Raw genomic sequence first — 72,089 nt, 5'->3', positions numbered from 1 at the left:
TGGTGAAGCCACGGCAGAAGCTCTGCGCTGTCAATACACTGCGTCACCAGCCTACCCCACGCCTAAACACGGATCGGCTGCGAATACCTGCTGTTGCCGAGGGCTACGCGTCAGCGCTTGGGGAAGCGCTACCGGACAACAACGCGACCGCCACGATGTCCCTCGATGACCACTGGCGTATGGTGGAGCGAGTCATCAGCAGCACAGCCGAGCAGACACTGGGCCATAAGCCACGTAACCAGAGGAAAGAGTGGTTCGATGACGAGTGCAGGCGGGCACTATCCGAGAAGAACGCAGCGCGCGCCCGAATGCTGCAGCGCGAAACCCGTCAGAACGTGGAACACTACAAACGACTGAGGACACAGCAAACCCGGCTCTTCGAGAGCAAGAAGCGCCGCTTCGAGGAGTCGGATGAACAACTGTTGCAGCAGCTAACTCAGTCGGGGGAAACTCGCCAGTTCTACAGGATGTTGAAGAAGACACGAGGCGGCTACACGCCAAACGTCGCAATGTGTCGTGACGAGGAGGGCAACATTCTTACGGACGAGCGAGAGGTGATCGAAAGGTGGAAGTGCTACTTCGACGGACACCTGAACGGAGCGGAATTGGGGGAGTCCAGCAGCGGCGCAGGCAGAATTGAGCAGCACATTAGCCAGGAGGTAGATGACGAGGTGCTCCCACCATCCTTGGACGAAGTCACTAGTGCCATCAAGCAGCTGAAACAGAACAAAGCAGCTGGCAGCGATGGGCTGGTGGCAGAACTATTCAAGATGGGTTCGGTAGAGCTTGCCGTCAGTATGCACCAGCTAATTGTGAAAATCTGGGAGCAGGAAAGGATACCGGAGGACTGGAAGCTGGGTGTCATCCACCCAGTGTACAAGAAGGGTGACAGAATGGACTGTGCCAACTTTCGAGCCATCACAGTCCTCAATGCCGCCTACAAAATCCTATCCCAGATACTCTTCTGCAGACTCGCGCCCCTTGCTACAGATTTCGTCGGAAGCTACCAAGCTGGGTTTGTTGGAGGCAAATCCACCACCGACCAGATCTTCACTCTACGGCAGATCCTCCAGAAGTGCCGGGAGCACCAGATCCCGACGCACCACCTCTTCATCGACTTCAAGGCGGCCTACGATACCATAGACAGGAAGGAGCTATGGAAAACCATGCGGCAGTACAGCTTCCCCGAGAAGCTGGTTCGGCTGTTAGAGGCCACAATGGAGGGGGTGCTGTGTAAGGTGAGGATTTCGAACATGCTGTCGGATCCGTTCGAATCTCACCGGGGTCTGAGGCAAGGTGATGGACTCTCCTGCCTTCTATTCAACATCGCTCTGGAAGGTGTCATGAGAAGCGCGGGCTTCGACATCCGTGGCACGATTTTCACCCGCTCTCTCCAATTCCTCGGCTTCGCGGATGACATCGACATCATCGGGCGGAACACTAGGACGGTGTGCGAGGCGTACACCCGACTGAAACGCGAGGCCGCAAGGATTGGACTAATGATCAATGCGACGAAAACAAAGTACCTGCTCGTCGGAGGCTCTGACAGTGACAGAGCCAGGCTGGGGAGCAGTGTATCAGTGGACGGCGACGAACTTGAGGTAGTAGAGGAGTTTTGCTACCTCGGCACTGTCGTAACTCCGGACAACAACGTGAGCTGTGAAATCCGGAGGCGCATTGTTCAGGGGAATCGTGCCTACTATGGACTCCACAAACTCCTGCGGTCCAGATGGCTTCTCCCGCACACGAAATGTGTCATATACCGCACGCTGATAAGACCGGTCGTTCTCTATGGGCATGAATCCTGGACTCTGCTCACGGAGGACGCCAACGCCCTCGCAGTTTTCGAGAGGCGCGTGCTCCGGTCTATCTTTGGCGGTGTGTACGAGCAGGGCGTGTGGAGGAGAAGAATGAACCACGAGTTAGCTGAGCTGTATGGCGAGCCGGACATCCTGACGGTGGCGAAGGCCGGCAGGATTCGTTGGTTGGGGCATGTCATGAGGATGCCGGACTCATGCCCCACCAAGAAGGTGCTCACCAGCGACCCGCCCGGCACGAGACGACGAGGAGCTCAGCGAGCTCGGTGGATGGACCAAGTGGAGCAGAACCTGCGAGACATCGGATGCGACCGGGGTTGGAGGGCTGCAGCCATGGACCGAGCTACCTGGAGAACGATTGGTGACCAGGCCATGTCAGCACGACGTGCTCAACTGCGAGCGGGCCATTGAAGAAGAAGAAGAAGTGTTGGAGGGAAACATTTTGGGCTTTGGGATTCTTTGTTGCATAAATCCGCGACCAAGAGATCCCCAAAAATTGGGCCACCGACACTTTTCGGACGCCAATTGTGACAGTTGCTTAATTAAACCACCCCCTTCTGTATCCATTTCCTTACCGGACGTCACCGAATGTGCCTCATTTATATTTCACTCCCAGGTTCAAACTCTCCGGCCATGGAAAACAGGGAAGCTAGTCCTTCCTGTCCGATTCCACGAAGCGACAGAGGTCGCAGTGCAAACAGTTGACATATTTATGGCGAGAGCGTCAGCCGCTTATCGTCGGGCACGGCCTCGATGTCCGCTTGCATCGTCTCGGCGGTGCTATAAATTAGAATTTTATCAAGAGCCTATTATCGATAGGCACCTTCTGTGCTATCGTGAGGTGAGTTAAGGGGTTGGCGCCTTTTTTTCGATTTCGTCTGTGAGATCTCTTTTCGGTCTATCGGAAAGGAAAAAACTGAAGCACTCTTTTAGCCTACTTTCGTTTACGCAAGGAAAAAGAGTTAGCAATTCGTTTATCTCCGAAGCACCATCAAGGATAATGACCTAACTCTAAACGGGAAATGTAAGAAGGTTATTTTGGACCTGATTGTTGGACGATATTTTACCATTTGATAAAAGTTCTTTGTGCACTTTTAAAGAAGCGGAACTAAATCGATAAAATGAACTGGTGATCTTAGCTATACTTTATCAAATCAAATAAACTTCAAATGGAACAAAGATCAACATTTTCTCGTCTGTATGACGCAACGAACAGTTTCTACAATGAATGGCGAAATAATCACACCCGCTGTTCCTTTCAGAACCGTTTCCACAACGACGTGCCACACAACGACGTGTTCCACAACGACAAGCTGACCTCTACGGTCAGATCATCTTAATTAAAATGAATCCGCCAAAAGAGACGACTACAAGGGGAAACCCTGGAGATGAGATGCCGGACGGGCGGAGGGAGAAAACTAATTTATAACCAATTTACTGATGCGTCCAATTAACACACTGGCGCATAGTGGAGCCCATTCGGTTGTCAAGATCCGAACGAGCACCGGGTTCGGGATTCAACCGGTCCAGAGGCCAGCTCCGTTTCCAGAACGATCCACAATCGGGATGGCGATGCATATGAGCCCAAGGGCGGGGTGAGTGGGTGATACGTCGGCCGGCCCCGGATGTCCGTCGCAAAAAACACAACAATTCGACAAACGCAACCAACATACACCCCCCTCCCTTTGGGGGACACCTCCACTTTCACACAGACACGTGCGCAAGCGGCCAATTATTGCACGATACGCGGATGATTAATTACGGGCCCGATGAAATCGGATAACAGAAAGTAAATAAATGAATGAACACACACAGGGATTTCCCACTCGACGTGGGTAGGATTAAACCGAAAACCTACGCAACACGGATTGTAGGTTTCGAAAAGATAATGAAAAGGACCGGCCAACAACAAAACACCCGGATGACACGAAACACGATTCCGAAACACAATCTATGGACGACTCAATTCCAGTAGTTGTTGCCGTCCCCGGAGACCCCGGAGCAGCGGAGGTTCGAGTGCACCAAAGAGAATGGAAACTCATTGCCGCTGGTGCGTTTTAAAATGGGGAAAAAAGGTTTTTGTTTGTCCCCAATGCACAAACTGCCAATTAGAAAACCGATCGTCTACAAGAAGAAGCGAATCCTACAAATTAATCGGGATTATTTCTTTTCCTTTCGCTGGCTCGTTCGAACACTGCAGTGGAAAGTGAAACTCCCAAGAATAACAACGGATCGGCGGAAAAAAAAAGGATGCGATCGGGATCCAATTCCAATTTATTACCTGCCATTGCCGCCGTCAGGCCGCTTGCGCCGTTTCGCCGCTTCACTGCGGGACGTCAGCACGTTGGGTGAAAATCCGTAAAATGAAAATATTTATCCTAGCAGCCGCAATGGCGTTGGTAACGACTCGGTGCGGTTTGGTGTGCTGCAGACAAGTGGAAACCACCGATTCCGACCGAGGCACAAAAGGAGACAACAAGGGCGTCCACAACGTTCCCGGAGTGCGAAGTTCGAAGGAAGGGTGGTGGAAAATTACCTCGGAAAACGTGTGTGAACATGCGTTGGGGCTTGTGTTGTTTGCAGTGAACGCACGCGTAACGCTTCTGATCCAGGAAAATGGGAATACACGCATCACCGAATCCTGAAAATCTCCACGAAATTGATGCAACCTTCCGGTAAGGCATGGCTCTTCATTTACTAGATAACCACTCTATACATTCCATCTCCGGGCCGTTGGGCTTACGCTTGATCCCTACGCCATGAATTTTCCACCTGCAGTTGCCTAGCGAACTGCATTTCCGAAGCGGCCGTTGAAAGGAGTCTAGCAAACGAGAAAGATTGATTGGGCTCGCTGTTTGTTCGATAAATTGATCGATTCATTTCCTCCGGCTCATCAGTGGAAAAATGAACCACCGCCCCCACCCTCCCACCCAACGAGCACACCAAGATTTTCACAATGTTATGGTCAGGAGTTTTTCATGTTAGTTTTCTTCATTTTGTTGAAGCGTCCCATTTCTCCCGATACTCACTCCATTGTCTCTTTTTCTCCGGTTTCATTCATCAATCTTGTTATTCCGGGAAAGCCCGCGCCATGGCGTCATTGGGCATCAATTTTCCCATTCATCGAACGCACTTCATCATCCGGTGGCCTGACGAACAACAGTTGGGCGGTACCGATGATCGACGGTTTATTCTTCACATTTTTTTCCCGTGGCGCTGCTGAAAAAAATCCCATCACAAACCACAACCCTTCTCTATCGCTAACGTTGGCCCTTAGCGAAGAACGGAACAAATTTCCACAGGGAGATTTAGCTTGCACCAACTATTTAACGGACACTGAATGATTATCCGTGCATTTTCTTCGCAGCGATATCAAAACAGACGGGCGCTCGGGGCAGCTGAGAAGCCAAGAGCCCGGGAGTTGAGCGGAGCGGAAAATCCTCACAAATCCACCCGGTCCCGCCAAACACCGGCCCTCGTGAAACCGGTTCGCGTTGAAGAACCGAGCAAACAAATCAATAAAGTTGTTGACATTTTTCTTTTCAAGAAGGAAATAAACAGCGGATGGGATGGTCCGACTTTCTATCTGTCGGTTAAAATAGCGGAAAATACCGACTTCTATCGTCTTTAGTAATGGATGTAACGGGATAGCGGGAAAGCGCGTTCGGTAGAGCTTGAAGAAATTGTCCGTTTTCATTATTCTCCAAGTGGTAAGTACAGCTGATGACAAAGGGATTACAGCGAAAAGGATTATAGTTTCCCATTCTACGCAGCGCGGTTCCAATGTTTTAAGCAGATGTTGGGCTCAGTCTTGCCTTACGGTGTAAAATAAGTTGGCGACACAAATGTAGAATTATGTAGTGATTGTTTTTAAATTTAAAAAAACTGAGAGTGAAGGGAAATTTCTCTGTCAGCAAACGATTAATTTGTTTTTTATTTGTTAAAGATAACTATTAATATAAAAAAAGAGCTTTGTTAAAAATGTCAGGGAGCATTTGATCAAAACTGAAAACGTAGAAAGAAAGGTCTTGCATAATGCAACAATAAACTTTAAACCGATTGAAATGTGAAGGTGGGTGATGCATTTCCGAACGCCGAAGACAAAGTGAAGGAAAACTTCTTGTCGTGCATTCAGCTGAAACTATGTCATCGCAAAAAAAAACCAACTTTAAAGATAAAGAAGAAAAACAAACTAGGTGACGACGGAAACGTAAAGCGATCGCGTTCTGCTTCCGTAATCGATATTCAATGCGATGTTCGACCGGATGGGTTTCGGTCCATTGCACGCCGAACGACGTGCTGGAAGAGGAAAGTTGGGCACAAGTGGTTGAAATGCAGCCATTTTCGCCAACTTTTGCTAGGTGCATGCAGACGAATGGAGCCCGGGTGTCGTTGGGTGTGTAGCGTTGCTTAATGATTTTCCATTTTAACTACGAGCTTCCTTGTGATCGAACGTTTCCCCGACGGGTTTTCCTTTTGTTCTTCGCGTGAAAACATTGCAAAACACCAGAATCGAAGTTTATTTCATTCTGCATGGAGTGAAACTTTGGGAAATACATTCGGTGAAGTTCACTGTGCAGAGAGTATCGGGACATGGCATGGAAAACCCGTTGTTCTAGGGTGCATAGGAGAAAAGGGGTACTTTTAAAAGCATAACACTCTTACCGGCGAACTGAATGAACTACGCTGCGTTCGAAGATTGTGCTCGAAAGTGTAAATTGATTCGCGAAATGTATTAATTAATTTATTCCTTCTCCCGCTCTCTCTAATTTTCCTCCGCGTGATCTTCACAGGTTTGTGGGAGGTTTTTCCCATAAAATTCTACCAGCCATGTCGATTTTTGCCTCCCAGCAGCACTCTGTACAACTTTCCTCAGCCTGGTACGCCAATGTTAAAGGCAAGACAAGTAGTACTACCTACTTCTCCCAAAACAAGCACTCCCATCGCGAGAAAGATAGGAACCGCCGTCGTTGTGGAGTAAATGTAATTGAACCAGAGGACCCCACCGTTGTGTTCTACGTTGTCGAAGGTTCTGTTGACTTTTGGAGGCCCCCTGAAACGGGAAATATTAATCTCCTTTCCCCTTCCCATCGTAAGACCTTCTCGCCGCATGCAAGTTGGAAGAATAAGTTTGCTAGGGATCTTTTCCTGAGCGCCTTAGAGGACGAAGGGGCAGATGTGTTTCGTAGCGAGGAAACAACAGGCCCTAGAAACCATTCTTACCACCATCTTTGCCAATTAGGAAATATTCGTTGCAATTTTATCGCGAATAGTAAAGTAACTCCCGCCCGCGATTTTAATAAGCCCGCTCGTAAAACTTGCACAGAACAATTGATCCATAAATTTTTACACCGAACATTCTTTGTTTTTGGTAAGGAAATTTCAAGCAAAATAGATTACCCTCCAATCGTATCCCGTTTTCCTTCTCGTACACTTTTAATTGTTCAACGCAAATTAATAAACCCTAAGGGGAAATAATATGATCAATGTAAGAAGTTGATAATTGAAGGAAATATTATCGCTCATCGAAGAGAGAATAATCAATTTTTCTAATGTTCACTCTTCATATTCGCTCAAATATAACTCGAATAATGGAAAATAACTAAACTCTTATGCTGGAGCAAAAGTTAAGCTATTGAAGCCGTACGTGAGTAAGAATAACTTAGTCAAATGATCTTCATTTCGCTCATCTGTTTCACGTTCGCCACTAATCCTCGACTCGATCCCAGACGGTTCCCACCGTTGTGTGGGATCAAAAACCTATCGACACCGTCGGACAACTTTATGCCCGCAGCCGAACGAAACTTTCCACCAAACTTCATTAGTATTCTTGCAAGGAACAGTTTCAGCTGCCTGCGTTGAGAGGGCGGGAAAACTCCGCCCGCATCGGGCATATTTCCCAGGCAAAACTGTGCAAATGAACGAAAACTGCACAAGCTTCTAAGGTTTCCACGTAAAGATTATAGTTCACAAAAAGTCTCGTATGTTGCGGGATCATGGCAGTATGATTTGAACAAGGATTAGGTCAGGCAAATCCATTTGTAAGCCAATTGAAATAGTCGTTTTTTTTAATTTATTTTATAACATACGTACAATTTATATAATAATTTTCCCAGGTTGGGGAAATCTTTGAATATTCCTTTTCATTTTTTAAAAACGTTTTTAGATAGTAATATGTGTCTACTCCAGCCGTAAAACATAATTGAAAAATAATGAAACCAACCATCTTATGGCCATCGCGCTTCGCCGTTGCTTTGGTTTCGAAGCCGTACCGGTCGCGAACAAATTAATTTTGACTCAAATCTTTCCACCCGGCAACCCCCGGTCGGTGCTATTCCGACCGACGACCCAACCCCAAAGTGGTTCCGGTGTAATTGATCTTTTGTTTACAATTCGTTTGATTAATGCATATCCCACGGAAGCAAGCAAGCATCGCGCTCCCGGGGGCCCGAAGGTTTGCCGAGTCCGACCGAGACCTTCCACTCTGCTCCATGTTTTCTCCAAGGAATTCAGACTGGCGAATCGAGCGCGAGGATCATCCCGAGGGGGTTTCGCCGGTATGGCGGGGTTTTTTGGGGTAAGCGGCCGTTTTGAGTGGCCGGGATCCAATTGAAATGCCAATTTGATCCGTCATCCAATTATGATACGCCATGGTGCAGACCTCGACCTCCGAAATTCATCTGCTTCGGTTGCGAGGAAGCGGAATATATGTCGTACCATGGGCGAACATTTTGTGGAGCCGAAATTATTCATTTTGCCAAAGCCCGAAGAGTGTACGGAATGGGTATGCAATAGGGAGTGTTTGTTTTAATTAATGTTAATTCGTGGTTAAATGCTGCACGAAGAAACTAGCACAAAAGAATACTTGAATTCACGATGGAATAAATTAAAAACAGTCAAATTTTTCTAGGCCCAATGAAACGGTGTCACAAAACATCTTTAATAACTCAAACTTTTCTAAATCATAAACAATGTTAAACACCTAGAAATCGTACAAATTTCACTAACAGCAAATGACAAAACGAGGAAAGCTTCCTTCTGATTGGCTAGTTTATTATTTACAGTCATATCTCCGTCATCGTCGTCGTGCGAAACCCACAAATAAGCTTCTACATTGAAGTCTCATAAAAGAGCTCGGAAGAGCTTGAAAACGAAAATGCTGCAAAGCCGCAGAAGAGTTCCCTGAGCTCTAACCTTAAGTACAGCACAACAATGCACTCCCGTCCATTCTGCTGAGCCAAATGGAACCCCCACCGCCCCATTTTTTTGTGTGCGTGTGCACTTGCACTTGCACTTGGCGCCTCGGTGACGGTTGTCCCAGCGCTCCCTATTGTTTTCTGCCATCTCTGGCACCCTTTGACCTCCCTTTCCCTTGCTCCGTTTTCCCTTTTTGTTTGCACTCACTCGCAATCTGGTTTCAGTTCGCTTTCCAAGCAATTAACCTCCAATTGAATCGAGGGCTTGGCTTAGAACACCATCCAACCGATCCGTTGCTACACTCCTTTTCTCCTTCTCTCTCTTTCTCTCTCTCTATCTCTCTCCCCTCAGTTGAGGAAGGGCTTCCGTTTGCACCTTGGCCATTCAAGCGCGCCATCAGTCACAGTGCGACGAGCGTGAAACTTCCGGAAGATGTGTGGAAAACCACCGGGGGTGAGGTTCCGGGGGCCACCGGAATCAGCAACCCTAACCGACCGACCCCCGTAGCGCCGGGAAACCCCGTCCGTTTTGTTCTGTGTTAGCAAAGTCGTGACTTTTCACAGTACGTGCCTCGCATAGAATATGGCCCAATTTTTTTAAGCTCTCTTCGAAACGAAACGGAACGAAGTGGACCGTGGACGATCCCAGGTTGGGTGGGGGGGCGTTTTGGTTGTTTTGTTTCCTTACGCTGCCATGCTATACATTGGAAAACTCTTTGAAATTACTGCAACGCCCGATAGTGGGTGGGAGGGGAGGTCGTGGGAAAACGGGCCCAAAGTGCTCAAAGGGTGGGATGGCAGAGAATTTTCACAAACGACCGAACGGCTGAAGCCGTAGCGTAGCAGATACCAATAAAATCAACGGAAAGAAAAACGCCATCAGGAAACACTCATGAACGTCACGGATTCCGGTTTAGCGAGCGATACATAGCATTAGAAACAATTGTAGCCGAACAAATCGATTTAAGTGCCACCAGCGGGTACAACAACATTGTATTTAGTCGTGCCGAAGCCGCCATTGAAAAGATCACCGTCTGGTTATTTGTTCGATTTTTTTTGTGGTGTTGTTTTATGATGTCGCGTTTTTATTGTGGCAATTGCGCAGTACTCGCGACGTCGATGGAGATTTTTGTAACATTATTTTAAAATGATACACTCGCTCGTTGTGCGTTAAATATGTTTTCGTAACTTGCTTACACAAACTGATTTTCGGGTTAAACCATCTGTAAGCAGGCGGTTCTTAGTTTCGAACCATTAAAAAGAGGGGAGAAAAACAAACTGGATGGACCATCGTCCATGCCGGGTTTCTTATGCTCGCGGGAAGGAAAGTTCTCTCGACAGCAAATAAACAAACAAATAAAGCGATCGAAAAGTAAACCCCAGAAGAGGATGGGGGAAAAAAAACCGGGGAAGCAACAAACACTCGTCAACAGCCGGTACTGGGCGTTCGTTCTGGTTGACCTCGAATTCAGTTTCCCAGCGGGCGGAAATCGCCCCACAACCGCCAGCTGTGCGCGTCCGGCCCGAGGAAAAACTGTACCGTTTGGCATTAAAACAAAAGTAGAGCAACGAATCGTTGCGGAATCTTCGACGCTCTCGGCGATCCATTTGGTATGCAAATGGTTAATGCTTTGAACTATTCGCTGGCAAGCACCTTTATCAGGATGGTTGAAATTTGTAGAATAAAGTAATATTAAACAGCATACCGATTGACTGTGGTTCCAACAAATGCTTTAGCAGAGAAGCTAATGAAAGAGAACCAACCAAAAGTGTTAAATAAAAGCTTCTTTTCTTTCCCTAAATATTCCGTCTGTTGAAAGTACCACTTGACCATTTCCAACTCACTCGAAAAAGCGGTTCAACCTTTCACTACCATCGCTAACCATGCGGAACACTGCGCCGGAGCTAGTTATTTGATGTGGAATGTTAAAGTAAAACGAAGCCCATCTCATCGATGCAAAGCGTAAGGAAAAGAGAGATAGAGAAATCGAAAAGCAGCAAGAAGCAAAGAGGATTGAAAAAACAAGGTAAGGTAGATACTGAGCCACATTGCGTCCAGCCCCAAAAAACGCACGTGAAAGTGGGTACGCCAGACAGTTCTCGTGGCAACACTTATCGCATCGGCAATGAACCCGCGACTTGAACTTGAGTCCCACCAACCACAAAGACAACTGAAAAAAGGGCTGACGCGGAGCGGAGCGGGGCGGGAAGGGTGTGCGCGAGTGTCAATTTGCCGCCAACGGATTAACCGTTAATTTCGTGCCAACGAAGACCAACGACCGGCCTAAACGAGCCGAAGAGCGCCAAAGAGTGGCCATCTTTTCCGACTGGGAATCCGCTCCGCTCGCAGCGAGTTTTTCGTCAGTGCCATTTCCGTCGATTCTGCCGGAGGGAGGCCCGGGGGCTAAAGATAATAAAAAAACCAACGCAAATGGTAATGAGCCCACCACTCGTTAACGTGGCCCCAAAAAAGAAAAGAACTCTGGGGGTATTTTTTCCGATTTACGGTGGATCAACGAGGCTCGGCGGATGCGGTTGGAGCGGGAGAACAAACCGGTGTAGGTTAATTTAAAATTGTGTCTGATTTACTCCCGAAAGCAACAAAGGCAAATTTCCATCCAATGAAGGCCGATAGCCTAATCTAAGCCTCGGTAAAGGTGGCCGCAACAGCCCACCACCGGAAGTCGGCCGATTTATGGGCGCGCACTGCGACCGGTTATTGAATGTGTGCGGAAAAAAGAACGAAAGCAGAGCAAAGTAGGCTGGTTGGGTTTTAAGGGGAGGGTGGGGGTTTTCAGATAACAACCGCCAAAATTTGCTGTCTACTGACGCAACCAGCACGGGAAACGGAAGAGCCCAATGGGGCGAGGGGCGGATGGCTGGGTTTGCGCAACCGGAAGCGAGCGAAACCGAGGGTGGCAAAGTAAGGACCACCCGGCCAAGCGTACACAGTAACTTTACCGGCAAGTAATCCGAGTGCACAGGTGGAAAGAGCGCTGAGCCGTCGTTTGCTATTCCGCCAGCGTCGAGGGGGGGGACGCTTGTTTTTCACTCCGTGTCCCTTTCCAGTTTTATTTTGGTTTTTGCAACTTTATAAGAAGCAAACGCCCCGCAATGGCTTCCCCGTGTGGCTTCGTAAGCGTCTTAAGCAGGGAAGGAAACCTTTCGTCGGTGCGCATACGGCGATGTCCTTGCCTCCGGTCGCCATTTTCCGGCCAAGCGGGGGGCGGCAGTGAACCAGATGGAAGGAGCGAAGGGAACATGGTTTAGTTATTTAAATATTGCTCGGGCAGGTAAGAAGGCATGGTTATTACGTGCCTCTGCTCACAAGCCGATTCTCGTACTCGATACCGCCAGCGAGTGCTTGTTGTTTTTCTCAACATTGCATAATGCTGCCACCGCCGGCGACACTTCCCCATAACCACTCTCCCCTCCCCCTCCCCCCGGTACACCGACCTTTGACATCGAGCACCGGAGCCTTCTGGAAACCCGGTGGTATATCGGGTGGCAAACAATATAATGCATCCATCGGAAGGCTGAGGGCGTCTACCGAGGCACAATCATATTTGCAATTGAAACGGGCTAAAAGCAGTTTGTTGTTTTCGGTTATGGATATGCGATATGCTTTGGCAAGCACGCCCGGCCCGCAATATGAATCTCCCGAACGAGCATCAACACGACGCTTACGTTGCAGTCAACACCGGACGGTTTGTAACCATGTTGTGTAGATAAAATAAACAGCAGTGTTAGGACAACATGTAGAATATTGTTCACCTGTCATTTCATTTCTGTGCTGCAGGAAAATACATTCAATGGATCTAGGACTCTTAAATAGAGGACATTTTTTTATGTAAGTTTACATGTAACTTTACATGTTTCTTATTCCCTTTGACAAAAGTGTACACTCTGAAATGATTCATAAAATAATTGAACGGAGAATTTGGTATTGATTTTTAGCTCTACAGCTGTCTCTAAACATAAGCTATTTTTGGTTGACTTAATTTCGCAATACAAAATATGTTGTTGCTAAGTTACAGGACTTCAATGTTATATTTTGTTTCAGTTTCATAACAGTTGAACTAAAATAAAAATGAAGAAAATTATGGGTTACAAGTGAGGTTAACTATTATGTAATGTTCGTAATGTTGGATGCCTAACAGATTTTATTTGAAATCAATTAAACAAACAACTTAAATAAGTACATATACAATAAATATTTTTAAAATGAACATCAATCGACAATAAAGAATGATTTTAGAATGATAGCATAAATAATTCATTTTCCAATCTCCTAGCACATAACCGTCTTCAACATTGCAAGTAAATCCGCTGATGTTCGATCAATGAACTGCAACGTTGAAGGCTCAATCGAAACCGTGACGATACTACCGGGAAAGCAAATCATCGAGGTCGATGCAGAGCAACATTCTTTCCGGTTTCTAGCCCCCCTAAGGGCTTCCACCTGCTTCCACGATACCGTTTGATGGCGCATTCCCTGGCACAGGTGCATCAGCGTTCCAATAACGCCACAGGGAGCACGAACGATGCACCGAAGAAGCGCCTAAGAAGGTCGGCAAACAGTAATGCGAATGATATGTGCCACGCCAATATGCCAACCATTTTTCCCGACCTGCCCCTTCTCTACCCGTTTGGGTTGCTGTGATGAAATGAAAACATTGGAAAAACTCGGTCGTCGTGGGGAAACTCATAAACCCAGCCTGCACAAGCTAAAACGAAACGCGGTGGTGTGCCGGGGAGTACGGTTGGCCAGAAAGGAACGGATGATCGGAAAGAGAAAAACGGTAGCAGCATAGAATGTATGCGCATTTCGGTCGCTCAAGAAGGCTGTAAGTGTGTCTGTGGTATCCGCATCCTCGAGGAAAAGGACGACGATGTAATGAACATTTGACAGGAGCAAGGCAAGTGTTCTAGAGTTGCAAACACACACACACAAACACAGAACTATGGGAAGAAAATGACTACATTTGTACCGAAAGGACCTGCTGTTCCGTCGAATTTGTGGTGTCAAAAAGGGGGCGATAAAAATAGCTTTACCTGTTCCAAATGTCGATGATCGGCCGCCTCTTGCAGCGTTCCTGTTCCTCTTTCGACACTCTTTCGAAAGCAATCAAATGCACAATCGAGGTTCTTGCTTCGCAGCTTACTGTGATTTCGAAGCACCTTGACGCCTCGTAGCGAAAATGATCTCTTTAATCAACACACTCGCGCACAAACACGTACGCACTCCAGCATCGCAGCATCACACGACTACTGCACCGAACAACACACCGCGTGCGACACGGCGATGACGAGCATCAAAACAAATTCTCCCTCTTTCGCTTTGGCCACCTTGTTTCACCTATTTTGCTCTCGCGCATCCCATCCAGTCGATGGATGGAATCTTGCGATGGAATTAAAATCCACTTCCTGCCGTGCTTCGCGAGGAACTAAACTTCCACTGGTGCTGCGTTCTTTGGCACCGAATGCCGTTGTTTGCTGACCAGGTTTGTGCTGATGCTAATTAAACCTATCGTGTTACGGACGTGCGAAGGAGCTGCACCTATTGCAAACCACAACAAATGTATGACGGCGGCACGAAATTGATTTCTTTATTTACTGTACCGTGGGAACCACAGAGATTGATGCACTTGTCGTGAGACGTAGCACTTTAAAACCGCTTACAATGGACGCAAATGCGCGCTTATGTAGCAAATAATTAAATAAATATTGTAAAAACACAACTTGTGCACTTCGCCGAAGGACTGCCGTCTTCAATTTTGACAGAAACGCGCTTTGCAAGGATGCGTTCTGTGTGTCCTGCCCGTTCGGCGGAGAAAAACTCACGACCGACAGAAAATCTCGCTGCTGCCAACCGCACTCGTCGAACGCCGGAGAGAAACTGACAGCTTTGCTCGAGAGGAGCAAGCAATGGCGGCTAGGGTTGTTCCAGCCAAACAAATGGCAGAAACAACCAATTCGCTTGTAACTTTTTAGTCCGTCGACCGATTTTTACAAATGACCCCTCAAATAAAAGGTCTTTTGAAGACAGAAAATATTGTCGAAGGAAATATTTTTACAAAGTTAATATTTTGAGGAATATCAATTGTTTGACGAACACATTCATGCCGTTTCACATCCATTCAAACACCTATCCGCACGTGCAATGCATTTCGCGAATTGGTAGTTACTGGTTCGTTAGCCAATCACGGCACTTCGTTGGATGTGTTAGTCACAAAACAAATGGAGATTCCATCTCTCAAAGAGAGGATTTTTGTTAGAAAGAGAGGAAGGGCACGCTTTCCGCTCTGAGAATTGTCAATGTTGGTGATGGGAGCTACGGCTGAAAACCTAGTTACCGTTACTCGTTCCTTTTTTCGAATCTATGTCGAACTTGGAACTTACAGTTTAATTTGGAGACGATTCGATAGTAAAGCAGCAGTTAGATGCCACAAAACTTTTTTGTTTTTTTTTTTTTATTACAAACAAAGATTTCACATCGTCTGTGCATTGTAACTTTAATAACTACTGCGGTGTTTACAGCGGATTGAACTACATAGCCAACCGCTGTAAAGTGATTTTGCGAAACTTTTGTAGCCGGAAGCTTTCAGTTGAAAGCTTATGTCTAGTGATGGACACATCGATTATTTTTCCGAAATAAATCCAGGAAGTTTTAAATTATGAAATCTCGTTTGAAGTATCGTTCCGATTAAGCAAAGTGGAAAACTGCAGGTTTCTCAATCAGATAAAGTCACAAATCCGGTTAGATAAACCTGAATGTTTTATCCTTTCTGATTTGTATCAGAAGTACTTTTAGTCGTACATGTATTAAAATTGAACTAAACTTTACTTTTAATTGTATTTCTTATCGGTGTCAGATTTTGCTCAAATCTACTCGAGTACCAGTGCACAGATGTAATCCATAGTCCATAGATACGGTTCATTTAAATATCAAGTACGTGTTGCTCATGGATTTAAAGGGCAATGAATTATTTTTTAAAGCCCCACACCAAATAACTGTTGTTATTACACAACCACCACATTCTAATAATTGTCCCTCTACCAGTAATCATTGTTCAATGAATCATGTTTAAGGCAGTACTCGAATCCCCGAAACAATCTTCCTGCTGGTACAAATGGCAACGGCATGTAATTGCAAAAATCCCACTCCCCTTTTCGACTCAAACTTTACAAACGGCGTACAAGGGGGATGCAATATCAACCCTCGTTTTGAAAAATATTAATCCCTCGCCAACGCCGTAAAGGGTCGCTCGGAAATTCGCTCCTATTCCCATAGGGTGGAAAATCGCGGCGAAACTGCCATGCTCGGAAAAAGTCCTGCGTTGCAACATAACTGTCAAAGAAGGTGCCACGCACACATTAGCACACGAAGACGAGCATTTTCCCTACAATTTCCCACATCAATATCGCGGGGGGTTGCGCATTGCATTGAGCGAGGGAGAGAGAGAGAGAGAGCGAGACGGTACAAACGTGGGAAAAAGAGAAGGAGGACGAGGCGAAAACTCCGTTGCGTTTGGCTCTCCGAGCAAGCCGTACTCGCGGCACGGGTTTTCCCGATACGTGAAACGTCATCTTTGAGGATACGCCGCAGACAGGACACTCGGTCGGTCTGGACGAAAATTCTCATCAGTCATTACTCTCGGTGTGCAGCTACAGTCCGCAGCGCAGTGGTTGTCTCGAGTTCCGTCGTACAGTTTAGTTCTCCCCTCCTTGGTACTACACTGAAGGTTCAGCAAGCAGGAAGGTGTCTCCGGGCACAATTGCATAAAAGTGAGGTTTATTGCGGCACAAACCAAATTTTCCAAGCCAACCTTAGCCGAGGAATTGATGCGGAGAAAGTGGCATCGATTCGTGAGAATCTTTTTCTAATCAGTTTCCGATGTATAGTGTCCCATAAAATATTTCTTACCCAATTTCTTGGCCCCAATGTCCGCATTCCGTGAACCGAAGCCTTTAGTGAGTGTGCGTGTTTCGGGTGTCCACTTACGTGCAGTAGAAGTGGCACAAATCTGGTGCTAATATGTGAAAAATTAGTTAGTGGAAAGAAAAAAAAAGACATGCATTATCGATTGGAGGCCGCAGGGCGATCACAAGTCTAGCCAAGTCAAAGCAGCCCCCTTTTTTCCACCCAATCGGACTGCTCTGCAGTGGGAAAAACCTTTTCTCAATTTCTTTTCGATACTTCTTCAAATCTTTTCCTATTTCCCGTTTTACGTTGCTTCTTCCCAACTGCTTCCTCTTTCGAGGAAAGCGGCGAACTGAGAGCCGTGTACAAAGAGGTCCTTTCTCTCACTCTCGCGTCAATTTTTCTCTCGACAAACCTCTCTCTCTCACTCTCAGATTTAATTCGGCTTCTTCCTTCATCTGCTTGTCATCATCATTATTATCATCATCTTTGTCGTCGTCGCCGTCATCATCATCTGTTGGCATGATTTCACTTTCATACATAGCCCCTAGTAGGTTTTCCGTGCCTGTGGTTCGCTTTTTCTCCGGCTTTTCTTCTCGGTGAAGTGGAAAACACACGGTCAGTCGATCGGCGTAGTCTGTGCCAGCCCACCAGAAGCTCTCCAGACGTTTGAGCGTGACGTTCGGTCAAGTGTTCGATTCGGAAATCGCTGTGGAAGTCGACGAGTGACATTGCACAAAGAGAAAGTTAAGATTCTGGCCATAAGAAATTCGCGTGGTAGTGTGCGAAGCGAACAGACGGTGGAGCAAGTGTGCAGGAGATTGTTAGTATAATTAATTTAATGGTACTCTGTTTGCTTTTGCCACCCTCAGCTGTGTTCGCAATTGTTTGCGCGTAGTGCGTGATCCTTTGGGCCGGTGTATGTGTGTGGGTGTGCGCGTGCGTGTGTGTGTTTGAGGGCCGATCCGTGACATGTGGTGTGCTGTGTAAGTGAACCGTGTCGGTGTTACAGGTACCACCTTCTACCCCCCCCGTCAAGTTTCGAGTCGACACAGAAAAGTCTCCCCCAAAACGGATTCGTAAAAATGAGTGCATCGCTGAATGGTTTCCCGGTTGACATCCATTTCGGTGTCTGATTGACGACAGCGGACCACAGCCGACCGACCGACCTAAAATCGATACCGAGCCGTTTGCGAAGCCTGTCCAGCTCGTCCGTGAACCGTGTCGTCCAACGGAGCGGTTTCCTGGCACCTCGGTGTCTTGGGTCAGCAGTGCAGCACAGGAGCACAGGAGCACAGGAGCGGTCGAGCAGCACATGTGTTAGTGGAGCACAGAGAGCGAGAGCGAGAGAGAGAGCTAGCGAGAACAGTGCGGAAAGTAACGCAAGCGACCGCGGGTTTCACACCGTCGGCTGCCGGAAGCGATTGGCGCAGGCGGACGAACGTACGACCGCTTTTCCGGATTTCCTTCACGTTCCGTTTATTTACCTCTACGCCTGCTACGTGCATAGCCGTTGGGTCTGCCCATCCGTTGGGACCAGCCAGCGTTCGGTAAGTTAAAACGCTATAGGACCCTTTTTGCCGCAACGAACGGATACCGAGCGAATGGAAATTTATTGCTATCGGGTACGTTTCTTTTCATCCATTTCTTCGACAGTTTTAATACTTCTTCGGTGTATTAGTGGTCATCCAGCAACAACCCGGCTTCATGATCGGCTCATTTTGGAACCTTTGTAGAGCGTGCCCATCAATGCCTGTAGATAAGGTAAGTGTAACATCGTATAGATGTTTGTGAACTTAAAACAAGGCGTTACTTCTATGACAATGTGGAAGTATCGTATAATTTTATGGATGTGAGTTGAGAAATACATTACATCTTCATTGAGTGATTCATAAACACTGCACGCTCTCAGTATTTAAAAGAAATAAGTTGCTTTATTCAGAAAGCCATGTATCGATTATCAGGAGACTTATTTTCTGTGAGCCTACCGTACATCACACGAGTTTCAAATGAGATAACGGATTGGATAAGAAAAATAACAGGAAATATTGAGCTTAATTTAAATTTGAAAAAAAAATCAGATTAATTTATCGATAGAGGTTGCATCATGGAACAATCAGATTTTAACGAACTCTATGTAGTTTAAACCAGTCCTGGAGTTTATTTATGCTGAAAACATAGAACACATATTTAACTTTGAGGCCTGAAGCTTGGCAATGGTACTTGAACAAAGATACAGAGTCCTCAATCAAATGTGTGGGAGCAACTAGAGATTCTAAGAGAAACCTTATGCTGTATAAGTTCAGAGAAGAGCTACTTCAGGTATTTTCTAAAACGATTGGTTACCATTATCTACGATGAACTTACACTAAAATACGGTTAAAGGTGACAATAAATAACTTACATATTTTTATAATTACTTGAGGAATTAGCTTCAATTGTTTTCCTATATAATTTTGCATTACTGTGACATTTTCGAACGATCTTCCCATCGTTTGTCCTACTAATTGTTTTAGTTTTCGCTTGAATTGAATTTGACAAAATCAATCGATTTGATTTTAGTTATTGAGATTTTAGCATATTTTGATTTTAGTATATTTGGATTTTAGTATATATTGTTTATTTATATTTATTTAGATTTTAGTATATTTTGTTATTATTCTTTTTTTTTCTCAAGTCACTATATTCAACTACACACATACCAGACTATGTTAGACCTCAGGTATGGCGTAAGATGAATTCACCAATCAATCAATCCTTCAAGCCATCCGGTAGGTTTTGTGCACAAATATTGATCGTGTTTGCTTCAATAAAATTTCACCAAATCGTGGACACCGTTGGTGGTGCTGTAAAGGAGTAAAAACCGCTCCATGTCTCTCCCACCCGATCCCGGGCCACTGGAAGTAAGTCATGTACAGCGATGCTGAGCACTCGTTCGCCGATGTTGGCCGGTGTAATGTGTCGTTGATAGAAAGACGATAGGCGATGATTATTCATAGACACGAAGGTGGTCGAGGGAAAGACAGGATGCCCACACTGGTGCCATCGTCGTGTGCCCGACGTGTCCTTGCGGTGACATTTACGATCACATTTTCATCAAATGCAAAAACCAAATGGAAGGACGACGACGATGGTGAATCATGTTCGCCATATGCTCCACAGATTGTGTACATAATTTTCGACACATGTTGAATTTCGTTCCGGACTGGCATCGGTGGCTCCTGTCACGCCTGTCCCGTTGTATTTGTGCCGGACCGGAAAATCCTCCAGGGTGTCTATGTGTTTGTGGAGGGAAAAACAGACCTCTTCCCTAGCATGACGTAATGTTAAGCCGGTCGAAGCCGAAGGGAAGAAGTCTAGGTTCAGCGCGAAACTTGACGCCGACTCGTGCACACTGTCCGTGTTTACCGTCTCGTCCCATTTTCGAGAGCTATCGATTCGCTCGAGCTTTCCACGCAGCCCGTTGTAAGCAGCAAACATACACAAAAAAATAAATAAAGGAACCGAGTGCTGACTCGGTTTCACCGTCGTCGTTACCAACCGCTCAATAAAGCAATTACGTTCACACAAACATCTGTTAAGGGGGAAACATAAATTCCAACGATATCCTTCCGCTGGTGAACGTTTGCAGTCGACCGACCATGGCTCCTTCAAATGTGTGTGTTGGTGTGTGGAAAGTGAATAGGGCTCGCCCGTGAAGGCACGAAACGCCTCGATGCCCTTTTTTTCCCCTTTGGCACGAAAACCAACTCGCACGGTTCATAAAATAGTTGCATGTTTTCAAAAGTCACCCGCTCCAAAGTCACTTGGCCTCCCGCGGCGGTCGCGAGAATATCCGGGAGGAGTCGAGTATCCGCATTGAGAGGACCACACACTCACACACACACACACACACACACAACCGGGACCGCTCGCGAACGGCACGGACGCCGTGGTTTATGGCGGCGTTTGTGAACGTCCGGCGGCCAAAGGCATGCGGGCAGCACCGGGTGGGCGAGAAAGGGGGGTGTGGAGTTCGCATGATTATGCCGGTTATACAGGTGCACACAGACACGATACCGTGGAACCGGGGAACGAGGCTAACGGACCTGTGTAGCGTGCTGGCATTTGAAAGAAACGGTGGATTATGAAACGATGTTCGATCGCTTGCCGCATTTTCTTCACCCCCCTTAAGAACTAAAGGCTGCAACGGTAACGTTTGCATTCCGAGCGCTTTTCTATGCCGGCGTCATGCTTTTTGGCATGGAAGTGCATTTCTGCAATATGCTGCTCCGTTACTGACGTAAAGGATTTTTTTTGTATTTACTCAAGGTTTATGGCTTTGTAAGGGTTTAAGATGAAGAAAGTAAACGGTGGCAATGTACACTGGTCAAATATTTATGGTAGTGGATTTAAACTCCAAAAAGTACAATGAACCGTAAGCTGTTGGAAATAATTTTCTTTTTCGTAAAGTTATCATATTCATATGGGGAACTGTTTCCATTCAGGTTTGTTAGAAGTATTTCACCGGAAGCTAAGGCAATTCGTAGATAGTTCTTCCGTTCGCTCCAGATGGAGACAGATGCCGGGAAAGCTTCTTAGCAGAAAGATAAAAAAACCAATCACATAGACACGCGAAAGAATGGAAAAAGTTTTCCAATTCCCAAGCGGGTTGCTTCCGACGTTTGAAGCGGTTCCATTTCTACCTTAATCTATTCCTCCCCATAATGGTGGCCGATTAGTGGAAACTATTTATGAACCGCTTCATTTCAAACGGTTACAGCTTTGGAACAGTTCTTGTTAAACGGTGCTCTCACATCGAAATCCTTTTTCCAGCACATTCACCAATACCATCTTTCCCCCTTTCTACTACTCTCGTTTCAGCTCCATTCGGAATATAGAAGCACCTATCGATGGCACGAATACACCGGAGGCCCCGATGTCGTAAGAAAACCACCTGTGCCAAACCAATTCGGTAATTATTGGGCCAATGGGGAAGTAGTAGATGCACCACATCGATTAGCATATGCCGTTCTTTCACTTCAATGTTTCACTTTTTGTTCCTTCTTTGTACCTTTCCTTCCATTATGTCTCATAAAATCGTTTTAAATGTGTTCCGCACCACAAACAAAAATTTAAAAAAAACCCAGACGGAACCCGAAACCAGTCACGAAATAGATTAAAATTTTCTTGCAGCTTTTCTCATTTAAACTCACCCGTCGTCAGAAGTAGCTCAAGAAAGGGAAATGGAATAGATACTTCTAAACCATAATTTCATACACACACATAGGCACAACCACAAAATGAAGTTTCACACAGACGTTTCAAACCAAAAGGTTCATAAAAGTACCAAACAAGTTATAGTAAACTTTTCCCCCACCCCATCTCTAGCGTTCATCGTTCGTTAATTCCGTTTTTCCTAGATTACGGATGTTTGTTATGTTTTTTTCAAGAAATAGCTGAGCGCCGTAGTTCATTTTTCTGGTCACGCGTAACGCACGATGGTGTATGTCGCCGAGGTTTCGGTTGGGGGTAAAGTTTTCCGTGCAAATTTTCCCCACTGACCTTTTCACCACCCCGATTGAGGTTCCGTTTTTCCAGCGCAGCTGCTAATGGCTTGTTCGGGAAATTTTCCGACAAATTTGACAGCAAACGTTCGCTTTTCCTGTTCAGTGTGTTTGATGTGTGCTTTCATGTTTTGGGTTGCGGGTTTAATCCAATTCTGGGAAAAAAAATCTGGTCGGTTTTTAATTATTAATCAGTTATTGTAGGCATCTGGTCTAAATGGTTGCCATGTCCACGGACCGATGTTGTGTCATTCAGGCTGTGACAGCACATTTTATCAAAGCAGGACAAGTAATTTTCCATAAAAAAGGTTTTAAAAATACACAATGAAGAAACACACAGAACTGGTGATATAAAAATCCTTGGGAAGGCTGCCAAATGAATCCCATTTTGTGGGGACGAAAACAAAATCGATTCATTTCAGCTTCGGCACTCTTTTTAACAGCCCTATAGCTCCCCCAGCAATGGTATGCTTTGGCTCGTGTATATTTGATTCTGTTCGGTTTTTCCTTGGTATGCCACTGGTGGTCGTTTCAACATGCGCGTTGCATGTTACGGAATGTTCAGTGTTCTTTTGCCGGTGGCATTTTTCCTGCCATTCTTGGATTAGGTGGCTCAATTTGTACCTCCACCTCGTCGGCAGCGGTGCGTGTTTCTTTTTCCACACTGACCGCGTGCTGTTGTTTTCCCCGGCTCTGACCAGCGTCGTCGCGTGTGGCGCTTTCGTGCTCGGTACTGCTTTACCATTTCCATTTGTTTTTGTTCCAGATTGTTCCGACCTCTGGCGTTGAAATTGGTTTGAAAACACCACACTCTTGTTTTTCCTTTCTGGTTTTGCGTTAGCCCTACTCAAATCTGATGGCTCCACAATAACGATCTTAAGTGGCAGCATTATTCGGTAGGAATATAATCAGATTTATTTTGAGTTGGTTGGTTTTTACTGCGTGCTAAGATTAGCATTCTATTCTTCTCGCCGTGGTTTTCTTAGACACCCCAAAAGTACGATTGGAAAAAGGACCGAACCAAAGTAAATCGCTTTTTCGTTCAAAGTTTTTGAAGCACAAGCAGTATCAAATGCTAATTAATGTTAACTGGAGCCGAGGTGTCTTCGATCGATCTCGCCAACGGTTTCTACCTGCGAGCGGCGAGAGCGTCGACCGCCGGCGAAGGTTTATGCCGTGTTATGAAATAGCCACCGGCTGTCACCACGGAATCGAAAACCATTATTCAGCGGTCCGTAAAATTGCAAAGCCACCGCTCGCCCAGAACGGAACAACGCTGAGGGCATAATTAATTGAAACGATGCCCGTGCACATCAAAACGGTGTACGATGGGGTGTTAAGTGTGTTTTGGTTCGGAGTTTGCCACTGTTGCTTCCCACGCAAACCCCTTCTCCGTGCCGTTTGTTTCGAGAGACCTTCTTATATTATCCTCGTGGTAGAGCTTTTCCCACGAAACCGTTCATTATCCTGATTAGGCGCCGTAATCCCCCCCCAGGTCTGTCTGACGTATAATCGCGTGGTTTCCTCGGGGCGACATTCAGTAGGTTTTCCGAGGATAACTTTGGCTGGCCCCGTCGGAGAACGACAACGCTGTACTAAACAGATTTAGTGAACAGAAGAAACAACCAAAACGAATTACACCATGGATAACCCGTATCTCTAAACATCTCTTTCTTCAAGCAGCCAGCTCGAAGGCGGATCATTTTTTCTCGAAATCAACGGAGGATGAAAAGTTTATCGAAGGTGATTTGCGATTCCGCTCGAACTGTGCCACGGAACAGTTATTTCCCTCCCTCCCCTCTTCCCTCTTCCCTCATTTCTCCAGCTCGTAGCCTTCTCGTTGTGTACTGAGCGTTCCGTTGTGGCTTCCCGTTCCATGTCTTGCTCTGTATTTCGGTTCCCGTTTTGAATTTTAAGTTTCTAAAAGCCCGCTTTCGTTCGGTTTGTGTACGATACATTTGCCTCGGGATTGGCTACCGTTGCATAGCTCTGTACCCTAGCCATTATGGTAAATTACGATTCATACAGCAAAACTGACCCGGTTTTGCTCAAGCCAGCTCTAAGCTCGTTCGAAAATAGTACAACACTTCGTAGCCTGTTCACGTGTGCTTACGCCGAAATATAAAGTACGCCGATAATGTGTTAAATAACGGCCCAAGCTGTGTCTCCGGTCGGAGTTGGTTGAAGCCTATCGAGATTGAAGTTGGGTTCGAGCCAGGGGCGTTGGTCGGTGGTCAACTGGCCGGAAGCCAATCTATCGCCCGACTTCGAATCATTAAACTTGCAGTGGATTAAAAGTCCAAAAACTCACAAAAATACTGCACTCACATGTGGCGCTCCTGCGTGTGTCCTTAATTTTATAAAATATAGCTTACGTTTTCCATCGTGATACCGATGTTTCGGGGGTAATCGGAATGTCCTAAAACGAATAAACAATTGGATGACTTTCCGTTCGGTTGGTTTACACGAGAAAATGGCTTACTTTGCAAAGCCACTTTTATCTCTCGCCCGCCCGCGAGTCATCAATTATGCGGCGGTGGTTCCGATTCAAATTGATGGTTCCCGGCCGGAACCCGGACCATCCTCCCCACCGTGCGGGTACGATCGATTCGGATCGATTCCGGCCAACCAGTGCTATTTCGTGCTGCTCCGCATATGTGCCGCAGTAGTGTACTTTCGCTTTTCGTGCGCCTGTTTCCTGCAGCGTCGAGCGGGAATCGCATGTGTGTCCTCGAGAGACGCACACAGCGACCCCATGCTGGCGTGTGTGCCGTCGGTTATGATTGTTAAAAATTCATGTGTAATTGTTTCGATTTTTTTCCGGCTTTGATTCCGTGCGCCGTTGAGCCGTTTTTCATTCAGTTTTAGTGCCGACGGTAGAGTTGTTCTAACGAGTTTGAAGTCGACTCGGCCGGGGTCGGGGCTCAATCAAATATGTATTTTAGATTCTTTTCACGCGCTTTCCATACCATTCTCTCTGTGTATTATGTGTTTTGTTACACAACTTTATGGAATCATTAGCAGAGCTGGTTAATAAACATTTCCTATCACATAACAGGCCAAATCAATCAAACTTGGCTTAATCTAATAAGACATACATTTCCTTCGCTCTCTCTCTTCGCTCGCTTTTCCAAGTACTCTGCCGGGATAGACAGCATCTGTCGGCGCGAGAAAAATCGATTTCTTCCGCCACATCACGGACGAGATAGGATTCAGTCAGGTTGAAGTTTGATGGCGGTGTTTATGGCACTGTTCTTGGTACACCCTGTGCACCTTTGGCTGCTTTCAGCACCATTGATTGCTCGTTCCATATCGTTAAACATGATGTAATCGATCGAGAAAGACCGGTTTCCGTTAAGGCTTCATATTGTGGGACGTTAGTTGCAGTCACTAGGACCTGTTATTACTTTTATAAACGTCGCTGTATATAAAAAGAAAGCTTATCCTACTTCTCGTTAAAAGTCTACCCTAAGGTCACGCATTGAAAGGTTTGACGAAGAATTTCTTAATAAATTCTTCAAACAAGATGCCACATTCCTCATTTGGGGGAGGGTTTTATTATTCTCTCCTGTTGTGGTGATCCAAACGAGGTTCAAGATGGCGTAGGATTTATCTTCCCAATGGACAGCGTTAGAAGCGTCCCGATTTGATGTATTTGCTAGTCCCTTAGGAATAGAGGTCCAATTTTTCGCTTTGATTTATGTTTGCCAAACCAATGACCAAAGCTCGGCCATCTTCAAAGACCCCACCAGGACCTTCGAGACCTTCCGCGGCGGGTAGGTTATTTTCGGAGCGATCGAAATATAATATTTCGTTTCCATGCTAAGCCCGATGGGCCCGACGGGCGTAAGTACACGTGAACGGCTGCGAATTAATGGATGAAACGTCTCACTGAAATGCTGAAGCTGTACGCAGCAGGCTTGAGTGTGTAAATATTGATCGAAAACTGGCGTTTGCCGGCGTATTGTCCCTCCCATCGTTCAACTTTTGTTGTGTTCCGCCAGTTTAGTTATCTAACCGTCCCGTTGAAAAGAATCCACCGTTAATGCATGGCAAATAGAATCATTTCCATCACCGTAGCCGTTTGCGTTCGCATCGTAACAGGGAATCATCGAGGCGCCGATGTTGTGTGGCGTTGGACGAAAGTCGTGAGCGTTCGGAAGCGAATGCAAATGAGCCTTGTCTGGTGCAAAAAACAAACAAACAAAAACCGAACCGACCGGGCAATAAAGAAACGCAACCAAACGAGCGCGCGGGTTGCTCGCGTGGAAAGATATGTTTGAAACTTTGGGACACAAAATTCACCTCCATGCCGGGCGGGCTTCGTAGCCTACTTCGCGTGCCGAGTTTGGCAGAGAGTTGATTGGCTGGAAAAATTAAAACATCCATTGCGCCAGACTGCCCGGTCCGGAAATGGCTTCACGTTATCTCGACTTTTGATACCGCTTGCGCCTACCGTAGTGTTAGCCAACCGTTTCTCTCCCCCCCTCCCCCCATCATGCCATGGTGGCAAGGTAGTTGTTGTGGTAGAACAGTTGACGTAAGAAAACAGCAAAAATCCTTTCGAAAGTACCACCGGACGAAGCTCGGTTTCTGGAAAGCGATTGACGAAAAACTCCACTCACTCGGGGTCGGGAAAATCCGACCTTCCAGTCGCTGTGTTGCCAGCTGTGTGATTGTTATGTCATGGTAAATTATGCCCGCGAAGCGCGTGACATTAATTCGAGGCGAAACCCTTCCAAGCGGGGACGAGAAAAATTTGGAAATAGATGTTCGTAATAGCGGCCGACTTTGAGTTGGATCAAAATTGAAGTAGACCCCACGGCCTTGTTTCGTGCCTTGAGAAGCCTTTTTTTTCCACCAATTGCTGCCAACACAAGCGTCTAGAAAAGGGAAGGCGAGAGGCGCGTGAGTGAGTGAGTTTTTGGTTATGTTAACATAGTTTTGTGTGACGGCTGAAATCATCGATCGTGTCGCAAAATTATCCGAACAGCTTCCTTTTAACGGATGTTTGCGATTGCTCTAAATCTTTTCTCATCTCGTTCGCATGCAAAAAATCGTTATTGGAATATTAGAGCATAGAGATTGCTGGATAGCTCGTACCTGTTTCTATTAGACAATACATTAGAGTTGTGCCAAACAAGAACGCTTCTTTCCAGCTCGCTTGGCTGCGATTGTGTGATGTTTGCGGCGCTGTTTTCCTGCTCGTTTCGAACAACTGCTTTCCATCGAAATAATCTATCACGCAACCACTTCTCTCATCTGTTCTGTCTCCCTCCAGCATCCCTCGGGTCGATCAATGAACCGCCCTTGCCGAGAAGGAAAAAGTGTCCCGAGCTCGCGTACCGGACGAACGAGTTCCTGGCGACTCGGGCGCAAAATGAAGCCGCCGGCCACGATCGTACCGATTCGGGAGCAACGACTCACACTAGAGCAAGGGTAAGTAGGTGGGGCTTACGGCAAACCCGTTTGCGGGAAGTGAAGGGGGTTTTTAATGGGAATCCGGTGTTCGAACGCTTTCTTTCTTCGATTTCTTACTGCTATTATTTTGCTCCAAACGTTTGAAGCTTTTAATTTTCTTTCATTTATACTATTGTGTTTTGTGTTGATCAAAAGGAACTATTTTTCGGAAATACTATTAAATTTGGTATTTATAAATTTAAGGTTTCCTGTTACACAAGTTGTCGATGTTGTTCTTTTTCCGATAACTAGCACTCACGGTCTTATCATAGGATATTCTAATATCAAAGGATTCTAGAAACGCTTTTCGCAATATAATGCACTTTGATTTTGTATTTGTACTTTTGTCCTTCATTTTAACGGCCCATCGCTTTTGCAATTATCGATTCCGACCAGCGAGACGCCTCGATGAGCGCCCAGTTCCGACCCGGAGCCAAAATTGGAGCGTAGAAAACTGTGCGTCAATCGACAAACGGGCAAGGTTTAGTCATGTAGCGTAGATGGTTTGTTGTTCATGGAGCCAGTTTTTCCTTCTTCTGCTACCCGGACCGGTTCGAAGCTCGTTGCCGAACAATGGCCACAATCGTCCGCCCATTCCGGGCCCTTTCCGGAACGTTCGTTCATTAGCACTTATCGAAAGCACGAGGTAGCATGGCCGGTTATCCAGCGCCATCCGGAAGTGGTTTTCATTTCTAAATAATCAATGAAGGGCGCTGGCAAGATAACGCCGCGGTTGGAAATAAAGTTTATGCGTGTGTGCTCCATTTCCCGTGGGTCAATAACCGTTGTGTTTATGTAATTGAACCGAACCCTCGCGGAAGTGTAGTAAATATTGAGTCTATGGGTTATATTCTATGTTTTTTTCACAATGTTATGAAGGAAAGCAATTAGGATAATTGAAAGTTTGTGTATGCTATTGATCGCCACCAGGCGCCTCCATCGTTAAGTTATTTTGATTTTTAGGGATGTTTTTGGGGAATCTAAATATGTATTTGACAATGAAAAGGCTTTAAAAACATGTAATTTATACAAAAAAAAATAGGAATGACGAATTATTGCTTTTAAGGATAAATTTGAGTTGGGATGAAAAGAACCAGGCGCCTCCACTGCTAACTTTTGCACATTTTCTATTTGTGTTGTTAACTTTAAAACTCCTAGTTGCCGCAAGTGAAGGAAAATAATTTAAATCTCTTATTCTATTGATGCAACATACTGAAATTAATTCAAATACAATGCTCACAGAACGCTTCCATGTTGCTCGAACCACTGAATGCTGCGTTTTACAAGCACGAGCTTTATTCACTGCTACTCACCATCTGCTTCCTTAACAGCTTCTCCTCCTCAATCGCACCGTTCCCCATCGCAGTTGTACTGATTGCTTACCAGTTTTTGTTTTTCGTTTCTCTTTTTCCGTTTCCCTTTTTGCTATTGCTATCATCGATTGACAAATCGACCGTAGATCGCGTGTGTTTGTGTGTTTGAGTGAAGCGTTGCTAGTATTTTGTACCTTAACCCACTTAGCCAGTAGTTATGTCTCCAGGCCGCTGGGCCACCCCCTAGAGTAGTCGAGTGAGTGTGCTTGGCTGGCGGATCCGGTGCCAACGTGGTGGATTGCCCGGATGCAGCTGATCGATTAGCTAGATAGTCGTAGCCGCGCTTGGTGCTGAAAAATCAACCTGTAAAAGATTTTAATTAAAATGAATACGTTACGTTGATTGATTGCGAATTGGCTCAAACCCGGATGGGTAGGAGAAACGGAAATAGAAATAGAAAGAGAGGAGCGACTTTCTTCCGATCCAGTGCAGGAGATTACGGATGAATGCCGCGATTGTTTGACAAGGATTGATCCTTCCCACGGTTTGAAATGAGGAATTCATGGCCACCATGATTTCCTTTATTGCATTCGATTCAATTATCCTACTCCATTTCGCGTACCCCTCGCCTTCGAACAAAGTAATGCATGTGATTGAATGCAAATTAAATTGGCATACCCTGTTCTCGTCTTCCAATACTTATTTAGAAGTAAACCAACATCGTAAACGTTCAACAAACATAGACCACTAGCTTCGTTTTATGCAGCTTTTGTTACTGTCGGTACTAGACCACGTCAAGTAATTATATTCCACACTCTAGGGCAGTTTTTCAGCCTACATTACTATCGATCCGACACATGCTTCCTCTATCGTCTCAATTATAAGAGATTGATCGTACTGGTTAAGAGCTTCTTCCTTGCTTATTTAACTTAATCCAACCAACGAGCTAACATAACAACCAATTTTATCTCATGTTTATTAATTCCTTTTTACGAATGGATCAACTATGCAATGTTGTTCAAACGGTTTTCGGGAAATTCATTGGAAAATGTTCATCGTGTGTGTTGGTTCGATTCGTGTTATGCTCGGTTGTCTCCCCATTAGTAGCTTATGCGATCGTAAACATATAGTTTCGTAACAGTTGTCAAACATGCACATCGTTAGCGCGTTTCCCCTTTGCCTCCGTTAGGAAACTCTGGCCTCCGCTCTGGCTGGTGGCTCGTTGCAAGGGATTGTCTATCAATATTTCATGGGATCCTACCATAAATGACACAATTCCTTGGGACCCTAAAACCCTGAGAAAGCGTGAGAAAACATTTCCAACCCGAATCGACAACCGAATGCTCAAAATCGGCCCCAAAGCAAAAGAACCGAATACAAACCATATGCCGAACGAATTTCCCAGCGAGAAACAATGTATTCATTTTAATTACAGTCTGAAGAGCGTGGAGGAACGCCTTCCCGACGCAGCAAATCGGAGGGACCGCCGGCTGGTGTCGCCAACGGAAGGCTTCCGACCGGGACCGGATATGCGAACGGAACCATCGAGCCGCCGCCGGTCTCGATCGCGGGCAGGGCGCAGGAACAGGTAACGTGGCGCTTTTCGGGTCGTGTGGCGTTTCGTGCGTGTGCGTGTGTGATTACCGTTTTGTTTCCTTTTACTCACGCTTTTACTTTCCATTTTTACGTTTTCGTGACCGGTTTCCTTTTCCATTTTTAAGTTGTATTTTGTTCTGAAACTTTTCCTTTGGTGTAGCGTTTGAATGTGTGTGTGTTTGTGTGCCTCTGTATAAATGCTTGCGAGAGTTTGTGTGTGTGTGTGTATGTGTGTGTGTTTGTTTGTATGCAATGGCACAGCAATGTTGCGCTTATGTTACGTTAGTTTTCACTCAACCTAGTTGGGTACACACCCCTACTTTCGGTCTCTTTAGTTCGTGTTCGTGTGCATTATGTTGTTCATCACCCACTCTCACCATCACCATCACCACCACCAACACCAAGCGTTCCATCAACATGTTGTGAGATCTTTCGTTGAACTCGTCGGAGTACTTTCGCGAAAACGTCATTCCTTCATCATAATCGTATTGTTTTAGCACACATACGCTGTGTATAAACACAATCTCATACCACACACAAACGTATGTAAAAAAAGTGAGACGATAGCAAATGTAAATAAGTAATGAGCTGGTGAATTGTATAAAAGGGTAGATCCTTTTGAAAGGAATCATTGCTGAAGAAAACCTGCGTCTTCACATTCGTTCACATATTCATACATCAAACGAGAACATGTTTAGGCATCGTTTTGCAGTGCTTTCTCTGTGCATCAACATTACAGCATCTGCTGGAAACGTTACAAACACACCAACATTCTTTTGTTTTTTTCCCCTTTTTTGTTTTTTACTACGTTTTTCTCTCTACATAACATTATTGTTCTTGTGATTTCATCCTTTACCGCTTCTGTTTGTCAATTATCTCTTTTTCTGGTTCGTTACTTAACAAACCGCGACGTGTTTTGCGTTGTTTGAAAACTTTTTTCTAGCGAAAGCTCATTAACAAATGTTCTAACTTGACTGTACGATCCGCAGAAATCACCGTTTTCTCGATGCTAATGTTCTTCTTTCTCTCTCTCCTTTTCTGCATCCTTGTGTCCAACCGTCCCATCCAACCTACCCCGGTTCCAATGTTCCTGGCCAACCGCCTCCAACCGTGCACCGTTTGTCTCCTCCCCCCCCTTCCCCTTCGTTTTTGCTTCTGTCGTTCCAGGCGGGTGAGTCTTCTACTAGTGGACTATTCAAAAAAACCATTACCAAACTGAGCACAGAGTATCGGCTCCAGTTCGTGTGGCCACGGCGCGCGATCAAGGGCGCCCCCGCGGCAGGCTGTTACGGTGGTGCCGGTGCGGACAATATCGATGCACCCCCGCGCAAGTCCCTCTCCATGGGTGCGCTGAAGGCGGCCCAGATCGGAGCCGCCGGCGGCGGCCCCATCGCTTCCGTACACAAAAAACGAACGACTAACGAGCGAGAAGGTGCGATCGCGTGGGCGCGCGCATTTTACATTTCCGTTGTTCCAACACCATCGTTCTTACGTTATCTTTTTTCGATTCGGAATTCTTTATCGCTTCCATTTTCTTTGTTTTGTTTTTTACTTGCCTCTTATGTAACCTGGTCCCCGAAACCCCGCTCGCAAGGCATCTTTCTGCCGTGTTGTGTGTCGCTATTTACCCCTTTGCCGTTCGTATGGCGCTACTTTCTACTCGTCCTCTTTCTTCTACATTGTACAATCTATCTGGCCATATTTTTCCCTGATTGTAGACATTCGTTGTGCTACTTTGTTTCATTTAATACTCAATTTTTGCAATCTACCCTTCAAAGTATACTTCCGCAATCTAATGTGCTTTCTGTTGCCTAACCTTTTGCCCTCTTTTTTAGTAAATGGTAAATACTTCATGTCTTGACTTTTCCTTTCTGGAACTTGTTGAAGTTTTCAGTGTACAATTCCATTTTCAATTTGGTATTTGCTACTCTCCACCTTTTAAGGTGAAAAGTCAATGATTTTCTCGCCTTTTTACTCTTTTTCAAGTTCTATTTGAGACTGTTTGCAAATTTTGCTTATCACTGAAACGATTGTCGCCTGGTGTGTATTGCTTTAGACCTTTCGCCTTTAGATATTACGTCGAAATTTGGTCTCTCTTCGTGCTGTTTGAGCGAAGGTGATCGATAGTATTTCTAGAAAAGAAGCGAAGGTAGGAATAGAAAAATATCCTTTCTGCTCCCTTTTTGCGTTTTTAAAATAACTAAATCAAAATATAACATGACATAAACATTCACACTTTACATTAGATAGTTCTTCGACCGAAAACAAATGTACAGCGACTGACAAAATTAACAAATGCATAAACGAAAAAGGTAAATTCAAACTTGTAAATGAGCGATGCATGTTAAAAAGAATTAAATTTAAAGAAAAACCTCAACTGAAGACAAAAACCTTCGACCAACAACGGACAGCATAGTTGTTCATCGTGTTCTGTTGTGTCCCTACCCCGTGTGTTTCGTTCGGTATTTGTAGCTAATGATTTCGTATTTCATTTACTCAAAACATTCGTACTCAAAACCCCGGTTGACGCTCGTATCTTCTCAATCGTTTGTTTAATTTCAAACAGATTTTTAGTGAACCGAAGAGAAACTAAATTTAATCATACCCTCATTATTCCCCACGTCCTGCTGTATACATCCTTCCTTCCTCGTCAGCGTATCTCGAGCCCGTATGGTTGAAAGTTTACAGAACTCAGCAATGGTTAAAAGTTATACCGTGCAAAAATTCCAAAGTTTCGTCATAAATTTGCTTTCAACCATTTAGCCACAGTGCCTTTGTTTGCCCTTGACTGAAATGTCCCTAAATATGCCGCTGTAAGATAATTTGCCTCTTCCCGTATACAGCGTAGTCAATAACCAAGTTGCTTGCCTCCGATTATGGCCCACTGTTCCGAATTCTACCACCGCCTTGCCATTTTTCATACGCGTCTCTTATGCTAGAAAATGGTTGAGAATCTTGTAACTTACATTGCAATGGCCAAACCTGTTAATTTTCTCGTTCGAGAAGACGTTTTACCTTGCCAGAACGATGCTGTTCCACTGAAACGAGAAGTGAATGTTGAAATTGAGAGGCTTTCACGCCGTGCTTGCAGAAAAAGTGTTGCTAAAGTGTGAAGTATTCACATTTTCTAGCCTCGGCTTAAGCACTCGCGGTATGTGCCGGGAAATTTCAACATACCCTACGTCCTCGCTCAGTGTCACATACCATCGTTTTCCTTCGTAGACTGGTGATAATCTTTTCTTTTTTACTTCTACTTGCGGGATGATTCATTATCCCTTATTGCTACCTCCTTCAAGATCCAAATCTGTTTGTGGCAAAAGAAAAAAAAATTGAAATGAACCTTTCACATTTTTACACCTTCATCCGCCCTGTCCACCATGCTTACTTCCCAAAGAAATCCTCCACATCCAAACACCGAATACATTCACGTCCACCGACGCCGGACCGGAATGAGTGTCCGAAGAAAAGACAAATAATCTCCGAAGGATACCCGCAGAATAATGACATTCTGTTGTTTTTCCCTTTTTCTCTCTTTCTCTCTCTCTCTCTTTCTCTCTGTTTCTTTCTCTGTTTTTATATTCTCTTATCCCCCCCGGGGGAGGTTTCTCGCATTTCGTTTCTCCTCTTACCGCAATCGACTTAATGAATTTCCATTTCATGCACCACCCACTGGTCGGAAAAACGAAAAACCTTTTAGCCACGGCCACGGAGCTCGAGCCACTGGTCAACGATTGCGAGACATCGATGGAAAAATCGCAGCTGCAAGCCGAAAAGTAATACCCTTGGGGAGTGTGAAACACCTCTCTTCCCACACTCTTCCAAAGCAAATATCTCTCTCTTTTGCATGTCACCCGTCCCCTGGAAGGAAAACTGTCAGTTTGGCAATATTTTAACTCCGCTTTCCTACTGTTTGGACTGTTTGGATTATTGCAGGCGGGTAGAGATGGCGCGTGGTAATGAGCAGAAGACAACTGCGTTCCGCGTGGAGAAGGAACGGTTCGGCTTCGAACCGGAAGGTGGGGCGGCTGCACGTGGTCTGGCCAACTCCGGCATCGACAACGCCTGGTACAAGGAGGTGCTGGAGCTGCGGAAGAAGGCGGGCGAGTACAGGGTGAGTTGGTCTCGGTGGAGTACGACGAAGGAAAGAATGAAAGGGAATAAGTCTCTCTTAGCGTAAAATTTAATGTGCTTTAATGTATGTACTCCGTAAAATTTGAATAAATTCTTAACATTTGTCTCAAGCGTTGCGCCATAATAAATTGTAATAACTTCTTCACAGTCTTGTAAATTTGTGAAAAACCTTGAACAAATTGTCATGGTGTTTTTTCTTCAATTTTTGTTTAGTTTATGGTACAAAACAGAAGAATGATTTATGTTTGTCCAAAAATGATAAAACATTATGCCTTAAATGTAGATCACTACCCTCACAACTCTAGTAGTACGTTTGATATGAATGAGCTCTTTCCGATTATTTTAAGAAACTAATCAGCAATGTTTATAATGTTACAAACACGATTCAATTACATCGATTAGTATCATATGAAGGCTTGAACTAAACCAAACCAACGTGGCGCATCGATAACAGAAACAAATCAGACGTCAAAAGAACTGAGTGAGACTCGGAGAAAACTGTGAAGGGGTTTCATTGATGTTTTGAAATAAATAAGTTCCCAATGGCTCTTTATTTGAGCATGCCCTAACTGTATTTTAGCTTCTGTTGGATAGGATATTACAAAATTACACATTTTTCTTACCTTCTGTAAAAAGTGTTTGATAATATTTGATTGTCTCCGTAGAACCGCGGCTGGGGAGTGGAGATGAATCCGGAGCTCTTCAACAAACAGGTGGAGCTGTGGGACCAAGTGTCTCGTCGAAGCTCGCTGAGTGCGCTTTCGTTGGCATCAAGCGTTCGGTAAGTATGCCAGTTGTTAGATCCAAGTATGAGTAAACCCTAACGGTCCTGTTGCCTTCCGTAGGCCAATCACGAAAGAAGAAAAAGAGAAGGAGAACAACAAGAAGAGCTCCCCGACGAAGCCCCACGCACGCGGCGTTCGTGTTCCGGGAGGTGCCCGACCGGTCGAGGGAAATAAGGTACTCCCGGATGGGCTGAACCTGTCGGCCATCTCTCGCAGTCGCAAGGACGCCATCCGGCATCACCTGGAGCGCACGACTGGACCGGACGTCGAGGAGGGCGCCCTACTGCCATCGCCGACGCGCGAAAAGCTGATGCCGGCGATCCCGCGCTCCAAGGCGGACAGTCCGCAGCGCGGCAGCCCGCAGAAGACGGCCCTCTCGCGCCACGGAAGCCCCCAGAAGAGCAGCCCGCAGAAGAGCAGCCCCAAGAAGATGACGAGCAAGGGTAAGCGATGTGGATAATGCGCAACGCAGAATGAGGTTCCTAACGGGTTCCGTCTCCTCCGTAGGACGCTCGCAGTCCGTTGGACCGGCGGTCGCTGGTGACGCCAGCGCCACCGTTCCACCGGTTGCCGGCGGTTCGCCTAAGCGCCAGATTCGTTCCGGCAGCACCGTGACCGCCTCGACGGCGGCGTCGGCCGCCAAAACGCACAAGAAGACGCCGACCTCGGCCACGGCGCCTCCCATCACCCAGAGCCAGCAGCAGCAACCGGAGCGGAGACCCCGACCGAGTGAGTACCGCCGGGCCGCGGCAGCATTGCCGCACGCGTACCGCAAAGCCCAGGGTGAAGGCAAAACATGCGAAGACTTTAAAAAAACAGGCATCCGGCCCGACCGAACATTGTGCTAGGTTTACGTTCTGTTCTTCCGTTTACGTTTTCTTCTGCTAGCTACCGTTCCTTCGTTTGCTATCGTTCCGTCAGAGTTTTTGGTACAAGCAGTTCCCCTAGGTTGCTAAACCCCCCTCTTCCCTCTCGTTTTTTCCCAGTCACACCCAACCCACTCCGCCCCTCCATTAGTCCGTCGTTGTTCTCCGTTGGATTTCTAGTATCTGTTTGATATCTATCTTTCTGTGGCATACTTTCTAGCCGTACTGTTTCTTATATTAGACTATTCATATATCCACCCACTCGTCTTATGTACACGATTGCAGGAATCGACGTGTACAAAGTCGCAAGAAGTATCAAAATTTAAACAAATACTTATGGAGGTATATCTCCTTTCACGATTTGGAAAAGTAATGTTTTGAGAAAAAATCAATTGGATTATGGATGGATTACATACAAGAACTTAAACGGTTTTGTGTTACAATATTGCATCCACATCTTCCAGTTCCAGTCCCCATGATGAATGTACATTTAGAATAGAGGCCATCATCATTTTACAAAGCGATGTTCGCCGTTGGTTTCTTTTTCTTCTCCGAGGAAAACAGAATATATCTTCAATTTCTTCTTAGTGTTAGTATACAGAAAACCGTGTTAGATGGTGTTAGATTGTTTTTTTCTCTTGTGTTATAGTATGCGGGCTCTCCGATATGATGTTAAATATTAGAGAAACGGTGGAGAATAGTTAGTATGACTTAGAATAGAAGCAACCTAAGTCCGTTTTGGTTATTGGGATGGAATAAGCAAAATGGCAATGGTTTATGATAGAGAATCGTAACGAGCTGTGGATGTAAGAAGTCACTCGGAGGTCATGTGGAACATAAGGCACCAGGCGCCTCCATGGACCTCTGCTGGAATCCAACTCCCGATTGATTCGGGCAACCCGGAGGCCATATATATAATATGCGCTTCGACATAACAAAGCGTCAGGATTCCGAAGATATTTGCGTCCATTATCATCCCACACTTTGGTCCGTCCATCTCAAGTCTCAATTCATCATTTTCGTGCATATCTTTCGGTTCCCTTCCTTTTCCTTGAACGGACACTCCTCGCCGGGTACGGACACCATATCGTTGGTGTTTCGTATCATTTACACCCAAATGGACTCAACAGAGAAAACACACACAGGAAAATCGACCTCCGGAATGGAAGCCATGCTCATTAATCTTTTCGATATCATTCTTCTTTTTCTCTTTCTCGCTCCCCCTTTCGCTTGTTTCCTTGCCATTCCGTCATATGGTGCCCCACCTACGCACACAAACCAACGTTCGACATTTCGCACAAAACAACACAAACAACCCATCGTTCGGTTTTCCTTCCATCGTCGTGGAAAATTCCGGTGACAATCGATTGTTTCCGTTCGATTTTTGCGTCACTCGTTGTTTGACGGATTCCTTGCCTTTTCTTGGACGCTTTCCTTCTACCTTCGTCTTATCAACAACTTAACCCGTTTCTCTACCACACTCTCTCTCTCTTACTTTCTCTCTCCCTCTGTCTTTCTCTCGCTCTGTTTCTCTGTATCTTTCTATCTCTCTTTCTATACCTTTTTTCTTCTTCATTCTCTATTTGACAATCCTCCAGCGTCCCTTTCCACCACCAATCATTCGCGCTCGAAGAGCAGCACGCTGCCCGCGAGCCGCCACCATCCCCCCACCCTGCCGGCCCCCGGCCTTCTCACGAACCTCACCAACAACAATCATCTTCCCAATGCATCACCATCATCATCGCTGGCCGCCTCCGCCACCACCACCACCACCACCACCACTACTAACACCGCCGCCGCGCGCGCCAAGCTGTCCCTTGCGACCGGCCCCGGCAAGAGGCAACCGCCGCCGGCGGCCAGCGCCCGGGCGGCCAAACCGCCGACCAGCCTGGTCAGCCAGGACTCCTCCTCTGCGCCTTCGTCCGCGTCCAGCACGCTGAGGAAGAAGCAGAGGGTGGCCGAGGGTGGCGGCGGGGCCCGGGGCAGTGCGGGCGCCAGATCGGTTGAATCGGACAAAAAATTACCCGGAACGATCGGAAGTAAGTAGCCGGGAGGAAGAAAACCAACACCACCATTGCGTTGGTGCCATTGCCAAATTACTCTGCTCTGCCATTTTCGTCGCGTTCTAACCTCTCCCCTGCCCAGCTCAGCTCGCTATCACTTCACACCCGCGCTCTCTGTCTCTCTGTCTCTATCTCTCTTTCTCTCTGTTGTTCTCTCCTTCTCTCACGCCTTCTCTATCTGTTTTGCTCCTTTTTTTTCTGTGCGCTACTCACGCACCCTCACCTCATCTTTCCCGCTCGAGTGTCCTTTCTGTTCATTTACTTCGTGTGCGTGTGTTTGTGTGTGCGTATTCGTGTGCTTCACGTGTGATAAACAAAGTAAAAATACAAAAATACACAACAAAATTACCACACTTTGGAAGAACCTCAAACTTTTGAACATCGACGATCTCGATCGAACCAACTTCCCGAACCACGGTTGTAAACCTCAACACTACCTTTATCGACCATTTTGTTCTTCTTAAGAAACTTATGTGATTTTCACGCACTTGTGGGTCCATTGTTTGCGTGTGTGTATGTGTGTGTGTGTTTGTCTCCGAGTGTGATATTCTATTCGTTGGTGTATATACGTTTCACTGTATGCCTCTCTAGATTGAACCACTTCTACATGTTTTCTTTTGTGCAACTTTAACAGTATGATTTTGTAGCTACTTGATTGCTGATCGACTGCTCGAACGGGTCTTCATCACTCATTCTCTAACTCTGTCCTTTTCTCTTTCTTCGATCTTCCTTTCTCGTTAGATGTGTTTATATGTGTGTACTATAGATTTATTACTTAAATTACTTTGTAACGCTCTTCTCCTATGTAGCCCGATGTTTAGTTTCTAGTTGATTGCTCCACCTTTTGCTGTAACCCTTCGATTCGTATACGGTTGCGTAGAAAAGTCTTTGTTCTGTGTTCCTTTTTTCCATTCGTTTCTACACTCCAAGTACTTGTGCGTCTCCTTTAGCGCCGTTTCCTAGTGTGGATCGTTTGATTATGTGTGTGTGTGTGAAGTGCTTTGTAATTTGATTTGGTTCTTTATCGTTTTCTTGTTTACCGTTTTTTTTCGGTATTCTTTACGACTCCACTGACACGTTCTAGTGTTTCTGTTTTGTTTCCTCGTTTGTGATTTTCCTTCCGTTCCGTTTAGAGATTGTGATTGTGTGCCGTAGCTTGTAGTACGTACCGTGTCGGAGTTGATCGTTACTAATGTCCCGTTTCGACACCGCGTCACCGTTCTGTGATTCTCTTTTCTCCTCACCCTGGGTCGTGACCCCCTGTTGTGTGTGCGTGTGTGCGTTTAGATGTGGAGGAGCCGGAAAAGGAGAGCGTGCCGACCGTTGCGCCGCCGCCGGAAATTCTGGAGCAAATAATCAAATCGCCACCGGAGCCGACGCGCGTCAAATCGCCCGAGCAGATCATCATGCGCTCGCCGGATCCGGTCAACTGGACCGTGCCGCTCGACACCGGCAAAACGTTCACCGTGACGCAAAATGTCCGCGAAGGTAAGGTCCGCGTGGAGTTGGACGTCTAGTAATGGGATTGATTAAGTTAAGGTGTGTTTGTGTTTTCATTTTCTTTCAGGAGATCCTATGATTCGTCCTCACAGCGAAATCAAGGCATCGACTCCGGTCGAGCAGCCACCACCACCGCCGCAGTCGGCACCGCCCGAGCTTTCCGAGCAATCGAAAATGCCCAGTGCGTAGACTTCAATGTTAATGTTTGCCCTAACCTATTAGCACCTGTCTTAACACTTCGCCGTCTTTATTTTCAGACACAAAGCTTGAGCCAAGCTCGATCAAGGAGTCCGAAGATGAAGACGATGATTTGCCACGATCGAAATCATCCGTTGCTTCGTCGGTTAACCCAACCTCGATCGCCATCTCGGAGCCGATGACCGTCTCGCAGCCGCCGCCGCCACCACCATCGGGTCCGGCGTCGGACGCAAAGGCCGCCCCGAAGGACGAAGCACCGTCGGTGGCTGCAGCCTTCGAGCAGGCGTCCGTAGCATCGGTTCCGGCACCGGAACCGGCTCGCTACGACAAGCCAGTCCCGGGCTCGACGTTGCGCTGCCTGGAGGATCCGGCGTTCGAGTCGGACATCAACTCGCCGGTCGCCAACCGGAACGTCGCCACGGAGGTGCTCGATAAGGCTCGCGATCGCTTCGATCGGTTCTGGGGCAACCCGAACGAGAAACCGGACGCACCTTAAGCGCCCGACGGGGCATTTAGCAAACGTGACAGGGTAGCCGTACTAGTAGCAAAAATCTTATCTCAATGGTCCCAACGTTCCGCCATATCGCGGCCGGTCGACGTTGAGGGTTTTCTGTGTGTTTATGTGCTTTTTTCGAGAAACAACCCTGCTTACACAAAGCTGTCCTTCCTGTGGAGCCTATCCCGTTCCTGTGACGGCAGGGGAAGGGGAAGGGGGGGGGGGGGTAGGGAAGGAGAGGGGCAACAGAAATAGTATTGTTATTTAATGTTTAGGGCAGGTAAACGTCAATCGGCGAGAGCGAACGCATCCGCCATCGATCGATTTCCTTTCTCACCGTATTGCAAAGCATTTGTCGGACATCGAAGATGTGTTTATTTCCATTCTTCATTGCCCCATTAGTCATCGTACTCCGATGTATCCCATCTTCATCGTTCACCGCTGGACGTCAGTAGCTGCGTCCAGTCGATTTCCTACGCTTACAGTGACGTAGCATCCACTAGCATACACTCATACACCATTTCTCAGGGAAGCCGGTAAGAGTACGTTTAAGCAGCGTGTTCAGGAGGTTTCTCGAGGGGGGCCACAACGGGGGTGGGATGGGAGGCAGATCGTGTGAGGGAAACTGTTTTGTGAGCGGAAAATTGGCAAATGTTCACTTCAACCGAGTCTTTCATTTGATCTATATTGTTTTTCGTAGTTTTTCCACCAAAAGATTTGCGTTTTCAAAAACTCCTTCAAACCTACCCAGGACGATGTAGACTGGCTAGTGACATCGCGTGGGGTGGGCGGTGGGTTTTTATTGCTGCACAACGACCCAACCACTAGCAACTGCAACTCACCCACTATTTGGGATATTCATATCCGATCCCGCGCCCCGGGATTGCGGGAGGAGGAGTGGGAAATGGCAGGCCTAAACAAACATTCGCATCCGGGAGATAGATAGGCCAGTCGCACCGGCAAAATGCAAATAAACTTGCAGCGCAATGTCAGTGACACGACCGAGCGAAACCGAGGGGGCAAGACAACGAGACCGGTGCAGCAATTAAATAGGCGAACGCCGTTAGGCAATTTAATTGCACCCGAGAGTAAACAGTGCTGAGTGAAAACGGAACGTGAGAAGCCAAGGGAGGGGGTTTATGGCCCACCGTTGCCCACTTGTCTTGGAGGGCCAGCCCGTGCACCGGTTCCGTGGAAACGAGGGTAAAATAGAAACAAACACACCACTGGCCAGGGGGAAAATGAAAGAAACACATACATTACGATTATTAAAATCGGACACGCTAATGCACCGTGATCAAGCAACAAATCATCATCCGTCTGCAGTTTTTTAGAAATGGAGGAAGAAACAAACAGCACTTTGGGTTATATTTTTGGCCAGCACGCTTTTTCACGCACTTTCGGCAAGTTTACATTCGAGCAAATGGTTCACTTTTCCTGCGTTAGGGTTCCGGCTTCGTGGCCCTTAGTGTGTGCGGGAGCCCGTCAGCTTCCAGCAGTCATGTTCTAAATCGTGTATACAAAGATGGATCATAGACGGAAAGTGGATAAGCTTAGCGAGCCTCGTACCGAAACAGTTCCAAAACCGGAACCGCAATGGAAACGAAGAGCCGCCCGAAAAAAAAGGCCCGTCCATAACCTTTTTTTTTGGAGCACACATACTCACAGCGCCACACCAAGCAAGTAGTCCGGTTTAGCTAGGGATGATAGAGCGATAGGAGGAAGGAAGCTTTTTCATGGGCCAACGTACGGTTTTTTGGATGCGAGCCACCATTTTGCAGGCACCGATCGTTCTACCGATCGGTTCTTTCGGGTTACCAACGGTACAATAATGCTCCGATCCGCAACGCAAAAAAAAGTAGTAGATCTCGCTGGGAGGAGGAGTTCACAACACAAAAAAAAAATGAAAACGCATACCGTGCCATCTTTATTTTTCGGGACATACACATTTGCACACGCAACGCATATTCGAAGCGAACGAAAGAGGAAATAAAACAAAAAACACGCCACGTCACGCCACGCCGAAGGGAGGGCGGCAATAGATATTTACGAGTAATTACACAGAAAAGAAAATAGGAAAATTAAAACAAAAAGAAGAAAAACAAAACCATGCCGGGCTTGCCAGCGACAGGCTACGATAGAGCACTCACGTCCGGTTGAAAACGAAACCTCTTCAAGCAAAACATGATAAGTAACGTTTAAGGAAACTCCATTTAACCACTGGCTAACCAGGCAACGCACCAATCCTCCGGGCAAACCGAAGTTCGCTTGCATAACACGTCACTAGTTAAATTACTCGGTGCATTGGACTTAACCAACCAAACTCGTATAGGCTGTAAGGGTAAATTCATACCAGAGGTCAGATAAAACGGACAAACAAATCAGATGAGAAGGAAACCCATTTGCTCTTTCCGATTCCACACCGAAGCTGCACACCATTTCACCACTTGGGTGTAAACATACACAGAGATACAAGTACACACATGCTTTCAGGAAATCTGCGAACGAAGGTTAATTATTGAAGAAGGAAAAATATTCACAAAGCTGGAGAGAAATTTAATGTCGGTTGATTTGAAGATGTTTAGGGATTTTCTGAATAAATGAGTAAGCAAAGGGGGGTAAAATTACATTTGGGCAACCCATTCGAACTTAACAAATGTTGGTAAGGGGAAAGCCGACGAAGAGGTAAAGCATAAGCATTCCGTATTCTAATGGAAAAATTGCTAGGATTGACGAACGAAACATAATGAGGAAATTAGGAGGGGAAAACTTACGGCAAACGACAAGCAAGACGCAATTAAGATACTTGAAAAACGACAAAAAAAAGGGTAACAAATTTAAATCTTACTGAAATGATGTACCGCAAGCTGCACTATAAACATACGTATAAGCCATATTTATCGAATTGTTGCTGTATTGCCTAAACTTGTGTTTTTTTTTCTATTTCCTTCGCTATATTGATTAGGAGCGCCATTCGTTTGCCCTGAGACCCTAGCATCTGTTCGGTTGCCAACTGCTTGATGGTTTAGGACTGCGTTGACGCGTTTAGCTGCTCATGCTTGATAGCTTTGTTATGAAATACCACGTTCGTTATGGGAAGAGGGTAGTAGATAAGTAGTTTCGAGTGAACCGGCTGGCTCGACGGAGGACAGTATGGCGATGGAGAGTGAGAAAGACAGTGGGGAGGACAATAGAGGAACATGTTAACCAAGTTGAATAAAGCCAAACACCAGCCAACCGCAAATGGATGCCGCCGGTAGAGAGAAAGACAGGAAGATGGCCAGCCGGTTCCGAAAGATGCACTACGAGGCGTTCGAGTGGGCCGAAAAGACTAAGACGATAACACAAGCACACACATGCAAACACACGGAAGGGGAAGAAAATAAACGAAACGCTAGGAATGATAAGAACGATTGTGATTTGATGAGGAAATTTATACAAAATTTTATAATCGGGAAGCATTTTTTATCGACGGTTATGTTGAAGAGTTTGAAATTGCGACGATGATGGGGGAGAAGAAAGGCGAAGAGGCGAAGGGAAGCTGGTTCAGTGTTATCCTTAAAGCTAAACACATGCGAATTAAAAAAAACCCAATTCAAGGGAGAATAAGTAAGTCGGCCGGAAGTGTTTGGAAACGAATGAGGCGACGAAGTACTGTTTCGGTTCTACGTTATGGTTTTTATTGCTTCGAAATGGTGTTGGGCAGTTCTTGGTGATGGTTTACAAATTTAGTGTTTGTGTAACGCAAGTTATGTATCGTAACGCAAGCAAAAGAAAGAAAAGAGGAAAAAACTGGAAACAAAAAAAAAACAATATTGATTACCGAAAAACAAATACTCTCCTTACGATGCTTACTGATATTAGGTGACATGACCGTGGCTAGTGCAACGACAGGGACTGTACCGTATCGTATCGTAGTACAGGTAGCATGCTGAATAAAAGCAACACATGCATTAAAACAAACAAGTAACACAACCAGTAAAACAAGGGAAAGAAGGAAGATGAAGCAACGATGAAAACGAACCTAGCGCTAGGCAAACGAGAGAGCGATTCGACGCAGGAAACCTAGTTTCTACACTGGTAAGGGCGGGTGGAGAAGTTTTTTCTTCCGATTGTGTTAATGATGCCATTGTTTCGAAGATAACTACCGTAGGTTTACCAGCAAGCATAACCCTACGCACACGTTCAACACACGCAACTAAACATACTACCGCATATTGCGACGCAAGCGATAGGATTCCCAGCCAGGAAAGGAGTCGATATCAGAATGCTTCGATGAAATCGCAAACGGCGAACAAGAAACCAACACAACCGACACTCACACATACATACACACGCAAATACCTACATACACATGAAAAGTTATGACCCGCAAAGGAAACATGCAAATGGCAGATGATTGTAAACTCAATCCACAATCATCGACGGCGGAAGCTGGCAGGTGCGGGGGGTTACGATTACGTCAAGTCTAGATTTTAAAAATTCAATACAAAATATTAAAGGAAAACTGAACCAACTATGAAAAATGGTAAAATTTGTCTTTGCTGTGTTGTTTCTTTTCGTCCGAAAATTTTCCAAGTTAAAAGTGAACGTGTGCAAGCTGTTTTCCTTTTTCTTTTTTCGAAAACGAATCTTCCAATTATTTTTGTGTGGATGGTTCGCAAAAGCGAAAACACGCCAATCGATTCCATGTTCTAGCACGTTCCAATAGTCGCCTCCAGCGAGTTTACTTTGAACTTTTAATGAAAATAAGGCGCATTCTCAAGAAAGCACCCCTTTGGGGTAGATTGTTAACCTTCACGCAGAATCAGCTTCAAGATAATTGTGGTTTTTTAAGCTTAAACTTATGGCCTTGGAGTCTGGTTTAACAAGGCTCTTGAGACTCATTACAATAGAACTTCTCCGTAGAAGAATATTGTGTTTTTTTTTCTATTTTCTACGCGACGTTATCAGACCACTGTGTGGAGTATGAAACATGTATCCAATTACAAATTGTTCTTATGAGTCTCAGGTGGGGATTACTTACATTCTCCAATGCCCAATAAGTCATTGAACTAATTTAAGTATGGTTTATTTATCTTACAGCAAAACATACTTTTAAGTGACTTTTTTAAGCTAGGAGGAAAAGGTTATACATTGTCGTTGTTGTTTAGTTATGTGGAAAATTTAAAATAATTAAAAATTAGCCCTTTTATTTTGATAAATTCTTTTCTATGCGATATGCATCTTTAGGTTGCATGAAATTAAAACTAATTCTTTTATTATTCTATCTACTATAATCGACTCGATGGAATCAGAATCCATGAAATACATTATGAAGTCGGTTCTGTGAATAAAAAAGAAAAACAGTCGACCACCAACCACTTCGCGGTTACAATTCGGATAAAACATAAATGAAGTTCTCGAAAATTGGGAAGCGAATACCCCCGTCTCCCCGTCGTCGGAAGTCGACTCGAACTCGTTCTCTGATCTGCGATTGTAATCCAATCCGATGCCACACGCAATCCCACACGCGTGACGCTTCACTTTCGCCTACTCTGACTGTTGCGTATTCAAGTGGCGTAACGCTCGTTCGTTTACGCAATTCGCTACCACCGACCGGTGGCATGCTAAGGACGATGAAACGAAACTTTTTGCTTCCCGGATCGCGACCCGGCTTCTGAACTCTCTCTCTCTCTCTCTGACAGAAATCTGCCAAATCTTAAACCGATAAGGGATCGGTTGAATGAAGCTAACTTTGGCGGGGAGCAAAAAACGAATTGTAAAAGAAAGTTCGATGATTGACTGTCGATAGCGTGATTATCTTGCCACATCAGCACTTGTCGGGGTAAGATTTCTTATTTCTATCGAAAATGTTCACACTCCGAAGGTTTTTCCTTTTTTTTTGTACGGTGTGCGATAGGATAAAGCGTAAAACGCACGTTCTCCTGAAGCACGTGATATCAAATGGTACGAAAGTGCGCCGCCGTTCGGTGGGCAAAAATTTTCCACACCGAAATGGACTGCGGTCGGATCCTGATGTTGGTACTTGATTGTGTATGTGTCTGTCTGCTTTTTTTTTACACGAAAAGGTGCGATAATTTACTAAGAGACCACTGACACGCCGACAAAGACAATTTTTCAGCTTCGTTTTGCTGAAGTTTGTTAGTACCAAGTAAATTATACAAAAGGTGGAACCTCCCGGGGCTCTTCAGATAAAATCAGTTAAATGTGAACGCTCTGCGTGGGATGTGATGTATTTGTGAGATTAATAATAAATCATCGAACCGTTCGGAATGATCCAGCATCAGTCGGCCTTCGAAGACAAGTTGCGTTCAAGAGTGGGATGGTAATTGAAACATTTTAAACAGAGGTAGAGCCATCTGAAATTAATACCACGTTTTGAAAAACAGACTTTGATCTCGTACTTTTCTTTGCCCATCGAAAGGCTTGAAAAATTGGCTCTTTACCTAAGCAAATAATGAACAACATCACGATTGTAGCAAGGATAAAACAATCTTGGCTGTAAACAGCAATGTCCAAATGTCCTTTAAAGTGTTGGACGAAAACATCAAACGCGTGGTGACTAAAAATAGCCTGTCTGCCCACCTTTCTTTACTTTACTTCCCACTTCGTATCTCCTTCAACGTCGGCAACACTGCATCATCAATTTTCCGATGATTCATTATTTATAACCTGCCGACCGTTTAACATAAGATGCTGTCGGAGGCTGCGTTCGCTTCGGAGAAGTTTGTCCTGGGGAAAAAGTTTTTAATGCAGAATATTAAAATAATCCTCGTCCCCCTTCCCACTTTCCAACCACTTCCGGGATCTCACAAGATGAAAGTTGATTGAAACTTAATTAATGGTGGTTCACCGTGGCCATAATCAGGCGGCATATTGTGGGGGGAAAGCACTGATGGCCGGTAGACCCTGACCGAATTTTCCGAGGCAGAGGACGTTGAAACCGATCGTAAAAAATCGTAATTGGCCATTATCTCCTCCGCCTGCTGATGGGCCGTGGCCGTGGGTGGAGGAGGGCTTACAACCCCGTCCGGACCAGGTACGGAAAAACGCGTCGTGTTTCATTGAGCAAAGTGGTAATGAATGAATTGGTGATTGTGATTTTGCTCCGTACAGTCTCGCACCGAAAGCCGTTCCGGGTTGTCGTTAAACGCTTGGGAAGATGTACGAAACTCCAAATAGAAAAACAACGGCATCTCGCAGACTGCGCAAGTTTTCCCTCGCGAAGCGTTGAAACCGTCTCGGATTCGAGCAGCCGCTTCCGAACTGCTCGAATGGTGGAGTTTGAACGAGTTTCCGCCAAGCCGGCTGTCAGTCCTGTTCCGACCGTGCTACCGAACGGTGTGGTGGTGGCGGTGCATTCGTTGTGGTTCGGTGTTGTGTGTCGGAGTGTCCGGTGTGTTTGCCCTATGAAAACCCGTTAGGCATCGAAAAAACGATCTACAAGAAGAGAATTCAAGTGTTAGACTGTGCTGTAATATATTCTAGTGGAAATATAATATCCGTAAATTAGGTTAGGAAAAATTTCTGTCGAGATGATCGTTGCCGGAATTGCTCGCTGGTGTCTGGAAGCAGGTACTAATAGTGCAAGCGTGCGGTCGTGAATTTTAACGAGCATCAAACCGCAGAAAACATTGAACCGGCTGAAACAACAACCGCCTCGGACGTTCCGGGGGCCCCTGGAGCTGCATGTAATGAATGACATTGTTAGCCAGGCTATAATGTGACCGCCGGCTGGTGGTTATGGTTCACGGCGAATTCGCAACGAGACAACGAACCTGGGGAAGACAAAGGGAGGGCAACCGGGACCCAGGAATGTCTATCAGCCGGTGTTGATAGCCCACCAAGCGCCGGAATGTGCTGGTTTTGATAGACCAAATAATGGCGTCGGGTTCATGCTGGCCGTAAAATTGCGACACGGATCAGCAACGATCCAAAGCAGATGTGCGCCAAACTAATTACTTCACCGAGTCACATCAAATACCTGAAGCACATCGAACAAAGGAATCGTTCCGGGAAGTTTGGCAAAGTACCGTAGAAATTTGCTAACCGTTCGTGGAACGCCGAGATCACTGAACAATATGGATTTACCCACACTCAAACGATCATTTGTGGTGAGTAGTCGAGATGAAATCATCCTTCAAAGCAGTGTTGAAGACATCTGAAACATCAAACACTTAAAATAGTTTAAACATTTATTTTAATGATTTAGTATTTAATCCATTTACGATACCGGATTTCATCAAGAAATTCATTTGCGAACATATTTTTCATTATAACTCATTGATTATTATGTAATATTTTCTAAAATTTCTGAGGATGTTATTCAAATTCTTATTCGTTTAAGCAGAACTCCTTGTTGGGTAGTAATGTAGTATTAATTTTACCGTTTGAATGACTTTTGATGTGCTTGTTTGAGATCCCAGATTGCACATTCTCTAAGTTTGCTGAAATAGATTGTTCATAGTGGGAAAAAAAACAAGAGTTTCGGAAGCACCATCTATTTTATGGCGGGCCTTTTTATATCAAAATCTGTTACAATTCAAAAATCGATGACTTGCGGCTGTATAAATCTAAATGTGCTAGACGTGGGGTTCGTCAGTGCGTAATGCATTCCAACAAATGTTTATGCACCACGCGTGATCGAGACGGAAAATAAATTTAAAATTTACACATGGTCATGGCTGTGTACACCATCCCCCCAGGAGGGCCTACATACAGCTCGTTCCATCCGGTCCGGCGGGGTTTTGTGCAGGATGTGGATACACTATAAATAAAATGGATTCGTTTACGATCCCAGACGGCCCAAAATATGGTACCCCTTGCTCTGGCGAATTTTGGAACCTAAGTTTTTGCTCAACCGGAACTCCCCGCTAAGTGCCCCGAAAGCCACCTAACAAGGTACATCGAAGAGTTACATAAAACGAATCCATTGTTTATGGACTCCGAAACGGTTTGTCATGAAAGGCTGATGAAAAAGGCCAGACCGGGTAGCGTAATGGTCGTCTGAAATGTTTGAAATTGGGATGAACAATAAACTTAAGCCGGCTATACTTTGCGATCACGACAAATCTGTATTCAATTTCGGTTGTAGGTATTGCTGCAAAGTCAATTCGATTGTATTCCGGTTGTGGGAAATCAGATAGCGAATAAGCTTAGGGAATTTAAAAAACGTCTTCAGAAAAACTTGCATATCACTTGCTTCATGAACTTCAAAATACTTTATGTATATTATAACGTTGTCAGACACTTTGTGACGTTTGAATTATTGTAACGCCTTGCTTTATTTGCAGAGAAAACCTTCAATTAATTATAATACTCTTTGAAAAGGATCGCGACTTCGTACCAACATTAAGTTTAGCTTCTTTTTGCTTGGTGCTTGGTGAAAGTATAGTCCTACCACTCACCGCAGATTATCCGGATTGGTTTAGTCCAGAGTTCGCTGCCATCACTGGGTATCGAATGACCTAATTATAGCCAATGTAGAAAATCTCAACTCATCAACTTAATGGTACAATCTCCTCCCACCGTCATCATATTTGTCTTAGTTTAAAACAACTGCGGGGTATCCGAAGCTTTCATCCGCGTCTAAAGTCCATTACTTATTGCGAAACGTGAAAGACCGGTTTATTCAACGGTTGGTTGGCAGGATAATAGAGCGGTGGAAAATTTTGTTTGATACCTGATAGTGGGAGGAAGAGATGGAAGGGAAAGCATTATTAGAAAATATTCCCTTTTCGGGTAAGGTTTAAAACGCGTGTGATAACATACATGGAAACCGATCTCTGTCGATGCGAATCAACCAGTGGAGCATAAAAAAGTTCTCTTTTTCTTCGCCATATAAACCTTTCTCGCAAAATAAGTATGCATGTTTTGGTTGGACAAGTTGGGGAGGTTTTTTAAAAGGCCTTTCTGTTTTGGCTTGGCAAGCCGAACCGAACTTGATATTACCATTCAAAAAGGGACCAATGTTTATTGGCTTGTGTTGCAAGTTTTCAATTTCAGTTGAAGAGTCACGAAAGAAAGAAAATGTTAACGAAAAAGGTGTGGATGAGGGTGCAAGCTGGTATTTGATCCGTTTAATATATAACGGTTGAGGGTTTTTTATTTCTCTACAGTATATTGAACGGTATAGACGATGGCGGATGGTGCAATTCGGACTCAGATTATCGGATTCGGCTTTCCGACGATGTCGCCCCCAGAGAGGATTGTGATCAGTATGCCAGACAAATTTAATTATGGTTGAATATCGAAGAGCATAGAACTTTGATTGAAGTTTAACGATCGATAAAAGTTTCCTTAATTTTAATGATATTTTATGCTTTTAATCTCGCTGAAATTTTGAACTTATTTTTCGGTCGCCGAAACGGATTTAATTATTCCTTTTTCTTTTATTTTCACATTGTATTTACAGATAACCACTAAACCCACTTTTTTTTTAAAGTTTAGCGCTAATATTCTAGAAAAAATCTGAAAAGTAGTTTTTTAATATGTTTAGTGTGTATGTTAAACGATTTACCATTTTGACATTTTAAATGATTAATTCTGAATGAAAAATGAATGGTTCACTCGTTTGAGTTAAGTGGTGCAAGGTTTGCAATATCGTTCATTTCCCTTGTTTTAAACTACTGTTGACGTAGTTGACCACAACGAGTAGGAATTTTAGCATCGATCAATGAGGGCTAGGTAAGTTTTAGTAAGGGCATTATTCTCAATAAAATAATGACGAACAATGATTGCAGTTCCTACAATATCTCGAAACATTTGGCGCAGGGGAAAAAGATTTATTGCCGAAAGGGAGCATTGGCGGGATGTTTAATTGCCAATGCTAAGTGACTGGGCCGAACTGCCTGCTTGACCTATTTATCCGTTGAAAAACACCCGCTGCACATGCGACCAAATACCGGATGGTTTACTTCCTGCTCGTCGCAGGTACACCTCGCCCAACCGGATGCGATGTGAAAGTCGATAATTTTTATTCAATTCTCACACCTCCCTCGCCGTGTTTCAACGGGAATCGTCTGTACCAACGGGTTGAAGTGCCCTTTGCGAACTGTAATGACCAGTTTTCCATGCGACCTCACATTTTATTACCCCTTTTTCTGTCCATTCAAATCGATAGGAAGTGGAGTTTGAGTGGAGCGCAACTTTTTATACTTTACTTTCATCGTTTCCTACTTGCTCGTTGAGCTGGTACAAAATGGGGAAAACTCTGTCCCCGCTTAACCGGAAACTGGTGAACATTTTCCACTCACCATCAAGCTACTTACATCTGGGGGGGGGGGGGGGGGGGGGGGAAAGCAGTATCTCGAGTGTCGTCGGCCGAAGTGGTTCACTTGTCCTCCCGAGGACTATTAACTAGCGGTATTGGCCGCTTCCCTTGGCTATTTTCTCTTTCTCTCTCTTGTTATTTTGCCTCTACCCTTTCGTAGCATTAAAACTCGTCCTAATGTTTGCTTCCGACGAACTTGAACAACATCAAAAATCAACAGAAGGTCAGCGAGAAGGACACAATCCGGATCCGGGAAAGTTACTTGCAACTTGTAGGTTGAAACTTGTCCGTTTGTTCGTCGCATCCGAGAAGCTTTGATTCGTTTGAACTTGCCGTTCGTTGGCTTTAGGTTGACACGCTGTTATTAATTGCTTTTTTCCTACGCCTACCAGGAAGTTACGACCCATCGCGGGCCGGTTGTCGTTGGCTTCCGCTTGGTTCGCGAAATCTATGGTATGATCTTTTAAATACGCTCGGTTTCGTTGTGGCCGGTCGAATAAAATCCGAGGTCGTTCGTAATTGAAGAGAAAACCTTTAAAGCCTCATAAGATATTCCATCCTAGGCCGCTGGATGCGTGGCGAACGTTCGCGTTGACCATCCCATTTTTGACACTGCAATAATTAGCTTTTTAATTTATGACGCACCAGGCGCCTCCATCGGTGTCTTTGAAGTGTGTCCCATAGACGTGGGAGAAGTAGCAAGGTTGATTTCATTTTACATTTAATTTTTCCATCTAGCCTTGGAAAGGAACTGTAAGCACCGAGGGCAGTTTTAAGGAAAGTAACGCTATACTGAAGGGTTTTACATGTTTTTGTCGTCATCTTCGAAATTCTTCCCTTCTCCGAGACGGATGAATGCCGGTCAAGTGATTCCGCTCCCTTCCGAATGTGCAATGAGCCGTGAAGTATAGAAAGCAGTTGAATCGGTCCAGCACGATCCATGCAAATGCGGGATGAACGATGGAAAACGGTGGAACAAAGGGAGCGGCATTTGACATTTTTCCACGAAAAGCCAAACGGGTTCAAATTTATTATCGCATTCCTTCAGTAGGAGGACAAACCAAACGGAACCCTTTTCGCTTGCCGGTGGAAACCCTTTCAAGACGTTCCTATCCGAGCACTTTGGGATCATTTCTTTTGTCTGACAAAAAGGAGTCGTTTTTGAGAAGGAAGAAGTCCCGATCTCGTGGAAATATTTTTCTTGGAGGCGTTTATCCGAACACAAACGAAGGTAAGCATAACAAAGAACGGTCCGTACGGTTGAAACGTGTAAATAACGATCGAAATTGTATCCACCACAAAGTGGAGCATATTCTCACGACAATTTTGATCCATCTTAGCGCGTAGTTCTTTGTGTTTTAAGCCAAGGATGAGCGTGGCGGACCATGAACATCCAGGCAACGGCAATCACCGAAAACATGCTCGAGCGGACCGGACGCAAAATTAAACATTAATTATCCTACCATTCCAGCGCAGGGACTGGGTCGTTAGCTTTCATTTCACGTCGACCGCAAGGTGTCAAAAAGGCAGCCCAATTTAATCTTATCTGCTTCGGAGCCGAAAAAGGTCGCCATTTGGTTCCGTTGGAAGATGCTCGCTTGGGTTGGCTGTTTTTGTTGTTGGTTCGCTCCGAAGCTTGGTACCAAAATTCGGTCGTGATTGATGAAAATGGAGTCATCACTAGCGTTTCGTTTGAACGAGCCGTTTGTGTTTGTGTGTTTTTGTCTGTCTTGTATTTCTTTCGTTCGTCCTTGGATCGGTTTTTCCACGCCCGCTCCAAAACTAGGCGTCGCGCAGTGTGTAATCAACTAGGTTTGTCAAGACAAGCGAACATACACACATGTCACACAAACACAGATGCTTACGTGTGGCTATGAGGCGCAATCAGAGAACGGAAGAAAGAAACAAGCGTCGCAAACAGCTAATGGAGGCCGGCAGATGGGCCTCGGGAGAAAGTTTACGGCCACCCGCGTCGGGTGAAGGAAAAGGGGTGGTAGGGGTGGAGGAATTTATGTGTCAGTTATCAAGCTAATTACCGTCGCTAATTTTGCTCGATGGCACCGATGGCGATTGGCCCCGTTTTTATCGAGCCAGGCCCGTGTTGACGGAATGAACTACAAAGTGTGCGGCGGCCTAGCGGGGTCGGTGTGAGTGTGTGTTGGTGCGGGTGGGTAAGACTGAGGGCTGAAGGACGGAATGGAAAGGCAAACAAATAGATATATTGTTAATCGATGGCCGGGCCACCTTGTAATGTGGAACGCGTCGGTGTGCAATTCCGGTATGCTAACAGCCGGACCAAGCAGGCGCCGAAGAAAGCCGAAAGGAAAACAAAGAAAAACTGCGCGAACTGCACGATGATGTACGGTCCCATTAATTGATGAGCTATGGTCGGTTTCGCTCCTGTGCCGCCACGACGGACGGACAAACACTGATGTCACCCGGGGTGGGAGTAAAAGGTGCATGAATCAGGAGGCCGTAGGATTCACTCCTTGCGCGCGATGTTGTTGAACTACGCATAATGGCTCCCGTGAGCGTTGGCGTACGGGTTGTGGTGGGTTTGGGTAGCGCCACACAAACGGCCCAAGAAGACGACCTGAACGATGTCGCACCTTTTTTATTTACGAACCATAAGAAACGGACCATCACCCGAGGAGTTCCCTTTACGGGACACCTTTTCGCAAGAAATATGTTCCGAGCCGGCACCTAACGACGGGTAGCATATGGGAACAGATGGTCGGAAGCTTTTAAGTATCCTGCGGAAGCAAGGCCATCAACTCCCGAGAGATGGTAATTAAATGAACGAAACATTTGGCACTGTACTCACCCCGGAGACATATGGTCGTTGTCGTTGTGAACATATTATCATCACCACGCAGAGGTTCTACAGAGTACTCAGAGCACGAGAACACGCAGTGAGTTGCAGCAATCATCATTATGAGCAAAGTGAACAGATTAGTTAAACAGAACAAGGGAGGAAATCTTTCTTGTAAAGAAGGAACAAACTAAAGTTTCTGTTATGTTTACAAGTTTTTGGAGTTTAGTTTTATTTATATTGGAGTTAAAATGGAGTTAACTTTGAACATTTGATTTATGTTTAAATTTCGCTTTAAATTTCACTTTCAGAATCTGGTTTTGCAGTATTTTATTGTATTTTCTATAATGCAAAATTGATCAAAATCTGTGTAAAAAATAAAAAATCAATACCATCCAGTATGCAATCGATTGCCGAATCAGCAATCGTTGGCTAGAAGTGACACTTGTCTGGGAGATACTCAGTGCATTCCATATTCGTTTACGGTGCTCTTCTCCAACGCCATTAGGGGACAGTTTAACACGAGTAAGAAAGGACGGTTCTTTTTTTGGCTCAGCCTCTCAACTGTCACATGTGAAGCCGCTGATAGCAGTCAAGTCTGAGCCGGTCGAGTAGCAATACTTATCATCATTAACAGGCGTCTGACAATTGCTCTGATTGCTGCCACCCGACCCGGGCGCGGCTTTCGGGAGGAAAGCCTCCCCGGAGACCGAGCCGACGTCGTCTTCGAGCGAAGGCGTGTTCCGTTTTGCGTTCGTGTTTGCTAGCTTCAAAGTACGCCATCTGGTGGTACATTTATTTAAATTTAGCGTTCAATCTGTACGCCAATAGATCTGGAAGAGGGTGGGGAACGTGAAGGGAGAAAAGGAGAGGTCTCATGACGATAGGATATTTTGGCGAGCACCAGCATAAGACCGGGGCAGTCGGGCTCGGGATGAAAAAGCACAAAAGCACCCGACTGCTCACCGGAACAGAGCGACAGCCGGTTCCCATGAGCACACTTCTAGAACACACTCGCACTAGGAAATGGCAAAGCTGGAGTGGCGGCGGGTTCTTGAAAGTGAATGAAGCTGTCCAAATTTGCCACGCCATTTTGCGAAGGAAGCGATAAGAATGGTTCGCTGGAACGGCGGAAGACGAACTGTTCGGTGGTTTCCCTGCCGTTTCTCGGAGGACCATAGCGGCAGTTAGGGATTCGTCAAAAAAGGTTTCGCAATCAGCATCACCCGTCATGATTAATCTGCCTCACGGCTTATAAAGCTATTAATAAGCGGTACCGTGCGTTACACACACGGTGGTCGTTAAGTATTAGCGTTTTCATGGCCGTTTGTCCGTTGCCAACAAATACGAGGTAACGAACGAGGGCGGAAGCTGCCAACCGGGAAAATCGGTTACCAGGCAAAATTCGTTTCGGTGAAGAGGATTGCGAACTACAGGTGTATCAATTACTCAAACATAACGTGCACAGTAAAGCTGTGGAAATTAGCTGTGTTTAACCAATGGGTAGGTATGTGAGGAAAGCTTTCGTAAAATTACACAATTTTCAATTTCGGCAGGGTGAATGAATCTTCCTCATTCACCTGTACTATGGTAAGCTTAAATTGAAATACATGAAAAGTATCTCAATCAGTGAATAAACATCACCGAACACACACCCTGGATCACGACGTTCTATATTTACCGAACACGATTACCGATGATCAAAGCAACCAGTAACTTTCTCCCTTCTCTTGTTTGCTTATTGACAGGTTCATCGGGGAATAGCGGACTCCGGACGTAATTAGCACGGAGGAAACGCCATCAAAGTGAAACGTACCGCAATCATCCGTTGGCCATCAGGTCAAGCCCGGTCTGCCTGCATCATTGCATCTACCGGCCAGCTCACATCGAATAATATCCGGTGCAGTCGATTCGCCCCGAGCAGAGCGCACTTTTCCAACCACCGTCCGGCCACGTTCTCTATCTCTAGGGCAGGATTCTGTCTCGCACAGCGGGCGGAAACGGTTGCCAACCCTGCGGGTGAATTAAAACATTCCCAAAAAACCCGTTCACCGTACGCCACCCGGGGAAGATTGTGCGAATCATTTTAGGGGCTGTTTATTTTTTTATGTTTTCCCCGCTCCTCTGTGCTGTGTGAAATTTGTGTAATGAATTTGAACCCGAAAGTCGCACGCCCCGGGCGAACGGGGCCGTATCTGAGCGTGTTTTCACTCGCTGGACGGTGGAAATATAGAAGGATTTTGGCACACCGGCGCCGACACTCACGCTTCAGCCACTGAAAACGTGCGTAGCAACAGGAACAAAGGAACAGGCGAGAGGAAAATCAACTGGATGTAGGCAACGGTACGGAGGGAACAATATAAGATCCTCCGGTTTAATAGATTACGAGTACGCTACATACCAGCCGACCGGACGGTGGCGTGAAAAATCGCTTCACAGCTTTCCACAGTTCCCGGGGAAAACATGGCTTGGAACGGCACTGGCAACGCAACCCTCGTCGGCAGTACCGCCTCGCTGCTAATCAACTATACGGCCACGCTGTCCACCAGCCGCAGCTACCAGGAGATGTTCGTTAATCTGCAGCTCAGCGAGGACACGCCGGACGGCGGGCGGACGAGGGCCACGCTGGGGGCACTCGGGACGGATGCGCCGCACCGGTTCGGCTGCACCCGACCCTGCCTGTCCTGGAAGAAGCTGGTCCTGGTGGCGCTCTTCTGCCTGCTGATAGTGATCACCGTCGTCGGCAACACACTGGTCATCCTGTCCGTGCTCACCACCCGCCGCCTGCGCACCGTCACCAACTGCTTCGTGATGAGCCTGGCCGTGGCCGACTGGCTCGTGGGGATTTTCGTGATGCCGCCGGCCGTCATCGTGTTCGTCGTCGGTACGTCAAGCGGCTCGAACGCCCGGTTTTGTCTCTTTTCTTTTTTACATGCCCACGTTCCGTTCCTGGGGCCTTCTTTATCATCACGTACATATTAAGTCCTTATCGTTTTACAGCCACTTCGCACACGGTGACGTTCATGACGCGCGTTAAGTTGTGCGCCTATTGCTACGCGATTGAAGTGCAAAATGCTCCAAACTCTGCAGTTTCTGTTGCAGCTCGATGTTCCACTCCTCTGATAGCGTGTTTATTTGCTTTGTAAACACCGTTTAACAACCTTGCAATCATCCCGCAAACATTTGAAAGCTGGTATTTGTTGGCTTTTTTTGTATAAACGGAAAAAAGGCTTTACTTATGCTCACTTTGAAATGAGCGCATGAAGGCAAATAATTCCTTGTTTCTACGCAACAGTGTGGGAAGTTCTTTCATACTTTTGCTGTGCGTCGGCTTACATGCAGCTTTTTTTCCGGTAATCTCCACTCCCGCTTCCATATAGGAATGAGCAATTTTGTCGTTTCATCCCACCAGCTAGCTGGCTGTTTCACGCGCCATCTTTTCCCTCCCCTTCCTTTGATGCTATCTTTGGCATTTTGTCGAGGGATGGGGATTTTCGTCTGTCGTTATTTTCCGTTCCCTTTGCTGCCCTCACTTGGCTCGATTTCGCACAAAACCAGATCCCACCAGCGTCGTTAAATCATACGTGTTCTTTTCGCATGCAGCAAGCATTTTTCTGCACCACTGCAAAGCGGAACAGGCGATACGATCGGTTCTGGAAGGCTCATCCGGGTCTCGGGTAGGTCGTGTGTCCCTCTCTCCCGATTGGATCCGCCAGATAAATACCGCATCAACACCGGGGGTTTCGTTTCGGTTGATTTCCTTAAAGCTGCTGACAGAATTTTCTAGAAAATGGAACTTTGTTCACTTTTGATGGATTTGATGATAAAATGGAAAAAAATCCTTTGGAATGTAACGTCTCATTTGATAAACGATGGAAGCTACCGGTAGTTTGAGTATCTCTTAATACTACAGTGAATCTCATTTCCTAGAAGGATCACTAACACTAACATTTCCCCCAGTGTATTAGAGAGTTCTGCGAAGAAGTGAACCAGTATTTATTCGCTCTAATTAGGAAAGTTTGGAAATAGTTAGAAGCTCGTTCGAAAATTTCACTTTCCAATTCCATATTTATTTAAGACATTGGTTTCCTTCCATGGAAAAGGGCTGGCGAGATATTTTTCACACGAGCACTCATATTGCATCATATTTATTTCTCCTGTTTGAAATGTCCACCGGTCGCAAACGGGCCACCCTGCGCTTCCCCGTCCCTTAAGCAAACCAACGAAAAAGGGATCAGACGAATTCTCCTAAAGGACTGCAGAACAATCTTTCACTCCTTCTTTTTCTCTCTCTCTCCTTCCCTTTCCCTCCCCGAATGGTTTCCGGGATACAAATCTGGAAAATAATTTGCCCGAAAGTTCATTACCGGCGAAGCGCTACGCAAATAGAATTAACACAACTTTCCCGCTGCCTTGCGCGCAAATTGACTCCTGCGAGTAGGATTTTGGGGCCGGCGATGCGATATGCGAGCCGGCAGAACCGGGTCGCCGAAAAGTGAAAGTAATCCTTTGAATAAACAAACTCCAGTTATTGCTGTTTACCCCCATCGGGCTCGGTGGACGGTGCGTATGAGAGCCGTTTTATCCGAGGAAAATTCACCGAGGGTGGGCCAGGTCGTGTGACGTCTTTGACGTTTGCACGCGACGTTTCCTTTTGCGCGTGGCGCTGCTTTCGACACACATCTGCGCCCCCGCCCAGCCGTTCACTAACTGATGTTTTCCACTCTTATCCCGTCGCCGGAATCGTGACCCGACGTTGGTTTTACTACCCCAGAATCGTGGCAGCTCGGTTGGATACTGTGCGATATTTGGATATCGCTCGACGTGCTGCTCTGCACCGCCTCCATACTCAGCCTCTGTGCGATCAGCGTGGATCGGTAAGTGACCCCGGGGTGCTGGGGGTGGGAGGGGGAAGGGTGGAAAATTGTTTCTCACACTCGCACACTGGCACTTTCCGCAGATATCTGGCCGTTACGCAGCCACTCACCTACTCCAAGCGGCGGCGTTCGAAGCGGTTGGCGTTGCTGATGATTTTCGTCGTCTGGCTGGTGGCGCTGGCCATCACGTGTCCACCGATTCTCGGCTGGTAAGTATCGGCCCCCGCATCCCTTCGTCCGATTACCCTGCTTACCCGGAAGTGGTGGAAATAAAAAGGACCACGGCGAAACGTCGCACACTCGCCACGAATCTTAAGCAGCGTGTTGATGGTGGGATTAAGGATGCTCACTTCACGGCCATTGTCACGGCGTGACCCCCCTTCCCCTCACCGCGAGTCGTTCCTCGAGATGCTGCTCGAATCTGCCACTGGCGAAATGGCGAAAACACCCATTAGGATTTGGCCTAAGCGTCTCGGAAGTTCGGCGCTTCGGCGAACGTGTCGCTCGTCTCGAAGCTGGTGGATGCCTTCAAGGGCCATCGAACTGCACGCGCACGAAGGCGCTCGTGGGCCGCACGACCAACCATAAAATGGACTGCTTCATTCGAGCGTGCGGTATATTCGGGGCGCGGACGGCCCGTTGACGGCAAACGGAGCGGAATGTGGCCACGTGTGTCCTGTTTCGCACGTTTCGTTACGCGCGAAGTGAATTTTATTTTAAGACCGGTTCCAAGACACGGCCGCGGGAGGAAAGTTGTCAACTTTCGGTGGTTAAAGTTTTTGTGTTTTTCCTCTCTTTGTTTCGCTTATCGTGTCGGTTGAAAATGTGTTAGCCAAACCCGTGGCTTTTCGCCGTGGGGAATTTTAGCTTAACATTTATTTTTAAAAGGCTCACTTTCAGTCTGTGACAGATTCAACCCGTTTGCTAGTGCCTCGAAAAAACCGGAATCCGTTGTGGGAAAAAAGTTTTCCCCTTCTTTGAAGGAAAGACCGAAGCCTTCGAAATCCCCGTGGCGTGGTTAGGCTTTAATCGCAGTCCATTCATTTCCGCTCCGGAAGTTTCGAATGAGCAGGGATTAATACGTTTTGTCACATGTGAGTGAGGAAGGACATGGACAAGGTGAAAACCGAACAACAAACAATAATCCTCTCACGCAAAGGATCACGAGCCAGTACAATGCGATTGACCAACCTTTTAGCGAAATTAGGCTGGACAAATAGCCTCGAACTACACGGAGCATAGGACTTTCGCGAGAAGCGGTTCACTTTTCCTCGAAAGCAAAAGGGACGGGGCAAATAAACTCCAGTATTCTTCTGTGGCCGAAGTACGCGGAAAAATCGTTGAACCGTGAAGATCTTCGGGGGGAGGGGAAAGGGAAAGAAGGAAAGTTTCATCATACATTTATTTTTGGGCACAATGGCCTGACCGTTGCATGCCGGGGTTTCTTTTTCTCCAATGCTTTGGTTTTATTCCACGAGACAAGTCTGACGAGTATTTGACAAATTTTTCTGTCTATTCCATTGTGAGGTTTCCACCATTTTTCCCACCTTATCATGTGCTTCGTTTTGGCGATTACTTCACAAGATGCCGATCTTTGGTAGTAAAAATAAAACAAATCAAGAAGCAAAACATAAACACCGAGAAAGAAGGCATAACTTTGGCTTCACGCGAATTTTTCCACCGCACGCGAAAGGCGAATGTGCAAAAGTTTTCCACGGACCCGCGGGCCACCGTAAAAGATCAGGCGCTTCGGCGAATATGGCGAATGTCCGTGACGTGATCTTCCGAACACGTAAAGTGCTTTCCGTTTTGACTTTCCCAGTGGGTACGCACAATTGCAGCCCACTACCAATTTTCCCTCCTCTCCAAGCGGGTTTGGCGCCGAAATATTACGATGGCAAATTTAATTCCGAATGTTTATTCAAAAGTTCCGAAACCGACCCGCTCGGTGTGTGGCGCGTGTTGTTGTTCGGTGGCACTTCGCAGGGTGAGTGAAAATTTTGTATTTGCTGGAAAATTTAATCTGAGCAAAATCAATTACCCTCCCGGAGCGGGGGATACACCACGTGCGCCGTGTAGCATTTCCGTTTTGTCGGGCAATCTGTCTGCGAGACCTTTATCTCTCGATTTCCCATTTCCCCCCGCTTCGTCAGATGTTGCTGAGTAGCTTTTTCCTTTCTTTTTTCTTGCTTTGATAACCCACACACACAGGTATGATCAGGACCGCAGGACACTGCAAAGCTACGAGTGCCACTACAATCAAAACAAGGGCTACGTGGTGTTCTCCGCCATGGGTTCCTTCTTCATCCCGATGACGGTGATGCTGTACGTGTACTCGAAGATCTGCTGCGTCCTGACCTCGCGCCAGAACCGCATGACCAAAACGGAGGTAAGTCGCAGACCGTTCACCCCAACCGAAACGGTCGGTGCCGTTGGTGTTGTCGTTTAGCTAGAAAGCCTTCGAGGCTGGACCATCCATCTTTCGGGGGGTTTTCAGGTACCATCGCTTAGAAGGATTGCCACCGGATTGTCATCCATCCCGGGTAGTCGATTGGTTTGTTTGCCGGTCGCAGTTGTGTTTTGGGGATTTAATTTCAAGTAGTCCGTTGTTGTTATGCTAATGACTCGCCCCGAGGTGAGTTAAGCCCGGTTTGGTGGGTGGACAAATATTTTTAGAATGTCAAGAGCGCGGCGAGTGATTTGTGTTTTTAGGGCTTGTAAAACCCCAACAATCACAGCCCCGCAACGATGGGAGTTTTATTTAAATTTTGTTTCCACAGATTTCCTATGAGAGGGTTGATTAATTTAGGTTTTAGAAAGGAGTTTATTTAAAATAGTCATCATATAAAGTGCTTAGTGAAGTGGTAGAAAGAAGATCCTTATTTGATGTCAACATGTTAAGGAATATACAGTACAGCCCTTGTTGTGTTACGTTCATAATAGAAGGCTTTTCTAAAACAGTTGTACATCCATTGTTTGCCAAAGAACATGCTAGAAGGAAAATAAATTTCATGAAAACAAAAACAATCTATTTTGTATTACAAAAGCAGAAGTTTACAACATAAAAACCCTTAACCACAAGAAAAAACATAAGATATATCGTGAAGGCACAAATTGACTCGGTAGCTCGAAAGGGAAGCGAAAAAAACGTGGTTAAAATAGGCAACTACAACCGCAGGACATCATTCTTGTGGGTGGCCCAGTACGTGCTTTCGACCGACTTTAAATATTAGCATAGGATATTTGGTCGCCGGTAGCGGGCGCGCGGTCGAAAGGGACGGGCTGAAAGGTGATAGAAGCGAGTGTTATTCCTTTTCCCCGTGTTTTTTGGTTGTTGTTTTTGTTGTGTGTACTAGTGGTCCGGTGGTCCGGTTCTCTATTTGCTCCGTTGGTTCCTGTGCTAGTTTTATGGGGCCAATTTTCTCCGTTCATCGCAATCCATTGGGCTGACCTTTTCAATGGCTTTTATGGTTTGTTTTCTACCTCTGGATCATTCTTTTTTTTTCGCAGGCCACGGAAAAGACCTGCGATATCGAAGTGGATAACTGCACCTCGGACGCCGACACCAGCCCCCGGCAGATGGTCAGCAGTGCGGGAGCCGGTGCTTACGGGGTGACGGGTGGAGGTCGCCACGGGCTCACCACCCCGCACTACGCCGGCAACGGAGGCAGCAGTCATAATACCTCCCACCAGACGCTGTACGAGTTCCTCAGCTCGACCCGCACCACCCCGAACGCGGCGTCTCGCAGCTCGCAGCGGAACGGCAGCAGCGGTAGCGGCATTTCCAAGTTTTCCGGCACCACGTTCGAGCTGCGACCGATCAATACGGTGCAGTTCAGCGCCAGCCAGATCTCGCTGTCGGAGTCGTGCGCCTCGAACGTCACGGTCAACGCGACCAAGGTGCGCCTGCACGGCAAACGCATCCCGATTCGCATCTCGTCGCTGAAGCGCGAAACGAAGACGGCCCAGACGCTCAGCATGGTTGTCGGTGGGTTCATCGCCTGCTGGCTGCCGTTCTTCGTGTACTACCTGCTGATGCCGTTCCTGCCCGACGCGTCCAAGAGCGACGAGCTGATGGAGTTTCTCACCTGGCTCGGCTGGATCAACTCGGCCATCAACCCGTTCATCTACGCGTTCTACAACGTCGACTTTCGGGTCGCCTTCTGGCGCCTCACGCTGCGGAAGTTCTTTAAGAATAAGCACAACCTCGCGTTTTTGAAGTCCTAGGCAGGGGCACCTGATGATGCCCTGCGTCTTTTGAACAACGCTCTACAAATTTAAATAAAAGACATCACACGTTTGTTATTCTATTTGCTGCAAGAAGGGTTTCGGTTTTATTCAATTTACCATGTCAAATATGAGAAAACAAGAGAAAGAAATGAAATGAGATAGTAATAGTTTATTTATGAAATCGTTTACCGCTGCTTAATTGTAACGGTTTCATCCGATTCCTTTTTTGTTTCTGCGACTCTGCGATTCCTCACTCGTTTCAGTGGCGATGATGAGAAAGATTCTGATATATTTTTTTTTAAACCGTAACAATAAGACCGTTTCTAAGACTGTACAAACATATTGATAGTAAAATTTCCAAAATTTATAACAAATTTTGATAGAAATGTTCCAGAAAGCATCCTGAAAAACTTCCACGAATTTCTCCTCATTACATAATTTCCTTCTACATTGGGTGCTTTCTAGGAACAAAATTTTTGGATATCTCAGAAATAATCTCATTTGTAGCTCTAACGACCTACATGGTACCACATAGCTACTAACTGTGGACGGTTTACATTATGTATGTTCGGTAATGGATACGATTAATACAATCAGAAGCCATCCAAGCTTGTTTGTAACTTTTTAATTCGTTGGCATTTGACCACTCAAATGAAAGGCCTTTTCAAGACAAACAACTTTATACAGTAAAAATTCTTCCTAAATTCTTAGTTTTTGAAAAAAATTTGTTTGGCAATAGGTACAGAAACCGGTCGGTATTTTAACACATTGACTACCAATGATCCATATAGTGGGAGACAGCCAATTTGGAACTTGCCACGAAACTCATATATTAGTATTACACTAATTTTGTATGTGTTTATCTATGTGTTAATTTGATCAAAAATGATTGTACTAAAAACTGCTGCAACAATTTTCTAATAACTTTATGATTCTCGTAATGGAAGGTCCTATGCGGACCAGCAGCTTTGTGCGAGAAAAGATTTTTCCATTGTTTCTAATCTTTGAAGAAATCAAAATACCATTATGTTGCGTATGAATGCATTCACAATGACGGTCGTGTGTTCACGAACCGGTACCGGTAAATTACCGAAATAAGATTGTCTGATTCTTATGGTTGTATACAAATCCTTGGAATTGAATGCAAGGTGCAGAATGATTTTGGCTCGGTGAAATTTATAGCACACTTTTTTATAGCATCTGTTATGTTGCATTCAAATAACCAAGGAGATGGAGACGCCTGGTCTTTTATCTTATATTGTAAGAACGTTGCATTTTTGTTGAATTATTATTTCTCTGGTCTAAAGAAGAGCAGAAAAGAAGATTTAAAAAAAATCTTGTAAATCCAACGAACAAAGCAGAAAATCATCTGAAGAGAACAATACCCAGAAAAACTTTTTCCTCTCAGTTTGACCCAATTCTATTCATAACGCAAAGGTTACTTCTCATGCCGTTACCGCACCGATCGGCCGCAACTACTTTGAGCTTTCAAATGATGAATAACAATACACAAATCATCAAACGAATTTGTCAACGGCAGTGACTTTGCTCTGGAAAAACTTTGACCGTCAGCCACTATGAACTCATGAAAACTGTTTCGTTGGTAGTAACTGTGAAACTCTTGCGGTTTAAAAAAGAAAGAAACTTTGAAAGGAGATTGGAGTGTTGCGTAACAAATTATATTTTGTCATGGGTTGAATGAAGATAGAATAGAAGTATTAAATACGGATATTTAAAATTAAATGATTGAATTAATTAAGAATTATAAGTAGTACAACCGCACTATAGAATATTGTGTAGTTTGAAGAATGGAAAGATTTTGTTTATATTTCAAGAGCTCAGTTAATATGTAAAAAAAACGATACATACGATCTGTTAAAGATCAAGAATTCATCCGATTCACTTTTCGCATTTCATGCTGCGTTCATCCTGAAGGCATACTTGAAGTTCAATTGGATATCATTTCGAAATTTCATTATTTTTTTCACTTTGATATGATGATCCAAAGCAGTAGATGGAGAGGCTCAAAGATCCCTCCATTTTCCGTAGTTATTTAGTTCGTTATACGGGCGTTCGGGCACTAAATGTCAGCGGTCGGTCAAGGTCCGGCCGAGGTCCAGCTTGTGCTGGTATGATTTGCATGCAGAGGAAGACACGGAACCGTAATGCTATTACGTTTTTTATTGCATTAGTTCACCTCCAGTAAAAGCTTGAATCGATCCATGCGCCAATCAGTCTTTATCAGCGGCATAGGGGAAGGCACAACCCGGTACAACAACCGTGGCGGACGGATGCCGTGTGGCCTTTGGAGGTTAGCGGCTTAAAAGGTAAGATGTATCCAGTGGAAAAAGACCACACGACGGAAAGTTCACGTTCGATGTAAAACTAAGCGCACTGCAATCAATCATCATAAAATTTCCTTCCACCTGGCAACTCCACTTGACGTGGCTGGTACAATAGCGACCCTTGCGCTCGTGCCGACATTTCCGACGAGCCGGGCAAATAGATGGTCGAGGAAATTTGATTGCTGATATCATTCGGCGAGCGTGTCGAGAAAAATGCGCTCATCGCTCGGGAGCTAATTAGTTTGTTGCTAGCCCGGGTGGAGCGAATAAAATCTCTTTTCGGTATTTCTCCACCACCCATTTCCCGACGATGCACCTTTTAAAGATCTTTTTCGACACGAAACAACGCGCCGTACGATACCGGGAGCCGTTGAAACGTGCTGGTGGTGCGTGTACCCTTTTTACAACTTTGTCGGTGATGGCTGCGGTGTGGTGGTTTCCCATGAGGGTTAGAAACTAATTTTCGAGTCGACTTCGTTACGATAATGTTGTGCCTCTTCCGCGTGCAGAATGCTTGTTACCAGGCGGGTGATCAGGCGGGTGTGTAGCTGAGGAGGACACTGGATTGAATGTTGCGTTCTTGGTTTTTCTCATCTCGGTTAACATAGTACCGCTAGTATTTTTTTGAGAAGATTTTTACTATGGCAAAAAGAAAACCAACACCAGTAGAGAAACCATCTCTAATCAGTTGGATGATAACACATGAATGTAAAACAAATTAATTTATAACCGCATTTTTTATACAATATGAAAATTTTACCTTTTTTACGAGCACTGCCACATTTATCACGTTTCTTTATTATCAATTGTTTTGTATATATTTTTAGTAAACACTTCTTTTAGGTATACACTCACAGTCGTTCAAACCGAATGGAGTGTTCCACACCAATGGAAGCATGTTTAAAATGTGTAAAAATATACCATACGTTCAATTATAATAATTAATTTAACACTAGAGTGTTGTCCGTTTCTGTCAGTCGTATGAAAACACACCATCTTCCCAAGCACGAACGTACCACATTGCATCACAGCATACTGACGGCATGTTCACTAGGTTTTCACATCATGTGGAAAATCTTCTGTTGAAAATAAAAGCTTAAACTAAGCAAAAAAGAAAATATATCCTGCACCACAAAAAGTTCTTTGCTTTAATCGGTACTGTTTCTGCGCGTGTTGGCAGCGTGGCGTAACCGTATGCAAAGCCATGTTATCAGACGCAGTGATCATCGCCACTTTTCAGCCCTTTATGTTGGTCGTTGGTTTTCAGCGTTTCTCTACCCCTTTCTCTTATGCGACGTCATATGATTTCCCTTCCGAGGTGCGGCCTTTCGGGTTGCTGTATTCATTGCAGTGGTTTTAGCTATCGCATTTTCCTTAGCGCCAGGTGATATATTTAGGGTACTCTGCACCGGCCCATATCGCACCGTTTAACCGTTTGTTAGCGTTTGCGCCACGGTTATGGTGGTTGTCGAATTATTTTATTTTTCGTTTTAACAATTTGCAGCAAAGATAAAACCCTGATGAAGATTATCGCGATGGAAAAGTGAAAATAAAAGCGTGGTAAAAGCAAACGGTTGTAAATACCACCGTGGAGGGTCTGTACAAATGGGCGATTTGAAGATCCTTTTTGAAGGCGAGGTAGATTCATCAGCGTCAAGAAACTGTCTGTCATTCCTTGAATACGGAAAGTTAAAGTTTTGTGACGCCTTGCGGAATGACCTTTCGGTGGCGTCTGGAAATGTTTGCAGCTGAATTAACAAAGGGTTACCGCCGGGAGACTCAACATCAACTCCCGCCAAGGTTTCGGACCGGATGGCGGTACAATGAGAGCAATTAAAATTTTACCATCTCGCCGACCACTCGCACCGCTAGTAAAGGAGCAGAAACCGCCTCCCGAAACGGTGGTCATGAAAAAGAGTGTCACTTGATGGGCCATTCATCGGGATGGCCATTCACGGAGCGGCTCGTTTGCACGTGCAAGCCTGGACTGCAAGGTACGTTTGAAGATACGCCTTGATGTACCGCCTTCGAGTGGAATCGCAAAGTCGTTAAAAAGAGCGAAACGCAAACTGGAGCCGGGGAAAAGTGGGGAAAACCGTTTTATGCCCTGCAATCAAAGTGCCGCTTCTCACTCGCTTGATGATGACATTATGCTTTGCCTCGCTGCAGCCACTGATCCGTGAGGAACGGCATGTAGGAGTAACACATAAAACATGTCCTAAACGTGCGTTTCCTTTCAGACCCGAGTGATTGGCATCCTGTCGACGTCCCTTGCCGGATCAAAGTAATGGCCGTGGGTAAACGAAATGCCGTGACGTGTTGTTTGACATCCTGAGGGTACGCTGGCATTGTGTGCCGGACCACTTATTAGGTGATTTAAATGTTTCATTTAGGCACGACACGAAGCTTAATTCATGTTTCACTCGCAGTGGAAACCACGCCACCGCGTACGATGTATATGAGACAGGCGTCTTAAGAACGCCGCTCGGTATTCCCACCACCACCGCAATCTGCAGCAACGAATCCGCTCGGTGCTGGTTCTTCAACCCGGTGTAAGTACAATATCGACGGGCGGGACGAGCTAGGGTGACGGGCAAGGCACGCCGAAGGAAAACATTTACCGTAGCGTCTCGGAAGGAAGCTTACAAGCCACTAAGCGCCTCCATTTCAAACATGAGCCGTCTTCTGCTCGTGGCGCAAACCGAGCTCTACCTGCCGTACCTACCTTTGGCAAACGGCACCGACACAGGCAACGCGGTACCTTTTATGCCGAGCGCAATCGAATTAACCGAGATTCAATTACCCGGCAGCATGCAATAGTTCCATCCTGGCAGCCACTTGCAGATGCACCGGGAGCCACCTCCTCGAGCTGGCGCGTCTCGGTCTCGAGGGTCTTCGGGATGGATGCCTCTCTCGCCGGCTGCTTGCGGTGTAATGTCTTTCCGTTTCTGCATCGAAGCGTGATGTCGATCGAATCGCAGTGGCAGCGTTTCCGATATCTAGTTTCCACCAGGAAAGTGCAATTTAAGACAAATAAACAGACAAATATAAACACACCGAAGGCACGAAAGGCTTGCTAGTAGCTACTGGAATGCTGCGATGCTTTTAAGCATTTATTTTACCCAATAGAATACTGCAGCATTAAAGCCGCGTTGTAATTTCCCATGTGGTTTCGGTTTTACGCTTTACGTTTTGCCTTTATTTTTACCTATTTAATTCTCCCAGAGGAAGGGGGTTTCCTCTGTAGCATCAGTTTTTAATACCAAGGGTAACTAAAGGGAATATTTCAAAGAACTACTTGAAATTGCATGACTTTAAATTTGCCTTTCCTGTCTGATGCGTGAGTTCCACAACAGACAAAGTGAAAAAATGACGCAGAAATCGTACCAGAAAAAATCTTTTTATTTTGTTGGTAGGCAAAAGTTGACTCAGTATTTCACTCTATCAACAATCTTTATTCCCAGATCGTTCAGTCTTCCTTCGAAATGATCAAAAAACAAACAGTAACAGCCAATACTGTTGTTGGGTTTGAGTGTGAATAAAAGGTTTAGTTTTCCTTCCTGGAAATAAGGCGACCAGAGGTCCCATAGCCAGTTGGACAATTGAAAAGGAATCTAGACGGTGGGTAAACAAAATAACTGAAAAAACCAACAAACAAAATTGTTCTTGTTTTTGTAATGTGCTCTCAAAGAGGTAACTGAAGGAAAATTTATTTGATTCCTCTGGAAAATGAAAGTGCAAATGGAGAGTGCAATAAAATCATACGAGAATGACAGCACAGATTATTGCAACGTGCAAGTTTTGCTCACGCAAAGAAAGAGCAACATGCCCGGTCACAGTGCGAGTCATTTTATGAAATGGTTGAACCAGTGCCGGACACATAAAACTTCACATGTGTTACCAGAATCGTTCTGCTTAGGAGCATCTGGAGAAGGATGAAGCTTATTTGTTGGCCAACGGAAAGTGCAACGTCTGCATTCAATAATATTTCTTGCAATGTGGATGTCGTTAAGCTGAAAGTATCTGAGCAGGTAGTTTGATTGATTCAAGTTTTTTTTATTGCTGAATAATCATTCACACCCTGTTCCGTTATGTTTGTGTTAAAGACGAGCAAAACGTTTTTGAAATCAATGAATACTTGATGACTTTTCTTTGATTTTATTCGTAATTTGATCAATCTCATTTTTCCAATTATCACTTGACTTTATTCTACGTCACGTTAAATTGATTCGTTATCTCTAGTTTTTAACCCCCAATAGTTTTTTGCAAGCGCCCGAAGATGCTTCTCATCGTTTCGATTTATTCCAATCAATTTATTTTCTAGATAAACCCCTACAGCAATTAAAACTTTACTGTATAGAAGGTTCATTAGTTTTTTCTCACTGTGATGATGATGATGTTGATTAGCGATAATAGGTGAGAAATTGTTTCTTATAAAACGTAATCAACGTTTTTTATTCATGATAGTGATCTAATCTATGACAATTTTGCTTCACGTTACGGTTCACTCAAACCACAATCAATACACTTCTGGTACATTTCATCTTTCAACCTCATCTCTTGCGTGGAAATTGCTTTAGTGTCGCGTTTATCTGCTGATTTTGATATACTTTGTGCAGAAATATTCAAAGATTCATTCTACACAGCTAATAGATGAGTCGAGGTGGTTTGTTCAAACGCTTGAGAACGTGCTAATGTTCTTTCCAATGGTGTGGCTGCTCATTGGCGTTTCCCACTCCAGTGCAATGATCCCGGCCCGTCCTTGGACGCCTTCGAAACCAATTGTCACGCTGCACCGTTGCTACGTGCTGGGATGGGAAATTATTGATTTTCAATTAATTTTGTGGTTTTTGTTGCCGGAAAATCGTAGTTGGTCGGGTCGGATAAAAGAAACGACCGCAACACTAGTGATGCTTCGTGAACAGCTAAAGGGACGGGGGTTTATGGCCGAGCGTAAGGAAAATAGAATGAAGAACTGCCAGTGGTCGCTCTATTATGATTCATTATTCTGATGGAGCTCGTCCTTTCTTTTCCATTCAGTAACGGTGTCGGATCTATGGTACACATGGTATCAGTAATGAAAACTATAGAACACCGTCAGACAACTTCGGGCTAAGAATTCGCCGATGACGTAGCGAATTCAAAGGTACGCCAACATTAAGCGGCATGAAAATTTTAATTACATTAGCAAACGGGAATGGTTTTCGGACGATAGAACGATCCTGGGAAACGTCAGGTCGAAGGTTGGGATTTGTTGTACTAGGAATTTAACTACACGAAATTCTCACGTGAGCCTGTGTTATCGGAATGTAACACCGTTATGTGTAAATTATGTGGAAAATGGTGGAGAATTTTCACGAGAATTCACGGTAAAGGCGTTCATGGCATATGTGGAATATTTGATAAATTTAAACCAATTACAGAGAACCAAAGCAGTTGGAAATAATTCGATGCATTGCATTGAGCATAAAATGGAAACAAAATTCATTCATTCATAAGAAAACAAGACCCATTCGTTCAGTGTCAATTGATTTCGTTTGCGTGCTATGCTGCGATTTTCCTAATTTAAATCCTTAGGAAAGAAAAGTCCGCATGTTTTCTTTCTCTCCAAGGCGCCAATGGTCTTGCAAAATGCTCGTATTTGATGAAATCGAATAAT

General features: G+C 45.4%; 2 protein-coding genes across 2 annotated transcripts; both read left to right on the top strand.

Moving 5' to 3' along the window:
• The first annotated feature begins 18,644 nt into the window (after positions 1-18,644).
• On the top strand, positions 18,645-40,891 carry LOC131289714 (nascent polypeptide-associated complex subunit alpha, muscle-specific form). The gene is made up of 15 exons (XM_058319015.1): positions 18,645-18,701; positions 21,801-21,891; positions 24,164-24,226; positions 27,765-27,922; positions 30,692-30,844; positions 32,020-32,284; positions 34,550-34,625; positions 34,786-34,963; positions 35,649-35,764; positions 35,829-36,211; positions 36,276-36,497; positions 38,233-38,673; positions 39,985-40,185; positions 40,265-40,378; positions 40,455-40,891. The coding sequence occupies exons 1-15, from the start codon at positions 18,645-18,647 to the stop codon at positions 40,889-40,891; spliced, it is 2,955 nt and encodes a 984-aa protein (XP_058174998.1).
• A 16,550-nt stretch (positions 40,892-57,441) lies between these two features.
• On the top strand, positions 57,442-64,082 carry LOC131289712 (probable G-protein coupled receptor No18). Its single transcript, XM_058319013.1, has 5 exons — positions 57,442-57,862; positions 59,753-59,855; positions 59,939-60,064; positions 62,067-62,244; positions 63,366-64,082. The coding sequence occupies exons 1-5, from the start codon at positions 57,442-57,444 to the stop codon at positions 64,080-64,082; spliced, it is 1,545 nt and encodes a 514-aa protein (XP_058174996.1).
• Positions 64,083-72,089: the final 8,007 nt, after the last annotated feature.

Source organism: Anopheles ziemanni, chromosome 3, assembly GCF_943734765.1.
Source record: "Anopheles ziemanni chromosome 3, idAnoZiCoDA_A2_x.2, whole genome shotgun sequence".
In the NCBI taxonomy this organism is placed as follows: Eukaryota; Metazoa; Arthropoda; class Insecta; order Diptera; family Culicidae; genus Anopheles; species Anopheles ziemanni.
The sequence above is the reverse complement of the archived record's forward strand: the minus strand, read 5'-3'. Positions and strand labels throughout refer to the sequence as shown.

Coding starts and splice junctions, on each gene's coding strand:
- LOC131289714 (XM_058319015.1), top strand. CDS start 18,645: ATGATCGGCTCATTTTGGAACCTTTGTAGAGCGTGCCCATCAATGCCT. Junction 36,212..36,275: donor CAAGAAGATGACGAGCAAGG/GTAAGCGATGTG, acceptor TCTCCTCCGTAG/GACGCTCGCAGTCCGTTGGA. Junction 40,379..40,454: donor CGAGCAATCGAAAATGCCCA/GTGCGTAGACTT, acceptor CTTTATTTTCAG/ACACAAAGCTTGAGCCAAGC.
- LOC131289712 (XM_058319013.1), top strand. CDS start 57,442: ATGGCTTGGAACGGCACTGGCAACGCAACCCTCGTCGGCAGTACCGCC. Junction 57,863..59,752: donor CGTCATCGTGTTCGTCGTCG/GTACGTCAAGCG, acceptor TTACTACCCCAG/AATCGTGGCAGCTCGGTTGG. Junction 62,245..63,365: donor ACCGCATGACCAAAACGGAG/GTAAGTCGCAGA, acceptor TTTTTTTCGCAG/GCCACGGAAAAGACCTGCGA.